Genomic DNA, 72,089 nt, shown 5'->3' with positions numbered 1-72,089 from the left:
CGAACATACAGTAGCAGATAGTTTTGGTGAGGTTGGTGTAGATGCAAAAAGGACCCTTGTGGGACCCTGCTGGCAAACAACGTATTTAGGGTTTTAAGTCAGCTTCAGTCATTCCCTGCCTACAGTACATAAATTCACGTGAATGGCTTCATATTTAAAGTCTTTGTTTTTATGTTCTGCAAAGTAATTCAAACGCTACCTAACTTACCTGAATAATTGAGTCGGTATTGGCTAAACATCATTGCAGTCTTTTTCGTCTTTTCTCCAGAAACAATTTTTTGGCTTTTTGAATCGATGTACATTTTAACAACAACAACAACAACAACAACAACAATGCTGTGCAATGATATTTACTGTGTTGGATTACCTATCTCAAGCATGTTTGAAGACCCTGCAAGTTCATTTTCATACTGTATAACATTGTCACTACAGTATGCGTTGAAAAATGGCAGGCAGTGATGATATTTATACTGTGCGCTGTAGTCTATGGGCTAAACATGCCAGACCACCAGTATGCTAGTCCTTTGAAACATAATTTATAAAAAACATTTTTACCAATTTGCTATGTTGTACACTTGAACAAATTGTACAATTAATTCATACATGAGCCATTATTTAGTTCACACCACCCACGGCAACATTGTAATGCACTTATCTTCGTCTTATCTGAGTTGTCTTGGTAAAAGCCTCCAATGTACAGTAAGGTTGGAGCATATACATTTACACCACCGCTCAAATCATATAACAGTTGCCGTGCAGTGGAGGAGTCACTGATACATCAGAAATCAGACCATATTAATATCATTACTGTTGCTGACCAGCTTTCTGGAGGTGTTTTCAGTGTAACTGGGGAAGAGGTTGTGGTGGTGAGGGGGGGTCATACTCAAAAGATGACCATGAACTAAACACAAACTGTTGTCTTATGATATATTATCTTTTCACGAATAGTAAGCCTGCCGTTTCTATTAGCTTTAATTCCCCATTGATGATGTCACTGGTGGACGGATTTCTGAACTGCCCACAGACCTCCTATGAGACACAGACTGGTTTCTGAACTGGTTTCTGAACTGCCCACAGCCCTCCTATGAGACACAGACTGGTTTATGAACTGGTTTCTGAACTGCCCACAGACCTCCTATGAGACACAGACTGGTTTCTGAACTGGTTTCTGAACTGCCCACAGCCCTCCTATGAGACACAGACTGGTTTATGAACTGCCCACAGCCCTCCTATGAGACACAGACTGGTTTCTGAACTGCCCACAGCCCTCGTATGAGACACAGACTGGTTTCTGAACTGCCCACAGCCCTCCTATGAGACACATACTGGTTTCTGAACTGCCCACAGCCCTCCTATGAGACACAGACTGGTTTCTGAACTGCACAGCCCTCCTATGAGACACAGACTGGTTTCTGAACTGCCCACAGCCCTCCTATGAGACACAGACTGGTTTCGGAACTGCACAGCCCTCCTATGAGACACAGACTGGTTTCTGAACTGCCCACAGCCCTCCTATGAGACACAGACTGAGTAGAATAAATTGCTGGTCCTTTGAGAGGAAACTCTTCGGACCACATCGAGGGTCTACCAAGTCCACAATACTTTACCATAACTTCTTTAGTTTAAGTCTTCAAATGCTTTGTGCTAGTAAGAAACTGAAAATCCACTCAGTGTTGGAAGTCACTTTGAGAGAGACAGCGAGATCCGGGCACGGCGGAGACGTAGGTAGATGAACAAAGCAGTCTAAACTACCTGACAGGTGTGTGCGTGTGTGTGTGTGTGTGTGTGTATGTGTGTGTGCGTGCGCGTGCGTGCGTATATATATCTGTGTGTGCATGTCTATTTCAAGGGTAACTGTAGTGTGTGTGTGTGTGTGTGTGTGTGCGCGCGCGCGCTCGCATGTGCGTATGCGTGTGCGTGCATGCATCTCATAGAGGGTCTTCTCACAATTGTCAGCCAGCGGAGGCAAGAAGGCAGGCAGGCTGGCTAGCAGCTGTGGTTGTAAGTCACACACACACACACACACACACACACACACACACACACACACACACAAGCTGTTGTTGCTTAACGACTGGGTCGCTCCAGAGCACATCTGCACTCTGCATTATCATTAGCTCCTCTCCCGCATCCACAGGATCGCTGACAAAGTGAACAATACCGACAATAACCCCCATCAGCTGTGGCCATATGGGCGCCATCCATAGACCACAGCCCCCCCCCCCCCCCCACACACACACACACACACCCCTGGGTGGGGGGTGGGGGGGGGGGTGGGTATAGGTGGGTGGGTGGTTTGGTGGGAGGGGGCAATTCTACCAGCATCTGTTTGGCACTCGCATGCTCGCGCCATTTTTTTCAAGATGAAGCTGCTGCTCACTCTGCCCAGCCGATGAAAAAAGTTTCCTTTTGTGTATTACCCTCTTCATCATCATCATCATCATGATCGTAGTTGCTGTCATCTCCTCCCTTGGCTTTGTTACTTTTGCCTTTTTTCCCTTTTCAATAATCTCCCTGCGCTCCCCCTCCCCCCCCCCTCCCCCTCTCTCTCTCTTGATATCCCTCCCTGTCCCTCCATCCTTGGACAGTTAAATGTATTGCCAGGTACACTCCTGTCGTCGGCTGCGCCTTGTAATTGCCCACCGCCTCAATCCTCCCATCCTAATGGGCTGGGAGGAGGAGGAGGAGGAGGAGAAAAGCTATAGGAACTGTGTGTGTGTGCACACGTGTGCGGGTGTGCGTGCGTGTGCGTGTGCGTGTGCGCGTGCGTGCGCGGGGTGTGTGTAGGGGAGGGGGGTGTTCGGCCCAGATGGCACAACAAGGTGCGTTGTGCTCCTCTCGTCTATTTGCCTCCACCAAATCATACTCACTTCCTCTGGCCCTCTATCCTATGGTCTCTCTCTCTCTCTCTCTCTCTCTCTGTCCCTCTTTTTCCTCTCCTTTCTTCCTTTCCCCTCCCGGTCTTTGAACCCAGCTGGCGGCGGAGGTGTTTTTCCGGGGGGGGGGGGGGGGGGGGATCAGCAGCAGAATTCCTCACTGCTGTTCTAATTATCTTTCAACTCCAAAGCCCAACTGTATATCATTCTTTTATAGCGCCACACACACGCACACGCACACACACACACACACACACACACACACACACACACACACACACACACACACACACACTCTCTCTCTGCATCCCCAGCTCTCTCTGATGGATCACAGGCCGAGAGCCTCAGTCACTCCTCAGAGCTTTCAGAGAAACAAGGAAGTTGAGCGTGTTGTGTCACCTTGAGACTTGTCTGTATGGGCGCGTGTGTCTGTTTATTGTTGATGTGCATTGTGTGTGTGTGTGTGTGTGTGTGTTGTGTGTGTGTGCGTGCGTGTTGTGTGCGTGTGTGTGCGTGCGGTTGTCTATTGTTGTTGCTGCAGCGGTTGCAACACAAAGTATGAAAACGTCAGCGACGGATGTATAACCATCATTCAAGATCCACTTTTAAGATGTTTGCCTATATATGTGGTTAATTTATAAAATAGACTATAAAACTATATGGTTGAATATGGAAATACATGCAAATTGATTACAACATTAAGGTAAAGGCTCATGACATGACATGACTCAAACATATTGAAATTGCTTAATGTCTTTTAAAACACTTTGACGACATAACCCGATTTACCCACTATTTAATCAAACATTCGACGCTGCCGAGATTGTTTTATTACTTTAAGAGCATATACGTTGAAGTATTTGCAGCTTTCAACCACGAAAATCCTGGCGAAAAATGGTCCGTCGGCATGTTATGATCATCAGAACCAGCGGCCATGACAATGAGGAACGAAGCCACAGTGCAGAGCAAGTTGTAGTCCAAACAAACCCCCCGTCCACGTGCATTGGGCTCAATCTCCCAGAAGCCCTAGCAGCCCAGATGATGACTTGATTTCCGGTTTCGTCATCATAACCCGACGACCTCGTCACCAGGTCCCGGATGAATCTGCTTTCTTTTAGTACAGCGGCTAACAGCCATATTGTGAGAGAACCTTTCACTTGGTGATACAAGCGTGAAATTTGGCATGGCCTCTGGGTCACCTCTTTAACTTTTTTAACCGAGCCAGCGAAAAATCCAATATGGCGGTCATTTTTCAAGATGGCCGCCAAATAAAAAAGGCCTTTTGTGGCGGTTCTGGACAACCATGGGTGCGGCCGACTCGAGACCGGGCACTGCACTCCCTGTGGGTGTGTGGAACGTGTGTGTCGAATTTGAAGTCGGTGGGGCGAACGGTTCTCGGGTTACGTGGATTACAGATGTACACACGCACACAAAATTCGTGCAATATCATTGGAACGGTCGTTCGCTTGGTGATACAAGTGTGAAATTTGGCATGAACATGCCTCTGGGTCACCTCTTTAACTTTTTTAACCTAGCCATCAAAGAATCCAATATGGCGGTGCTATTTCAAGATGGCCGCCACATTTCTTACAAATTTTTGGAAATTTTTCACCATTAGATAGATAGATAGATAGATCTTTTAATTTTTTTTATATATATATTTTTTATTCTTTATATTTATTTTTAATTTTTTTGTCATTATGAAAATGGTAGCATGCTAATGCTACCATTTTCTAATGCTAATTAGCATGTAAGCATTATCATTTTAGCATGCTATGTTAGCATGCTAGCATATTACCATGTTAGCATTATTATGTTAGCATTAGCATGCTACCATGTTAGCATTAAGTTAGCATTAGCATGCTACCATTTTCAGTATGAAAACTAAAAATAATAACAAAAAAATAAAAAAATAAAAAAAATAATATAAAAAAAAAATAATAATAATAATAACAAAAAAATAAAAAAACTATCTATCTATCTATAATGGTGAAAATTTTCCTACAATTTGTAAGAAATGTAGACATAGGCTAACCATTAGATGTGGCGGCCATCTTGAAATAGCACCGCCATATTGGATTCTTGGATGGCTCGGTTAAAAAAGTTAAAGAGTTGACCCAAAGGAAGGTTCATGACAAATGTCACGCTTGTATCACCAAGCGAACAACCGTTCCAATGATCTGCTATATTGCACGAATTTTGTGTGTGTGTGTACATCTGTAATCCACGTAACTCGAGAACCGTTCGCCTCACCGACTTCAAATTCGACACACACGTTCCACACACCCACAGGGAGTGCAGTGCCCGGTCTCGAGTCGGCCGCACCCATGGTTGTCCAGAACCGCCACAAAAGGCCTTTTTTATTTGGCGGCCATCTTGAAAAATGACCGCCATATTGGATTTTTCGTTGGCTCGGTTAAAAAAGTTAAAGAGGTGACCCATGTTCATGCCAAATTTCACGCTTGTATCACCAAGTGAAAGATCGTTCCTATTATCTGCTGTACTATTTTTTATTATTTTAAAACGGCGAATTAAACGCATTAAACAACGTTTTACGCGCGCCGGAACACTGGATTAAACAATTAGCGGCCGTCAAAGAGTTGTAAATGTTACTTAATACAGAAATATGAGTTGATTCATTGTTTCACCCACACAGTAACATCGGCGTTAATTTGTCTAATTGTAAAGTCTGTCTGAGAGTGCACAGAGACGTCCATTTGTACTCTCTCAGAGTGAAATGAACAGTGAGGAGTTGGCTGTTTATCTCAGAGTGAAATGAACAGTGAGGAGTTGGCTGTTTATCTATCGGCAGATGAAAGCAGACAGTGAAGCGTATATATACAGCATTATAGGCAGCATGGCAGGATGGCGTAGGAGGGCCGTTCGGTCTCAATCCATTTATCCTGTTGAAGGGTCCTCGAGCAACGACGAGCCAGACTAAAATCTACTGCTCACTCAGAGTCATTATAAATGGTTTTCTAAATGAGGACGTCAGCGAAATCCCTGAAATATGAATGTCTTGCATAGCGTGAAGCTGATGAACGACAACATGGAACTGGGCCACCTCATTGAAAACATGTTCCGTCCCATCTGAAGTGAAAGTGACTGTAACTGACCCCCCCCCCCCCCTCCCCTCCCTTCCCTTCCCCCCTTTTCCATGCAGGCATGCAAATCAATTACCAGCTCAGTGGCCTTGTGGTTAGAGAGTGTCCGCACTGAGACTGGGAGGTCGGGGTTCAATCCCCGGCCGGGTCATACCAAAGACTCTAAAAATGGGACCCAGTACCTCCCTGCTTGACACTCAGCATCAAGGGTTGGATTGGGGGTAAGCCCCTGCGACATACTATAGCGTCATGTCCAGGGGATGTACTTGTACATCAAGCTGCCTCACGCTACAGAAACAGGAGATAGGCTCCTGCCTAACTCATGGCTCGGCAAGGCTAAAAACACAAGCCTTTAGTATTTAATGATCCTATAAACTAACTGCTGTAATCAGTATGTTTTCATCATTTATACTTGTGTTAATACAAAAAGACCCTCATTTATTTGTAGGCCTATCAATTAAAATGTTTATTCGTTCATTTTACTTTTGCATTTTCCCTCGTGATTTCCGGTCCTGCTGGTGAAGAGGGTGTGATGATTTATATATACTTAGTTGCACGCCTGTGTCTCATACGGGAAAATAGCGGATCTACAACCTCACAACGCATTGCAGTGCGTCCGCGTTGTGTGCTTGTAGATCTGCTATCTTCAGTGCACACCAGCAGCAGCAGAAGCAAGCACCAGTAAATCAAGCTTTCGAGTCTTTCCCGGTCGTCATTGTCTCCATCAGAGGCCATATGTGTGTCCCCATATGAGGCTATGCATACCAAGCCCTAAACTGCAGCCCAAACAGGTGTGTGCGTGCGTGCGTGCGTGCGTGCGTGCGTGCCGTAATGTATGACTATGGGAACACAACACACACAGTAAAATCATCAATCAATCAAGTCCATTAAAGGGTTAGTTCACATTTTTGGACATAAAGCTGTAGGAAATAGTTGCCATTAGTCAATGCAAAGGTATTCATTGATTGCCTGCGTCCCGTGGTGGGAGTTCTGGTCTGGTTTTGGTAAATATGAAGTAGTCTTTTGCTGAGGGGCACTGGGGGCCACACATTAAGTATTTCCTACAGCTTTAAGTCCAAAAAAATGAACTAGCCCTTTAATGCTGCGGGTGAGTGTACAAATGGATACATTAACATTACATGAATGTGTGCTCATGTTTCTGTATGTGTTGTTTGTGTCAAATAGCTGTAGTCTAAAGGTAGATATAGAGATAGAATAAATAGATGGACAAACGGTACAGTTTGTCAAGGATTCTTAACCCATTTAGGCCTGACATCGAAATAAAATAAAAGTTCTCGCTGAAAGAATATATATTCAAAGATTTGTGCCGCATTTTTAAGATTTTTCTAAAATAGCAGACCTACAAGCTCGTAGTGCGCCACTCGGTGGCGCGCTATGAGCTTGTAGATCTGCTATTTTTCAATAGCTAAAGTATTACATAATGCTTAGTTAAAACACCAAAAGGGGTTCCCGCGTTTAACCACTTTAACCACTAAATGGAGAACGAGCTGGAATCATTTTGGAAAAAAAACTAATGCAAATTTTCTCCTTTTCAAATGGGGGTCGAAATTCATACATACGTATGTATTTGGGCGTCCTTGACATGCAAATGTTTGAGGACCACTGCCGTATATGTGGGTGTATAGGTGTGAGTGCATGGGTGTGTGTGTGTGTGTGTGTGTGCGCGCGTGACCGCGGCGTGTGAGTGACATTACAAGCCACCAAGCCATTCCTCAACCCCACCCTTGCCCAAACAGAGCGAGGAGGAGCGCCTCCTGGGCAAATATTTAAAGTCAAAACAGTCCGGGCCCATAAAGAGCTGGGTGGTGGTGGTGTTTGGTGGTGGTGGTGGAGGGGAGGGATGCATGGCGGTGGTGTGGCTACATCTGTCAGGGGGGAGAGGGGGGGGGGGGGGGCGAGAGATGAGAGAAGAGGAATGGGAGGGGAGAGGCAGCAGCTGCTGAAACGAGTCTGGACACTGTTGACGCCAACACCTGTCTGCACTGGAGACACACACACAGCAAATGTCCAGCCAGCCAGCCAGCCGCAGTACACACACACACGCACACGCACACACACACACGCACGCACGCGCGCACACACACACACACACACACACACACACACACACACACACACACACACACACACACACACACACACACACACACACACACACACACACACACACACACACACACACACACACGCACAGATATATACGCTCATAGATACTACTTAGGTTATATTTGTACATTCAAGAGTTGAAATGGATAAAGGAACTTTATTGTGTGTACACATGCACATATTTTGGTTTGGCTTGTACCACATACAGAAGTAGTGTAAAATAGGGTCCCTGACTGACAGATAGCTATCTGTCCGTGTGTGTGTCCTTGTGTGTGTGTGTGTGTGTGTGTGTGTGTGTGTGTGTGTGTGTGTGTGTGTGTCCTTGTGTGTGTGTGTGTGTGTTTGTCTAAATATCATGCTATTATCAATTTGATGTAGAAATAGAATTCATTATTCACACACATAAAAGACACAAAGGCAGAAACGTGCGCACACACACACGCGCACACACACACACACACACACACACACACACACACACACACACACACACACACACACACACACACACACACACACACACACCTAGCCCAGTGTAGTCTACCACACCCCTCTCCTCTGGCTGACCCCCATCTGCTGCCTCCCTGGGGAGTGTGTGTGTGTGTGTGTGTGTGTGTGTGTGTGTGTGTGTGTGTGTGTGTGTGTGTGTGTGTGTGTGTGTGTGTGTGTGTGTGTGTGTGTGTGTGTGTGTGTGTGTGTGTGTGTGTGTGTGTGTGTGTGTGTGTGTGTGTGTGTGTGATGGTGGGAGGTCAGGGGAGGGGGCAAGCAGGCGTTGGCTCAGGCCGGCCCTCGGTCAACAGCTGCCAGGCTTCTCATGCTGTGGTCCTGGCCGCGGCAGGGCAAGAGGGGTATAGAGAGGCCTGGCCGCGGCAGGGCAGAGGGGGTATAGAGGCCAAGCAGCTGGGCTGGGAAACAAGGCTAAGGGGCCAGAGAGGATAGGACCCCGTCGGAGGAGGAGGATGGGGGGGATCCAAGTTCTGGACAAGCTCGGGACTAGAGTCGACGGGGTAGAATGTGGGGCTTGAGCCGGCATAAAGGCCAGACATACAGTACACTTACAGACATAAAGGCCAGACATACAGTACACTTACAGACATAAAGGCCAGACATACAGTACACTTACAGACATAAAGGCCAGACATACAGTACACTTACAGACATAAAGGCCAGACATACAGTACACTTACAGACATAAAGGCCAGACATACAGTACACTGATGGGGCTGTGGAGGATGAGAGAGAGGAAAGGGTATAGCAGCAGGTGACAGGGTGACGATGGGGCCGGGAGGTCAGAGTTGGTACGGGTTAGGTTAGAGCCAGACTGACTCATTTGAGTCCTATTATAGCCGAACAATTACAGATTTTTTGACCCAGCACTTGGTCCAAAAATGCCTAATCAATTTGAAAAACGTATGATACAAATACCTAAATACAAGCTCACAATGTGCCGCAAAGCGAACCATTGTGAGCTTATTGGTCTATACTGATCATCCCCTGTATCGCTTCTTCAATCTCATGCCATCAGGACAAAGATACAGAACCTTACCCTGGAAAAAGGTTTGTTTCAGTATAGGAGTTTTGTCCCCTCTGCCATCGCGGCATTAAACAAACTGCCCCGCCGATAGGATGGTTCTGTACACAGTGGGGAACTCGTGGTTTTTTTGTATTGTCTTGATGTTATGTTTTTCTGTACTATGTGCTGTTTTTGTTGTTGGTGTTGAACAGACCTGTGAAGATGAATATCCTTCGGAACAATAACGATTATTATAGATGTATTTATAATAGATATACTATCTATATATACTATACCCAAAATAGGGACGCCTGGTTGGTCAACTGCATAATTGCTAATACAGATGTCGTCAAGTCAAATAACGACCAATATATATAGTCCTGGGCTAGGCTGGCTTCTATAGCACAGGATTACAATAGGGATGTATTTTCAACTTATTTTCTGTGCTCATGCATTTTCATGATAAAGTTGCTCAGGATGCAGATTGTGGCCCCTGGAAACTCAAATGACAGCATTTTGAATCACAGAGAACTGCATTGGTTTATATGTTTGGACATTGACAGTTCCCTTGCTGACTTCTGGAGATGAGATGTATACACATGTATACCACTAGTTCTCAAAGTGGGGTCCGGGGACCCCCAGGTGTCCTTCAGTCGAGTCCTGGTGGTCCCCAGAGTACCACTCTTTAAAGTAAACACAGGACAAACGGGCATATATATACACAGGGAACAATTAGACACAGGTGAAACGGAAAGGCAATCAACACAGGAATTGGCTGGGGAAAACGGGACACACAGGTAATTCAAATTAACACATTTATAAGGAACAGGAAACACAAGGGATATTAATTCAAAAACAAAAGGAATGCAGCAGCAAAGTACACCACAGGGAAAAAAGGAACAATACATACAATGTTACTACAAAATACAACAGGGAGATCAGATCCTGACACTTTGGCTGTTCAAATACATAATTTCCTTGACATGGAAATGACATGAAAATGCTTGCAAACCACTGGTTTATTACATGTGAGGTAGGTAGTGCGGGTAATCTGTGGGGAGGCTGTAGGCTTGTGTGTGTGTGTGTTGGGGGGGGGGGGGGGGGGGTCTGACATGTGAGGAGGAGGGTTGTAGGGTGAGACAGCTGTTAACAGCCCCAGCAGTCACACAACAGCAGCAGCATTCACACATCTGCTGCACCCAGCCCTGTTTTACTGGCTGCCAGGCCACCGCTTCAGGGCGGGGGGTGAGGGGGAAGGAAATAGGAGGAGGGAAGAGCTGTGTGTGCGTGTGTGTGTGTGTGCGTGCGTGCGTGCGTGCGTGCGTGTGTGTGTGTGTGTGTGTGTGTCAGAGAGAGAGTGAATAGAGGTTGGGGTGGGTGAGCAAGTGAGCAAAATCAACTTTATTGTCTGTCACAGAGAGACACATGACACCTGTGACTCATGCATTCCCCCCGGGGGGAGGTTGGAGTGAAGGGTCAACTGGAACACACCAGGAAGGTGTCACCTTGCTCAAGAACACTTTGGCAGACTCTGTGGCGGTGGAGTATATTATGAACTGTTGGTTATCCAGCATTCACTACTAAGGCCTCACTCACACCTATACATCTAGCATAGGCTACAACAATGTTGCATGGTAGATGTAAACAAGTTGTAAGTGTCATGGCCGCCCCAATGCATTTCCAATGGAAGTCACATGGTTTGACACAACATTTTAGTTTGATGCTGTTGTACGGCTTTCGGCTGTGTTTCGACTGCCCCCCTCCCCCTCATACATACAACACGTTTGTCTCTTCAAACCACGTGACTCCCATTGGAAATGAATTGTGAGCTTGCAACAGTCAACAAGTCTCATGCATCAGCTATACAACATTCTGTTGTGACAGTGTGAGTGAAGCCTAAGACCTATTTTTCAACAGCTAAAGTTCAAAATAACGGTAAAAGTGATTAAAGCCATAAAGGTGTTGCAGGTCTTAATGGCTTCAGGATGGGAACCCCTTTTGGGGTTCATGTTGCCATTCTACAATATATAGCACAAATAGGCCTCAGTCCTAAATGGGTTAACCACTTGCAATTTACAATTTACAATTTAGGCATTTAGCAGACGCTCTTAATCCAGAGAGACTTTACATGAAGCAAGAACTAAGAAAAGCATCAAACATCACATAAAAAGCATTTATCATGAAACATGCGTAAGCTAAGAACGTAACAGTGAAATATCTATATAATGAAACTATACATATAAACTATATACATATATGTGACCAAATCTGACTGGGAGACTGCTATTGGATTTTTTAGAATTTTTGTTTTTTCATTTCATATGAAAGCAGGGAATCATAGCTTCAAATTGACATATTGGTTGTTCAGTTTGACCCACCAGTTTTGGAGATATGGCTTATAGAGTAATGTCTTGCAGAAAACAGCGAGTTGAGAAAACAGGCTTGAAAGGTTCACTTCTGTGGTCTCTAACATTACAATAGCTACATGTTTAAGCATTTTTTTCATATTTACATGTCAATTTCAGCTTTGACACTTATTTCAGACATGCTCTAGTATGTGAAGAGTCTGCATGTGCTATTAACTCATTTTGAAAAAAAGGAAAAAAAAAGGTTTTTCTCCTCTGGTGAAAAGTTGGAATGTGCGCGATGGCAGTCTCTCAGTCAAATCTGGTCACATACTATGCTATACATATGTACTATGACGTGCTATGGCTACATACAATGCAATTATAGTGCTGTCTACATAACATGCTATAAATCTGTATCAAATGCTATCTAAGTCTACAGAAATGCTATCTAAGGGGGTAGGGTAAGTGCTATGGGCCATGATGGAGTCTGAAAAGGTGGGTTTTCAGACTACGGCGGAAGATTGGGAGTGATGCTGCAGTTCTGACTGCAATGGGAAGTGCATTCCACAGTTTTGGAGCCAGAAGGGAGAAAAGTTTTGGACGTGTGGAGCGTTGTCCCGGCATTTTTTGTGCATTTATTGAAACTAACACAGAGTTGTCTGTGTATTTCTTTGAAGGTGCGGACGTGCCGATCTCATCATACACCAAGGTCTAGCAGGCTTTATTTCGGTGAGTGGTTACGTCGTTTTGTTTATTTGCTGGTATTAGAAAAACAGCGCACGGGAGTGGAAATATGACCAGAGGGCTGTGGAAGGTACTTCCACAGGGCGTCAGAGAGAGACTCGCTGTAAGCCTTGGACCAGGGCTATGTGTCCTCCTGGGTTCAGTAAGTGGTCAATGCTGCCGGACAGTCATGGTGGACCATGCAGGTTCTTCCCTGGTCTCAGCTCCACACAGCCTGGCCCTCCATGCCAGCACCAGGCCCTGGTCTCAGGCCTGGTCAAACAGCCTGGCCCTCCTCGCCACCACCAGGCCCTGGCACGGGTTGCTTCACCTGCTGTTCTCCACCAGCTCCAGAAGAGTCTCTCTCTGCCCATGCTCCAGGAGATCGGAGATCAGTTCGTCGAGGGCCTCGCCACCTCTCATGAACTCCTTTATGTCTCTGGTCATGTATCCTGTCCTGTGGTCCGTGACCCGGTCTTGACTGAAATTGTAGGAACGAATCCTCTCTGACTGGGAACGTGTTCCCACCTGTTGTTTCCGTGCCGTGTGCCTCTGCTTATTCTCTTTACCCAGCATGCTCTGGTGGAGGCGGGCCCTCAGCATGCGCATGGCCCGGTCTCGGTTCTGGAGCTGGGAGCGTGTCTGCTGACATTCCACCGCAGTGCCTGTGGGAAGATGGACGATGCGTACAGCACTGTCCGTTGTGTTCACACTCTGCCCGCCGGCACCCTGGGACCTGAACGTGTCGACGCGCAGGTCTTTGGGATTGATGCTGACGTCAATCTCCGTGGGCTGAGGGAGAACTATGCTGGTCATGGTCCCGGTGTGGATCCTCTGCATCCTGGACGACAGCCCCACCTCTGGGATGCACTGCACCCGGTGCGTCCCCCCCTCCAGCTTCAGACGCCCGTACGCGTTGTCCCCCGCTATGCGCACAGCCGCGTGGTGCAAGCCCCCATACTCTGCAGGTGTGTAATTGAACACTTCAAAGTCCCAGTTCTGGTAGCTGGCATAACCCTGGTACATGTCAAACATCTCCTTGGTAAACTGCTGGCAGATGTCACCTCCTGTTGTACGTCCAGAAACCACCTCCAGAAGAACACTTCTGGAGTCAAGTGGGTCGCTGGGTACCAGAGTTCTGATCAAATGTTTTTTCAGCGCTAAGAGTCTTTGGGAGATCTGGACTTCTTCCTCTTTCAACATCTGCTCCATTTGCTTGTCCTCTTCTCCGGTACCTTGCAGGAGGAGGGACGTCAGCTCATCAAGGTCCTTGGAGGCATGCTGGATATTCTGAAACACATGGGCTATGGGCAACAACTCTACGTGTCTCATACTCAAGTCCTTTCTCTCCGTCTCCGTGGCATGCTGCTGCTGCAACCTCTTGGAGACATCTCCATATTCTGCCACGATCTGTTGCAGATATCTCTGGACAGACTCGTGGTTGTACATGGCGGTGGTATGATCACTGTCATGATCCCATAACGAGCTGCTACAGTGCATGCTGCGCACTGTTGTTATTGTTGTTGGTACAACAGCCTTCACGTGCTGATGCTGAGCAGCATGTCGAAGATTGTGCCCAGAAGATATCTTCCTCCATTCCTTTGAGAAAGGCCCTCTGTTATAGTGAATAAAGCTGTCGCAGAGAACACACAGTCGATTCCAGCGACGAGAAAGCATTAATAATAATTATTATAATTTGTTACGGACTGGTGCTAAAATCCTGCAACAGCACCACTGCGAAATTGTGCGAATGTCACACACTACTAGTTTCTGGTACAGAGACGCATAACGGCAGAGATATGCGTTACACCGACATAGGTGACCCACGTTTTCGAGAAAGATGATTGTAATGCTAGAGTATAGTCACAGTCATGTATTCTGATGTACACTGACTGATGTGGTGAAATTCTGAGCCAGTTTGAGCAGAGCAGGTTAGAAAATAATAACTTAATTGTAGGTATGGTATGGGTATCATGCGAAATTTGACTTGAGTCCCATTTCATAATATCTATCTATAAATGCGCAGTTTCTTCTGCGCAAACCGGTTCTTGTGTGACTGATTTCGGTACTATGACCTCACATTGATGACACAGAGATCTCCATCCATATATGGGCATTAAAGGGACACAATGGGTACAACAGGTGAGGTACAACAGGTGAGGTACAACAGGTGAGGTACAACAGGTGAGGTACAACAGGTGAGGTACAACAGGTGAGGTACAACGGGTATTGCATAACCCGGAGGGGCATTTGTTTCCCCAGCGGCCATCGGCCTAGTTCACAAATTTCACAAATCACAAAAATAATTTAGTTAAACAAGCTCATAGTGTGCATCATAAATGTAAAGATAGTTATATATATTTTTTCTATAGTTGTTAACTATGGAATCTAGCATTTCCCGTCAGTGTGTGTGTGTGTGTGTGTGTGTGTTGGTTGGTCACCCCAGGCAAGCCCCCATAGGCCTATATGGTGCCCAGGTCATCGTGACATCACGTGACGTGAGCCCACATATGGTGCCCAGGTCATCGTGACATCACGTGACATCATCAGGGATGCATATCATATCATAAATGCGACCTGTTGTCGCAGTTAAGCCCATATATGGAGATCCCTGATGCCAGCAACTCTACATCTGACCTCAAACCTCAAACCCTTAGATCTCCATATATGGATATATGTCAGAACCCATCCATCCTTCCTCTTCGATGTCTCCCTTTTGACTGATACCTGTCCATTCAAACTCTAGACGGGCCCCAAAGTTATTAGTGCAGCTGCGCACGGCAGCCGGCGAAAACTTGAGTTCTCAACAGGCCCGTAAATTAAGACCCGGCCCTACCTGGGTCCTCATCAAACCCTGTACACTCAAGATAATGTCCCCGCTACCAGATCTCCATATACTGTATGGAGCTGACCGGTTCTGACATTCCATTATGTTGATCTGACCTCATCAAACCATGTACACTCAAGACATGCTCCTTATGGCCAGTACAGAATTCATTCCATGTTGGTCTGACCCCCCCCAATGCCAAAGCGCCCAGCAGTCTGCCGTCAACGAGTCGGATGCGTGCACGCAACCTCGCCCTTTAGGGCAAGGTCGCTTCTCGCCCTCAGGCGTCTTACGGGTATATATATTGGGTATATATATTGCAATAATAATGTGGTTACATCTTAAGTGCACAAAGTGAAAGTGCACAGTGATTTAACCAGCCTATATACATGCCAACTGGATGTTTGGGATGTGACTGTGCTGGCACATTATTTACTTTAATTTCATGAGGAAACCCTCTCCTCTGACATACTCTAGTCTAAACCCAAGTCACCCGTGACTAACCAGAGCCAGAGAGACATTTTGCACAGTGAAGATGGAAAGCCTACAGAGAAATAAACAACTGCATCTATTACATTGTAAAATCCTGTACAATTGGAACCGAATACAATTTGGTTCCACTTGCACACTGTACACTCTCAGAGTTAGGTGCAAACCACACCAGCGATGTATAGTTGCACGCAACCATTATCCCCAATGGCAATTGCAAGGAGTTGCATTGGTGTGGTTTGGGCCTTTAATAGACACACAGGACAGTTTAATACACTGCAGTGAACAAGCATGCAATTAACAGCTACAGTACAGTAGCATGGATTGCAGGTTTTCTACAGCGTGCACTGTAACCATATCATGTAATCACGCTAAAGCAGCACATCCCCGGCCGATAGGTGTGAAGTGTGAACGATTTGGGGGACCATGTAAATTAAAACAAAGGCCGCTTGCATGCTGTGGTTTGCTATACTAAACAGAAATTTGCATGCACAAGGGCTGCCAAAGTTGGCTATCTTTTGTTGTTGTCTCCACCAGGCCGAAGGCATGTGGGGAGAGTATGTTTTGCACTCCGTCCGTCCGCGTGTCCGTCCGTCCGTCCGTCCGTGTGTCCGTGTGTCCGTGTGTCCGTGAACAGCTAATCTCGGCCACCGTTAACCCGGTCGATTCCATATTTTGCACACACACTCCCTGGATGCCAACGATGAACCTCTGCCCCAAACTTTCCAGAACGGCCTGTTATAGCGCCACCAGGAGGCCGCTTTGTGCAAAACACCTTTTTGCACAGTACACCTACAGATTTTGTCCAAACATCACGCAAATTGGTACACAGTCTCTCTAGAGCCATTCAACGAAACGGGTCTTTCAGATTTATCACACTCCATCCTGATTGGTTAAGATTGGCTTCCAAAGTTCACAGGAGTGCTCAGTTTCAAACAAAATGCTGCAAATCATGAACACATCGCGTGATTTCCGTGAAATTGTGCACCCACATTCCCACTAGGCCGAGGACGAAATGCCACATGAACAATTTCAACTCAGCCTCAAGCTGGCGCTATAACTGGCCGAAAAGTGTTTTTACCTCTAACTGCACGGATCTGTGGATAACCTGGTGGAGACCTGTGCCCGGAAGGGCACTTTTTCTAGTTTCTCTTGTTTTTTTGCCACCCTCTCTTCGATGTTAGACTGGGCCAGCTCTAAACTGACTGGGCTCACATGGCCCGCGTGGCCCAATGGACCCTACGCCGGTGGTTCTATTGTCATGTCATGGCCTCTGTGTCCGAGGTGTCTGCTGACCTGGGCACACAAAAGGAACAGTGCTGTGTATAAGAATAGACATAGAGAAGTCATGCAGAAAAGGGGCATCTCTGTGCATGTGGGTGCCAGGGCCGGTCGATATGGACAAAATCCACTATATTTTTGAGCAAATATCGATAATACAAAATAAATCTCTGAAATGTTCCAAAAATAGCACATCTACAAGCTCACAATGAGTCCCAATGCGACACATGTTTTTTAAAGAATAAAACCAAGCTTAATAATTGATTAAAACCAGGAAAAGACAACACCTCTACCATATCATATCATGATATTATGAATCGCAGACCATCTAGTCTATACTCCAAATCACCATATCGATATAGCCACTTAAGTTAAACCATCCGTAGGATACTAGGGTGGGATACTTTCGCAGAAAATAGCAGATCTCATTTTCAGCGAAGATATTGTAGAGCAAAAACTGAAGAGACACCAGTATAGATATACTCCACTCAACAACATATATCTATATATTGTATTGCCCGACCCTATGGTCTCCTCTGTCGACTGCAGTCGGCTTAAGGGTAATCGGAATGCCCGCAAAACAAAAACACAGTCGCTGCCAGCCCATTTTATCCGCAGACCGCAGAGCGCAAACCCAGCGGTTCTTGTATTCTTTTATTTGTGGTATTTGTGGTTACGGTTAGGAATAAGTTTAAGGTTAGGCATAGTTTTACTGAGGTTAGGTTTTGGAATAAGGTTCAAGGTTATTTTATTTTGCTCCCCGGGAGAAATTTGTCTTGGGACACAAAGACCCGCAGCATACATAAATATACAATACAAATACAAAACAATAAGGTACACAGTGACTCGTACGGCATATAAATAATAAATAAAACACCCAAGCCGTGAAGGGTATATAGTTTAGGCATGGCTTTTCTGAGGTGCCGTTTAGGAAGAAGGTTTAGCGTTATTAGGCATAGTTTTATTGAGCTTACACGTTTTTGTAATGACCCAGCTAGGGTCGAGCATATTTTGGGGGCGGCGAGCGATCTTGTATTCGGCTGAATGGATGAATGTCATTTGGTTGCCCATTAACTCTGTTTCCTCCGGCCAGAACAATGCAGCGGCAGGACAAAGAGCCTTCACTGTGCGATTCAAATGTGACAGGGGGGGGGGGGGGGGGGGGGGGGTAGCGGGGGCAGGTAGAGGTGAACCGGAGAGAGAGGCGAGTTCTTGTTGAAGGGACATCACGTGAGTTGGACGGTGATGAGGTTGTGAGGCCTGTGTGTGTGTTACAATGCCGCCGCGACTCGACCCAAATCGCCAGGCCCCCCCGACCACGGGGCAGCGGTGCCCACAGGCCTGCTGAGGCGGGCACTAACCACTCATCAGCATAGTCACACAGTTCTGAGGAAGTCTAGGCCCGGTGCCAGCTGCCACTGTGTGTGTGTGTGTGTGTGTTGCATCGACAGTGTTGAATGGTTTACACCGACCTGGGGCACATGCTCGTGTGTGTGTGTGTGTGTTTCAAGGTGAAACAATCTATTCAACAGGATGACCTTAATTCTGGATTGGCGTGAAGTTCGGCCAAGCGGTTTGTACACAAGGTCCCCCCGCCCCCCCCGAAGGTCCGGTTTCACAGCCCGGCTCTCATTCTTTATTTCACATCAGCCCTATCGTTGTTTTCCACCCTCTTTCCACGTCCTATAGGGCCTCTGGAATAGCTGTGCGTGTGTGTGTGCGTGCGTGCGTGCGCGCGTGTTTGAGAGAGAGAGAGAGAGAGAGAGAGAGAGAGAGAGAGAGTGAAATGTCTTTAGATTTTGCGGGTGCATTCAGATGTAGGCAAATGTGAGAGGAAGCTTTGGGCAGAGGCAGGGAAATGAGCTCCAGGTGAGGCTGCGGTTTAGGTCTACTACATGTGGTCATGGAGAATATTAATAGAACACACTGAAACACACACAAGGTCAAGGACACTCAACAGGTGTGTGTGTGTGTGTGTGTGTGTGGGTTAACACACCTACAAGTTCTGTTCCAGTCTTTCTAGAGCTAGTAGGTAACCGGAACGCTCGCCCCCATTTTCTTTCTTTCTTTCTTCACAGACCGCCCTACGGTTTTTGTATTCTTGTTTGTTTTACTGAGGTTACGTTCAGGAATACCGGGTGTGGCGACCGTTCCGATGTGTATTCATATAGAATACTGTAATTTACATACATATTATAGGCCTACATATATTTATCAAATAATTATTTATTTATATTATATATGCAGGCAATATGCATTTTATTTTATTAGACTCACAATAATGTTACACTATTCTAGCCATATAAATTCTGTATTACTGTATGTTGTTCTCACTTGCCATTTTTTGCTATAGGTTTCATTTTAAATAGAGTAATTTGTAGGCTACTGTGAACCATGACAAATGGCTGCTGAGAAACATATCTTGCTTTATTATTTCCTAAATGTATTCTCCTTCTCAGATTCCATTCCTGTGGGCAGACCGAATCTGCTACTTTGTGTTATCTGGCTGGCCACAGTCACAGAGACTGACTTTCAACGCTCATTCACAGCTAAATGACTCCCTCTAGTGCTTGTGTAAGGAACAACTTAGTACAGGCAAAGGGAAAGATGCCAGAGCAAAACTAAGAGTAAAAGCTTCCCTCGGTTTATTTTTGATTGATTTGAAATCATGGTTCAGGTGTGAATATTGCCCGTTGATTGGTAGTAAAATTACTCTTGTAATTGCAAAAGGTAGGCCTACTGACTGTACAAACATGTCGAACAATCATGAACATACGCACAGACACACGCCGATGCACAATATATTACGCCCATTCTCACACGCACATGTACACGTATATACACCCATAATGTCAAAGCATACTGAAGTGCACACCATATTTGTTTATGAGGGCTACAATAACAGCAGTAATAACTAATAATAAGGTACCACAGTACATCTATTTACATGTACAGACCTAAAACACAGTACAGTGCAGAACTCGGTACACAAAACCCCGGAGGACGAGAGACATATTTGTGCAAATATGCTGTTGTTACCATGGTCGGCACTAATAATAGCTACAATCAGTTGGATGGATGGAAGTTGGAAGAGGTTTAGTCATGTGGGTTGGAGTCTGGTGATTGGATATGTGTGAACAGCACCCTGTTGGTAACATCGATCCTCTGGTTTGTTTGAATGGCCCCGGCATACAAATATTTATGAAATCTCATATTGGCCCTTACAAAATAATAATACTTTTCCTCATGCAAAACATTCTTGTATTACTGACCATGTGGTATCCCCGAGGTACACATTTAATATGGTAATTCAGGACACGTTAAATCACAAGAATATCTTGACACCACACATTTGGAAAATTAGCTTTTCTAACTCTTGTCAGGCCACCAGATTTTCAGCTGGAACAGTCCTTTTCAGAGTTCAATGTCAGAAAGATTTACCACTTTCCTAAAATTATCATCGTGGCCACAAATATTAATATTATATCATTGTGAAGTGATACGTAATGAAACTGTATTCACACTGTATGTTACATGTTTCATGACCTTTCAGACGCGGTCTATGAGTCTTGTCTGTTCAAGCAACTCGGCCTGTGTTAAAAGCCATACAATTTGAATCAATAAAGACAATATGCAGTTGAAAGCCCAGTGTCAATCTTAGCTCTTAAATAAAGAAATCCTTGTTAACCATCCCCAAAAGAATTGTTGTGCCAAACTGCCAACATGGCTGACAAACGAGATAAGCTATTTCAACTAAGTATAGAGTGTCTAATCACTCTCCTTCCAACTTCACCCAAACACATTTCATACACAATTCTTTAACACACCTAAAACCTCCTTTACATGCAAATGCACCTGAATTTGGCTTCGCTTTTGTGTAGTCTTGTAAAGGGATCGCATACTGGCAATATTTTAAAAGGTGCCATTAGTTAATAGGATTACACAGAAGCCACACAACATAAAACCACCCTACACACATCTCTCACGTTTAATTAGTTTGTCTGTGTGTGTGTGTGTGTGTGTGTGTGTGTTTTCAGACTAAACACTTGCACATTGCGGCCAACCTGGCCCAATCTCCTATGTTTGTAGTGTGTAGTGAGTCTATGTACACATTCATTAGTCTTCTTAACCGGGTGCCAAGGCAAAGTCTGCCCTGAAGACTCAGGACAATAGCATGAGAGAGAGAGAAATGAGGATAGAGCAGGGAAGAATGAGGAAACCCACTTAATCTTTTCAACTTAACAGTTTCCAAAAACAAAAAATAGACCTCGTACAGGGATTCAATCTCCCACCAGCTTAAAAAAAAATACAAGCCAGCACCAGGCTATTTTGATCAAACTCAAGTCTGAAAACGAAAATCAAACTTATTTTAAGACAACTGGGGGGGGGGGTTACATGGTTTACAGGCAACAGAAACTGGGTAGCAAGCAGCATAATTATGAAGATTTTAAAATCCCTTTCGTTCCATATCCAGTGCAAACAATTTTCTACCAGACAGTATTCCGGTACTAAATATGCAAGGCAAACATAAGACATGGTTTGAATATAATTTGATATTCCTTACGTTGTGCAATTTGTTAATGGGGTTCTACACCTTGAAATTGCTTAACGTTTATCAAAAACTTAAACTTTGCTCTTCAAAATAGGTAAGCATTCATGTGATGTAAATAGCCCACATTGGAATTTGTTTTTGCTAAACTGATTAGTTGATTTCAAACATTTGATTATTGATCTCCTGTTGATTGTTTAATCAATTATTATTTTCATTATTTCACCCGATTAAGTATTAAGTTTGGATAATTATTTTGTCCCCCCCAAAGCATTGAGACACACACACACACACACACACACACACACACACACACACACACACACACACACACACACACACACACAACACACGCGCACGCGCACACACACATGCACACACACATGCACACGCACACGTACTGCACACACCCAATATTAATAGGCTTAATATTATGTAACATAAAATACATGTTTGGCTAATGATTCTGTGAACTCTGCCCTGAGATTGGCACTTCAAAATGTTCACAATTTGAATTAGTGTCGGCCTAAAATATTACAACTATCTACTTGTAAAATGGCACTGAGATTACATTCCAGTTGTCTCTGTTAAAGGACCAAGTCGTACAATGGAGCCTTTTGAATAGAGATTGTGGATGAAAAATGTAGCATATATCCCTGTCAAAAGAATCTGTATTAATAAGAAGAAATCACAACAAACTGCCCTGAGGGACAGCTGGGGTCATTTGGGGCTTGGGACAGCACAAAACATCACTGTAATATCTTTCTCATGGAATATATTGATCCTAGTGTCCCAGCTCTCCTTCTAGAAATTTATCTAGCCCTCAATCTTCCTCCAAAACCGCACACGGGTTGTGGTTTTAACTGGTATGACAGCGACGGCTATGGCAGCATAGCCGTCTAAAGTGAGAATATCACCCTACGTCACTTTTAGCCAATTACCTTTTCAAGAGGAGCTTATAAATGCATTCAGGTTGACGTCAGAAAACATTTAACAGCTTTAAAAACGTTGTTCATCGTCCTGGGACACTAGAATGATGCAAAACATCAGTAAAACATCTATGATCGGAAATGCCCTAATATTGACTCTCACCTATATGTTGTATACCCCCCACTCCTCTGATATTCAAGCCAGTTGTCTATAGGTGTTCACCGTTAACAGCACAAGGGATACCTCAGACCCTGTATATATTGGTAAATGAGAATCTCAGTTGTTGGCACAACAGATATTGTGACATAAAGGTTTAGTCCAGATATTTCTTCAGCAGCCATTTGTCACATTATGGGGAGAACGGGAGATGTCTGAAGTTTATGTATACTCATAAATAGCACCGGTGGCTTTCTTCATTGAAACCAATGTGTATTGCTAAGGTGCAAAACATTAGGCTAATTTTCAGATGAACTCAGTTGCCAATGCAGGTATAACTTAACTTTATCCCCACATTGTGACAAGTGCCTGGACACATAACTATTTAAAATATCAAGGGACCAGCTGTGCTAAGCAGAACAGGACAAACCCTAGTTTCTCATATTAAGCACCTATAGCGCAAAAGACCATTTCCATTTTACATGTCACAACAACAGAGTGGCACAGCGTGGTTTCCAACATCACAGCAAAGGGTTAACACAAAATACACTTGGGAGCAACAGCCGACAAACCGACCCTCGTTCCGCGGGCAGTTTCTTCAGGGAAGCAAATCCTCTTGTGTGTGAGTGCTGCAGTTGCATCGAGTCCTTGATGGTTTAGTGGCATGTGTACGTCTGTTGCGCGTCGAGGGCACTGAATGGCTATGACATGCACAGGGGGTGAATAAAAGACAAAAAGGCAATGATCCGAGGGGTTGCGCGATAGAAAGTGTATAAGATGCCGTCCTCTCAGGAGCTTCGACGGAATCCTTCCGAGAGACGCACAAGGAGCTGTTTTGGTACATGAATGTTAGTCCTGATGGACTATAATCTGGTAGGGTCACACAAGCAGACTAGCAGTCCGACTTTAGTGGCGCCAACAGTAATAGTGGATGTGAGTTGTGAAGGCCGTATTCCCTAGCCCTCCGTGGTGTGTAGAGCTGAGAAAGGCGAGGCTGGCCGAGTTATAGGGAGCGTTACGTAGTAGCACGCGGTTTTTGTTCTTCGCTGCATGTCCCTCTTTTGTTTATGTCCCCCGCCTTAAAACGCCTGGATCATGGATTCCCTGGACTTCCCCACTCCGATCCATTTCACTGTGGGAAGACAGAGCCAACATGTACACACAAGGTTACGCCTCCATTCCCGGACTGTACCACCTTAACCCCATTTGGTGTTGTATAAACATTATGTTATAATTTAGCTATGTAGGGTCTACGAGCTTGTAGGTCTGCTATTTTTGAAAAATCGTGAAAATGTGGCACAAATCTTTGAATATATATTCTATCAGAGCAAACGTTTTTAACTAAAATCTTTGCTTCTGGGGGGGGGGGGGGGGGGAGGTCCTGGAATAACATATTTTCAGATGGGGTTTGGTGGCCAATTACATATAATTTCTGGGGTCCTTGACATGAAATATTGAGCACCACTGGTACAGAAACATGAGGTATTTCAGAAAACTGTTTAAACTGTCTAAATGGGTTAACATTGCATAGAAAGGGCTTGTGCACGCGTGTCATTTCATCAAATATTCTTTCTTTTTTTAGACAGAAAACTCATTTTTTTTTAATGGTGGCATTATGATTCTTCCGACAATATTGTACAGTATGAAAAGACCATTTATGCATACACTTGCGAGTGTGTGTGTGTGTGTTTGTGTATTTGTTGTGTACCTGGCACTCCCACGTGTTCCTCGATGTAGTTGATGTATTTCTGGGCGTTTTCAGGCAGATCCTCAAAGTTCCTGGCTTTCGACGTGTCGCTCTTCCAGCCCGGCAGCGTCTCATACTGGACCTCTACGCGTTGCAGCACCTCCTGGTTGGCTAGAAGTAGAACGGGAATAACATTATCTTCTCACCGCTCGGAATGTCACGTCCGCAGAACCGTTCAGCAGTTTGCTAGTAGAGCCCACTTCCAAGCTGGCGTCCCTATTTTGGGCATGCCATTATATAGGCGAGAGCCAAGCAGGGTTTTGTTTAAACAATAAGCCACGAGAGGTCTCAGGTTACCGGGTATTTTACAATGGCTGGGGTGCGTAGGCAGGTATTCTACCCTCCCAGCCAGTGTAAAATACCCGGTAAGCTGGGGCCTCGAGTGGCTTATTGCTTTTCTAAAACGGTTTCAAACATATAGCAAATATTAACCTAATAAAACTATTGAATTCACAAAAGTAGCTACGCTTTGCGCCCAGAAGAGCCCTCCTTGTTGTGCTCGGCAAGTAGGCTATGTGACGGGAGAATAGCGCTTGATGTCTTTACGGGGCCGCCTGGAGCCACACACTCACAGTCATTGAAGGTGTGGGTTATCGGTGAAATTTACACCGGTCACGTCACGTGACGGTAAGCAGGTAACCAGGTATACTGGCATTTCTATGACCCTCAAGAAGAAACTCCAGACTTCTCAAAATAAACTGGTTAGGGTGATCCTGAAGTTGCATCCTAGAACTCACCTTCTCCCTGCCCACTTCACCAGTCTGGGGTGGCTTAAAGTGGAGGAGAGAGTATCCCAATTTAAAATGTGTCTAGTTCACAGGATTAGAAATAATTTAGCACCCAAATATTTCAGTGACTATTTTGCAACGGTTAGTGATACTCACAGGCACTACACCAGAGGGAGCCCTACTGATTTTAAACCCTGCCTTTTTCATAATAATATGGGAAAAACATCATTCCTGTACTCGGCAGCAGTTCAGTGGAATGGCTTGCCTTCCAGCCTCAAGGTGACCAGTTCCTTTGATATTTTTAAATCCACATTAAAAAGATGGTTGGCCGAAAATATAGTGTAAATATAGTGTAGAATAGATAAATGGCACAAATGAAAAAACATTAACAAAAGTAAGGGGGAAAAAAGAAAAGAAATTCAGTTTTATTGGTCAGTTTATATGAATTTTGTCCTGTTTTTTGTTTTATGTTTGTTTTTTGCCTCCTGTTTTTGTCGGTATTGTACTGTTATTGTCTGTTGCTCCCCTTCCCTTTCCCCAAGAGGACCACAATGGAAACAAGCCTAACAGCTTTCTTGTGAATTTATCCTTTTGAAATATATTTTCAATAAAGTATTCAATCAATCAAAAAAGCCAATCAGAATCAAGTATTGGGACTAACCGTTTTGGAATGTAATGTATTACATAGGGCTCCGCTCCGCCTGTATTTCAGGTGGAGCGGAGCCCTATGCAATGAGTTTTACAACAAATAACAAAAATAGCCGATCACAACGTGTTCAATTGTAGATCGGCAGTTTTAGCTGTTTTTGACCCATTTGGACCGACTGCAGCGGCAGCGTTACTTTATCTCTGAAGGCAGCTGCCGCGGCCTCGTCTCCTTCTTAGTTTTGTAGTCTTTTTCGTTATTTTTCCGGATTCCGGCTTACCGGGTTCAATTCTGTGAAGTTTCTCAGAAAGGCCTCAGGTTTTAGGGTGTCTTTCATAAAACTGCCGTAGGTTTTAGAAGGCTTTGCCATTTTTGCGAAAAAAAAAAAAAAAAGTTCGCTCTGAAAGAATATATATTCAAAGATTTGTGCCGCATTTTTACGATTTTTCAAAAATAGCAGACCTACAAGCTCGTAGCGTGCCACTCGGTGGCGTGCTATGAGCTTGTAGGTCTGCTATTTTTAGCAGAAGTATAACATAATTTAGCTAAAGTATAACTAAAGTGAATTATCTCATGCTGTCTGACTGGCAGCCTCTGGTGGACATTACCCATCCCCTGCATCCACAATGACACAGGTGTCTGCCATCACACCACTCAACTCAATGACCAATCACAGTCTAGGTGTGCCCTATATAACCAGCAACTCACCTCACACTCCTCACTCAGTCTCCAGCCTTCACAGTTCACACAGGCAACATGCAGCACCTGCAGAGCTCAGAGTCTACCCACTACTCCAGCCATGCGTACTTGACCAAAGCAAGCCTTTGTTCCCCTGTACTGTATTGACTTCAAATGTATTCTGTTGACTTTGCCTAATACAACTGTATGCTTTGGTGCCTAAAGTTATACCGCTCACTTGCTACCATGTTGATGAAAGCTACATAATTGCCTGCAGCCTAATCGTCATTCATTGTTGTTCACTTTATTGTTGCATACTAGTTATTGGTTCTCTGTTTGTAGAAACCATGGTGAACGGAGAATAAATTAACACATTGTTGATAAGCTACTTTGGTGTCACAATCTCTCTGACCGGGGATACTTGGGTGGTCAGCTCATAGCCCACAAACCCAACCAGCAGAGAATATTTATCAATAACATAATGCTTAGTTAAAACACCAAAAAGGGTTCCCGCCCCAAAAATGTGCTAAATGGGTTAAGAGAGTCACCTCCGTAGATTACGTATTCTCTTTGATGGAATTAATTTGCACAGCTGCCATGTTAAAAATGCCGTGTAAACAACGGGGTTTTAAAACTCTTTAGTCCTATAGTGTACTCACCTGGGAAGTGAGGTATGATTTGGTCGTCCACTTTATAAGCAATGCCCACTTTGATCTCAGAGAACATGTCAAGGATGTCCAGTTTAGTGACTGCAAGCCTGCAGGACGAGAGTGACATGAAGGTCAAACAAGCACGCACACAGTATATACTGTATATATACACAGTACTGTATACACGGTTACTAACACTAAACCTAAAATAGCCCCTCATGAAGAAATACTGCGCAAATACTGAACACAAATGCACACGGGGCGACTGTGGCTCGGGAGGTAGAGCAGGTCGTCCAATGATCCGCGGGTCGGCGATTCGAATCCCGGCTCCTCCTCCTCCTGTCTGCATGTCGAAGTGTCCTTGGGCCAGACACTGAACCCCAAGTTGCTCCCGATGTGCTGGTCGGTGCCTTGCATGGCTTCCGTCGCCATCGGTGTATGAATGTTTGTGTGTGTGTGTGTGAATGGGTGAATGTAATGCACAATCTATGTAAAGTACCTTGGATAGAGGCGCTATATAAATTTACCATTTACCACACATCAGGACACAAAAAAACCCCAAAACACTACAAAAATACATGGACAGGGGACTCACGCGGTGAAGCCGTTGATCATGTGGGCGTATTTGATGAGCACCAGATCAAGCCAACCACATCTCCTCTTCCTGCCCGTCGTCACGCCCACCTCCTTCCCCGTGGTCTGGAGTAGCTCTCCGATCTCCTACAGAACACGCCACAGGACAAAACCGGTTTGCACTGCTGACCTGAGATCAGATTCTAAAAATGTCTTCTACATCCTGACAGTTTTTCTGAAAAAGCTATGTTTCTATGTCAGTCGTTCTTTCGATTTTTCAAAAATAGCAGACCTACAAGCTCGTAGCGTGCCACTCGGTGGCGCGCTATGAGCTTGTAGATCTGCTATTTTTCAATAGCTACAGCATGACATAATGCTAACCCCAAAAGGGGTTCGCGCTCAAAATGGGTTAATGTTGTTGGATCAAACCAGATTAATTTAGAAATTATCTAAAGAAATTGTCACGCCACAATAGAACAAACAAGCAGTGCCCTGGCTATGAATCACCAGTGAGATACAGTACGAACATGTACAGTTGTAAACTTTACAAGCTTCTTCCATGCCCGTTCGGATGTGGTTTTTATGGGTTATTCCCTCAAGTAACGTCTGCAGCAATGCGGACATCAATTGTGCATATAGGGCACACAAAGTCTGTCCTCTGCATTTAGCCCATCCTAAGTGTTAGGAGCAGTGGAAGGCCCAGGGACCAGCTCAAGCTTCAAGGCCAGTGCCTTGGTCAAGGACAGTTCCTATTTCCTAACATGCATAATGCATATCTTTTAGTATGAAACTCCTGTGAATACAGGGAGATATCAGGAAGACCGCAGTGGGGTTCGGAAACCAATGTCCATTGCATGTATGTGCTTAACTTTCACTAGTAAATGTTACTACATCAGTTGACTGATGGCAGTCGGTCCAGTAGATGGTGCTGTTTTAAAACAAACTTATGTTTGGCTACTTCAGGGAACTCCTGGATTCACATTGTGAATTCAATCTTCCTTTTGAGCATGGAAAATATCAGGGTAAGACCTCCTGATGATAAAATATTACAAATTCATATATATTTTGTAATGAAATATGAGAGGAGATACAAGGTTTCTGCCCCCAACAACAACAACAATAGGTGTCTGCGCTGTGTGTTTGCACTCCCTTACGTTGCACTGCTCTGAGGGAAAGGCTCCGATGCCCACCCTGGTGGTGTAGGCCTTGACCACCCCGTAGACCTCGCCCACGTTCTGAGGGGGCATGCCCAGGCCCGTGCACACGCCGCCTACCGTGCAGTTGGAGGACGTCACAAACGGGTATGTGCCTGCAAAGAAAAACAGAGAGGTCAAACACTTGCTGTTTGATGTATACGTTGTCACGTGACGGCGCATGTCGCAAGCAAAGACATTGTTGATTCTATACCTGCTCAGACGCAATGCTTTGTGAGCTTGTTGTTTTTGACCGACATACGATGGGATATAAAATAAGCAGTAATATTCTTCCCAAATATAACAAGGGCTAGTGAGAGAGATATAAAACACAATAAATTAACTGAAAACAACACTTCTTTTACTAAGTTCCAGGGCGCATGGTCTGGAAAAGTTGTTTTTAAAGTTAGAGCAATTACCAGCACACACATTGTCCTTCAGATACTTTTTTTTAATACTCGCATATATCTACATTTCTGCACAAAGCCTGTTAATACAATAATGAGATTATAGAGCACCAAAGAGGGCTTTGTGCTTCAAAAACAAACCAAAAAAACTGGTTCTCCATGCCAGGTTTTCATCATTGCACAACACGACACAAACTTCAAGACCGAGATATGCAGCATATCCATTCGTGACATCATGAACCGGTGGAAGTGTCGCGTGCTCGTGTTTCCATGCAAGAGGATTTAGTTTCTCGCTGGTCATTTTCATAAACGCCAAGGCGTGAGCGGAGAACGTGGGGAGGTGGCGACTCGCGGTCGTTTCCATGCAAAGCCTTGTGTTGACGTGACGTTGCAGAATGATTCCATTGTGTGCCTGTCCAGACTGGCCCGCCCGACTGGCCTAATCCGTATCCATCTCCCGCCGCACTGTCAGGTTGTCAAGGACAGATCTGACCAGCCTGTCACCTCTCTGGCCAACACATGTCAGTCAGAACTGCTTTAAACGGGCTTCAAATTGTTATCCAACTCAACCTTAATATCCAGTTTGCAGAATCGAACCAGTCAAGCTTGATGAGCGAAACTTTGCGTTGGCAGACACTTGCGGAACTTGCCTGGGTTAATTGGCCTGTTAATATAACTAAGCTGTAATTTGAGTCTGGTTTTATTGTCTGTACAACTGGAAGGTGTCAGGTCACCTATAATGGATGTGATGCGCTGATGCGTGAAAACAATGTTGCCATGGGCGTATCAAAAATGTATTGCATAGGCGTGGTGTTGTACTGTAAACCTTGCCAGAGACTCATTTCATTATATAATATATGTACTAACGATGTACTCAAATAATAATAATAATAATAATAAACATATATTACTAGAGGCAGATTTCGGAATAAGGTATTTTGATGATTACGTTTTGAGCCTGATAGCTCTTCCTCAGACCAGGCATGAAATATTGTATATATTAAAAAAAAACAAGAAACAAAAAAGGTGTAAATGTAAAGAACACTGTGTAGGTTGACACTGTAGAGGCCTATTTTCACCCCTTATCCCTAAACTTCTTTGCATTTTGTACTATTTTGAAAAACATTTTGAATAGTTCAAATCTACTTGCTCACAACATGGCGATGTAGATCGGCTAGTTGAACAATTTTCAAATGTTTTTCCTAATAGTATAAAAAAGCAAAGAAGTTTAGGTATAAGGGGTAAGGAATTGGCGGAAATAAGGCCCTAATACTTTTTTTTGTAAGGGTTTTTTTTGTGGCTTTGGCCTTTATATTTATTATAGAGGAACAGACAGTAGGCTGACAGGAAATGTGGGAGAGAGATGGGGGGGGGGGGGGGGGAGACATGCAGTAAAGGCCGTCGGGATCGGGAGTCGAACCCGCGGCACACTGCCAGACTACCGGACTACCGGCCAAGGTGCCCGGACCGCTGAGTCACGGCCCAGGCCCTGATACTTTTTAATGTTTGTTTAATGTTTGTATTTTAAAGCTTCGATGTGCATGCTTTATTTACTTGTTTGTTTGACTTCTGAGCAACACATGGTCAAGAGGTCACAGAGGAATAGAGTGGAGACCACTTTGGTGACTTGGTAACACTATTGTAAAGCAGCTATATTAATGACCGATGCAAGGTCGTTTGCATAATACTGTGACTCTTAATCACAGGATATGCCCTGGCAGAATGCTGTACTGTATGTGTGCTGTTATGACAATGACTGTGTCAGACCTTGACTGTAATTTAATCTGCTCAATGCCTTCAGGCTTCTGGATAAAAAACACGTCTGTTTTCAAACATACTGTAATCTCTGGGAGGCTTGTATACAATGCTATGTGGAGGCTGATAACATTGATTATCTGAAGAAAATGACGTTCAGATGAAAGAAAGGATTAAGTTATGTTTTTTTTTCTCTTTTCTTTTTGTGTCAGATTTGAAAATGTAGCCTCGGAAACCCAGACGATTTTATTTCCAGGGAGGAAAAAGTCCACTTCAATTCGGCATAGAGTAGCGCAAACATTGCTCACTCTCTGCTGATTTCTGATCGTCTGCACCTTTGTAAAATTGACATACACATGTACACACACACGCGCTCCTCTCTCTCTCGCTCTATCGCTCTAAGTAATTAGTCTCATGTCGCGCAGCTGCGCATAGTTTCTCCCGGCGGATCCTGCCGGGAGCTGCCTATGCCATAAAAAGCATAGGTGAGTTCCAGGCTATGGTATAGTACTGACCGAAGTCGATGTCCAGCAGCGCTGCGTTGGCCCCTTCCACCAGGATCTTCTTCGGGGGGCCGTGAAGAGCCTCGTACATGTAGTACACGCCATCTCTCACCATGGGCTCAATCTTCTCCACATAGTCCTGCATATTACACACAGACACAGCATGTTATTCCAAGGAGAGTGTTGTTTTTGGCGGCACATTTAGGTTTTAGTTTTTAGTCCTATAGTCTCTCTCTCAATAGTTTTCATTTAGTTTCAGTCACATTTTAGTCACCTGGAATGTTTTAGTGTTAGTCTAGTTACAGTCGACTAAATGTCATAAGATTTTAGTCGACTAAATCTACAGTTGATTTAGTCGACTGAGTTGTATTTTGGCGGGCCTTGATGCCGTCGTAATGACCGTTTTTACACTTGCTGAAAATAGCCGATCTAATTGTGAGCTTGTAGATCGGCAATTTTCAGCATGCAACTAATTGTAAAATGACTTATACTGGATTTCTTGTCCACTAGTCCCTTCCTAACATTTTTGTCTCGTTTTTATTTGTTGACGAAATTGTCGGTATATTTAGTCTTAGTTTTAGTCATCATAGCTTAGTGTTTATTTAGTTTCCGTTTAGTTATCGTCAGTGGAAAAAGGTAGTTGACGAAAAAATGTCATCTTAGGTCAGATTCTCACCTAATACTTCGGTAGACTCAGATCCGTATGGGCGGGGAAAGGGGATTCTTGCATATTGAATTGGCTGCGGTTTGCCTTCACACTGTCATTCGCAGCAATTGGAAACGCAGCAGGGGGGACCTTTATCAATGTGTTCCGTTCATAAACTATAGCCTACACAGTCAGTGAAATCTATGGTGATAAAATTACACTCATAACGTGCATGTGTCGTGCCGTCTGGGACCCCCCCCCCCCCCCTCTCTCTCTCTCTACGCACGCAGCCGCCACACACTGTTCTTTTGGGCATGGAGGCACAGCGCTGCATGAGCGCACTGATATAACTCCCCAGTCCCACACAGTGACAGCACTCCATGTTTACGGCACGCACAGACAGAATATTATGTAGGCTATAATACACTGCAGTGTTTTTATGTGTTTTCTTAAGCAATTGATTAATGTACACGTCCTCATTTCGATCAGGGCTTCAGTCTCCTTATTCGACCACGTCTATCCACAGTAACGGGACATCTTTGCGCTGCGTAAAATATGCCTTAACCGTCTCCAACTGTGTTCAGCTCCTCACCCGCCACATTATGTTTGCTTCATTTCCTTTATTTACTGCGGATTGCATTCACACCTGCACCGAATCGTAGTCAAGTGCGATTCGAAGCGAAGCGAAACCCACGTTTTTGGGCGGAGTAAAATGCGGTTATTTGCTGCGCATTAGGATTCGAATGAGCCTTCACACCTGCCCAACGAAGCGCACTTTCTGACAATGCGCAGCAGGATTCGTTTTAATCGCAGCAAAGCTCTCTGGTATGAATGCGACCTTAGTTTTAGTCGACGAAAGCAACACCGATTCCAAGGAGAGTGTTGTTTGTTTCGTTTCATTTCAAAGAAAGCTGTTGTGTGGATTCGATCGCCGTTACCTGTAGTCTGAGCAGCTCTCCCTCTATGTCGATCTCCAACGTGGGGTACATGGCCTTGTACTGCTGGGCCAGGATCTTATACCTGCAACACAAGTCATGATAATCAATACCTGAGGCCGATTCGGTTTTCTGAAAACCTTCAAATTCTTATTCAAAAACGTATTTTCTTTTTAAATAATCTGTTGCTATAGAGCACCAACGTCACTTTCAGTAGAGGGCGCCAATACACAGGTTCATGTATTTTTTTAATTTGCATTGTAATCCCCATAGGGCGATTTTAGGTCGCTTCATATAAGAACTGTGTTTGAAAGATATTCCGACCACCCCGGCCTTTTTGTCAGGGGAGTGGCTGTGCGTCGTTAATGATGTCCATTCATATTTGATACAGCCAGTTTCTGGAGAAAATGGAATTCATGTGGCCGCAAAAGCCTTGAAACTACATATGAAGGCAATGTCGCTGCTAATATACGTCACGCCTAGCTGTCAACACATTGCGTTCCTGAGATTCCTCGTTGATGTAAACTCAGCTGGTGGTGACTCGACTCCAGTGATGGGCAACCTACTTGGAAAATGTAGTAAGCTACACTACCAGTTACTCTCTATTAAATATAGCTCAACTACAACGGAAGCTATCCCCAGAGAATTGTAGCAAGCTACACTATAAGCTACATGGCAAAAGTAGCTAGCTACATGGACACTACTTTTTGGTTTAAATCAATCATGAGTTCTCTCTATCGTCAATATGGTACATGTATGCAAAATACATTTAAATAATCAAATTCATGAATGAATGTTCATATGATAATTTAACCAAAATAATGTTAGGTGTGTGATTTCAAATAATATTCCTATATACCTAATTTTGTAAGTAAAATGTGCTTCTCGTGATCAATTTAGACCAATTTAAATCCAAATATATAAAATATATGAATTATCAACCCTACTCTAGATCAGTGGTTCTCAACATTTTCAGGCTGTGACCCCCCAAAATAATCATATTTGAACAAACGACAACAAACACTTGGAATGTAGGAGTTAAGGCATGATTTTGTTTCACTCGGTTCCACGGTGCCAACGCCTGGCAATGCGAGGCGTTGTGAGCTTGTAGATCTGCTATTTTCAAAAAATTGCCTCTTTCTTATATTATTTGACCAAAGTTTGATATATAGTATTATATAGTTTGTTGATAACTTTTGATGCAGTAATGGTCTTTTTTTAGGTATTAAAAATACCTTAATATTCACACTGTCATCTGGGGACCCCGCCAAAAGAAATCATGTGGGATTGGGGACCGACCCACAGGTTGAGAACCACTGCTCTAGATGATCTTTTCCCTCTTATGTACTGTATGCATTTATTTTAGTTTGACTTTTCTTTTCCCCACCCCAAAAATATTGTTAACCCATTCTGAACTGAGATCAGATTCATGCGAGGTTTCCACTGGACACACACTGGTCTGATGAACCCATTCTGACCTGAGATCAGATTCTAAAAATGTCAGTCGTTCTTCGATTTTTCAAAAATAGCAGACCTACAAGCTCGTAGCGCGCCACTCGGTGGCGCGCTATGAGCTTGTAGATCTGCTATTTTTCAATAGCTAAAGCATAACATGATGCCAACACCAAAATGGGTGCCCGGTCAGAATGGGTTAATTTTGCCTGCAGTGAAATAGCATCTATTAGTTAGCTGTTGACAAAAAAAAGTGCACTGACTTATGTTTGGGGACAGTTGACAACAGTGTTGGGAAAGTTATTTTATTTTATGAACTAGTTCAGTTCACAGTTCAGACATTTAAAAAGGAACTAATTCAGTTCATAGTTCATAATTCAACATCTTGAACTAAAGTTCATGGTTCCGTTCTTTTTCTTTTTTTTTCTTCTTTTTTTACAAAATTATTGCCACAGCCTTTAGCCATTTGCGCACCAGCTGAGAGACAGGGATTTAGAGAATGCTGACAGGCACTCAAATGAGATGTTAACGTCCTGTAAGTAGACTTAGAAATAAAACTAGTGTTGACTAATCAATACAAGTGGCTCTTATTTTGATGAGGCAGTTTCTGCACAGGAAGTCCGTTTGACTTGTAAACAAGCTACGATGGATGAGCTGTCAAAGTACTAGTCGCTAAACCACGTTAGCGACAATGTTTACAATATGAAAACTGTCACTTAGACAATAATGTAGGTTACACACCACTGGAATTAAACATGGAACCTGCAGGCAGCATTAGGTGAGTAAAGGCTCATACATAGTCTGGATTTACGGTGGTGGGGTGACCACCGAACTACAACATGACGTCACGAGCCGCGGTGAAGAGCAAACCACCGCCACCGCTCCAGCCCTTCTCTCTGTTTTTACTCACCACCGCTCAACGTTATTTCAGCTCCGGTGGTCAGCTCACCACCGGAGCGGTGGTCACCTTACCACCGAAAATCCAGACTATGAATAGGCCTTAATTCATTGTATGTATGTGTTGGACGTTCGTGGTTGTGCTAGAGATAAACGGACAGCTGCTGCTAGTGGGATCCTCCTGCTGCATAACGACGACACTGTTTGTGTCAGACTCTTCTTATCTAAACCAACCAATCATGGATTTTTTCCAGGGATTTTATTTCCACAAAACTTTATTTAACAGTCAATTTGTAACGTATAGCGTTTGTTGGACGTTACGTCACTACTTGGGTCTAAAAATAGCTACACTACAGAAAACGCTACTTGGTTCAAAAGGAGCGACGCTACCATCACGCTACTGATAAATGTAGTTAAGCTATGTAGCATCGCTACTTGTAGCTAGCTACTGCCCAACACTGCTCGACTCGTACTAACCACAAAACATTAAATATCAATAAAATAAAAATAAACGTAATTAACATTCAGTTTCTGTTGTGCGACGGGCAGATGCAGCCACCCCACCTACCCGGAAATGTAGTCTCTGGGTTGTTTGACTCGATTCTAACGCTTATTTTGTTACTCTTTGAGTATATTTGTACATTTCCACCTTCAGTCGATGCTTCATATCCATATGAGTGAAAAGGCCGGGGTGATCGGTTTATTTTTCAAACACAGTTCTTATATGAGGCGATCTAAAATCTCCCTATGGAGATTACAATGCAAATAAAAAGTACACGAACCTGTGGATTGACGCCCTCTACTGACAGTGACGTCAGGACTTCGGTGCTCTATAAGAGACACAGAACAGAGGTGTATGTGACACAGAGGGCGCATCCGGCATGAAAGGTAAAGCAACGTATAGGTTACACCAGTCTGTTCGGATCGTTTCTCTCTCATTCACACTGAGATTCACACAATTTCACACAATTCAAGGACTTTAAACCATAATAAAGTATCACTTCAAACTGCAATTTACTTGGGTTCAAAAACACAAACAGAGTGTATGCTACAGTAGGTGCACATGTAGCAAAAGTTATGTTTTCCAGTTAAAACATATGAGAGTGGATGTGGCTTACGTCCACCTTCTAGCATGGAGAATTCCATGCTAGAAGGCTTTCTTACCTTTCTTTGTAGTTGTTACGTCCCCACCAAAGAGGTCCAGGTGTTTTTTTGTGCAAAAACTCCTTATTGCCTATTTCCCCTACCATAAGCCCTCAATGAATTGCATTGAATTGAATGGGAATTGCATGGGTCTATGGGGTGTTGTGCTACTTCGCTTATTTCCATCTAAATAAGTAGTAAAGTGTGCCACTTGGGATATTATTTACATTATGAAGAGAGGATATATACAAAATAATTATAATTTTGAGCGATGGAAATAAGCGAATTAGCACAACACACCATAGCCCCATTCAATTCCCATTCAATCCAATGCAATTCATTTAGGGCTTATGGTAGGGGAAATAGCCAATAAGGAGCTTTTGCACAAAATAACACCTAGACCTCTTTGGTGGGGACGTAACAACTACAAAGAAAGGTATGAAAGCCTTTTAGTATGGAATTCTCCTTTAAAAAGGTGCAGAACTGCTTTAACCCATTAAAACCGGGAAAGCGTCAGTCATTTTTGATTTTTAAAAATAAACAGCAGATATACAAGCGCACACATGCGAGCTTGTACATCTGCTACTTTTTAACATTTTTTGAAAAACTATATATGAGAACTATTGATTTAGAATAGAAGGCATTTGTAGAATCGGCATCAGGTCATCGTGGGTTATAAGCCAGATATTTGACTGTTGCTCTTGTGTGTCCTAGAGATCAGAGATGGATGTAGCTGTGCTTGTTGTACGCTTTGGGAACTGAGATGTGCTAGTGCTCTTGTGCTGTGGGGAGTGGGGACAGACCTTTGGGAACTGAGGTGTGCTAGTGCTCTTGTGAACTGAGGTGTGCTAGTGCTCTTGTGAACTGAGGTGTGCTAGTGCTCTTGTGAACTGAGGTGTGCTAGTGCTCTTGTGAACTGAGGTGTGCTAGTGCTCTTGTGCTACGTGGGACAGACCTTTGGGAACTGAGGTGTGCTAGTGCTCTTGTGAACTGAGGTGTGCTAGTGCTCTTGTGCTACGTGGGACAGACCTTTGGGAACTGAGATGTGCTAGTGCTGTGGGGAGTGGGGACAGACCTTTGGGAACTGAGATGTGCTAGTGCTCTTGTGCTACGTGGGACAGACCTTTGGGAACTGAGGTGTGCTAGTGCTGTGGGGAGTGGGGACAGACCTTTGTGAACTGAGATGTGCTAGTGCTCTTGTGCTACGTGGGACAGACCTTTGGGAACTGAGGTGTGCTAGTGCTCTTGTGCTACGTGGGACAGACCTTTGGGAACTGAGGTGTGCTAGTGCTCTTGTGAACTGAGATGTGCTAGTGCTCTTGTGCTACGTGGGACAGACCTTTCCGAGAACTGATCAAAGTCAGCCAGCAGGTCACATATCCTGAGGCCACTTCGCGCCGCCTTGGTAGAGTACACTGGACCAATCCCCTTCTTTGTTGTTCCCAGGCTGAATGGGGCAGAGAGAGTAATTCATTAATAAATAAACAAACAAACAAACAAACCAAGCCAGTTAAACCTTCAATTAAATTCATAATTAGCCCTTCGCTAAGTCCCTCCCCAGCGCTTCAAATAATGGATCATTTCGGTAGCAAATCCTTCAAAATGTCTCCTAAATGTGTTCAACCAGTCCTGCAGTAGGCCGCTGTGCACATAGCATAGGCATTATTTAAATAAACTAGAAATACGTGGAAATGACAGAGGGAGAAATCAACTTTTAACGACCACCCAACCAGAGTTTTCATGTTGCACGGTAAAGACTACGGTCATTAGTATCATTGCCATCACCTGGGTGGGGTCAGTCGTGTAACTTTCTCGACGTTAAGCTGTGCATGTGTTCAACAGCACGGCCATGCTAAATAACACTTGACAGCTATGAGGTGATGAAAGCTTGACCTGCATATCAACAGTTAATTGCTAAACAATTTGGATTGGCATTGGACAATCGCTTTTTGGGGTGGGATTTAGCGAAGGACTAATTTAACATCGCAGGAATTTGCAACTGTCCTTGTGTGACACTTCCCACCTATATCTTTCCAATATATCACTGCAGTTAGGCAGAAATCTAGTATCTCCAACTTTTAATGTTTTATTATCGTAAATTAATAGCCTACTCCATCATACAACAGTTTTGCGCAAATGTAATAAAAATGCGATGCAAAAAATGTTATGCAACACGTTTCTTTGTGAAAATGATTACATCTGTCTGAGAATTTTATAAATATGTATCCTATTCAAACGAATAAAAAGAGCCTACATGTGACTAAATAATACCTACATCGAATCCATTGGAACACGGGTTCTATTTTCCGTTTTTACATACAAGGTTTAATGCACGACAGCAACAATATAGAACCTCCTCCAAAGAGCATCAAACTAAAACAACTATAATCGTAACGCTGCAACCATTTCCAGAATGAACCAGTCATTACAAGCGAAACGCAAGGTGAATTGCCTCGTTTAATAGTGGCTCTCCTCTCCGTCTATGTTTCTATTTCAGTATTTCTTTGCCCTCCCTACACATACACCCCTCCCTGCGGGCATAACTGCGATGCTGCAACAGTGAACTCCTTTCCTTATATGATGCACTGTGGAGTCTGTTGTAGGAGCGTTTTATCTCCTTATCCTCCTTCCTGCTGGCTCCATCTCATCCAGCTTGCTGCTGTCTCACCTCTAGGTGGCTACTAGTAGTCACTAATATGCCTGGTACTCAGCCCGCCAATTGTCAGTAAGACACACGCACACACGCGCGCGCACACACACAGTAGCTGGCTGGATGTGTGGGGCTTTGGCTATTGAGCCAGCAAAGACCACACAGCTCAAGCCAGGAATGCTCTGGGTCCTCTTGGCTTATTGCTCCATACAAGGGGGGGGGGGGGGGGGGGCTTAACATTCCCCACATATGTGCGTACAGTTCACTGTCTAATACATGCATTTCTTAGTGTGTTACAACAGAATAAACACTGACACATTGTGAGTAAATATACTGCAGAACTAGCCATGAGATTAACAGCATGATATTGTCGCATATTGTGCCATTAATTTATAATAAGACTGAGAGACTGCAACCATACATTACATATCATCTCGTATGACTCGCGCACTCCCCTAACTGCTAGGAGTTACCGGCCGGACCATTGCAGAATATCATCCCCCGGCCCCCTACTCTCTCCACCGTCACGGTCAATGAAGGCTATAGTCTTGTAACATACACATCTTAAGGTGCAGGGTTGTTGCAAACATATAAAAAAAAGTGAAAAAGCTTCTGGCAACTGGGGCCTTCATCAGGGCTCAAATACAAAAAAAGGTTGGCCATATACTGTTATACAAGACGACTTGGGTAGGTGCGGTCACAGCTTCCCAATGTTTAATTGCCACACTATTGGCTATAGAGAACCGCCCCCTTTCATGACGACGCCAGGCCCAGGAAATAGTTTCCAATGCATTTTTCCCATAGACATTTCAAAACGTATTTATTTAAAGACCTTATAAGCGTCGTACAAAGCCAACTCTTGTCGTGACAAATCATGACAACAAACACAATATTTTGGACCAAACAAATAATTACAAAGAAGAAAAAAAAAAAAAAAACTGCCGTTTTCTTCTTCTTTCTAATTCTTTGTTCAGCCCGAAAAATTGTATTTGTTGTCATGATTTGTCACGACAAGAGTTGGCTTCGTAAACGTCTTTAAATAAATACTTTCTGAAAAGTCTATGAGGAAAATGAACAGGGATTTCTTTTCCGGGTCTCTCGAGGGAGCGGGACTCTATAGGCTTACTGTATGAGTTCAACTAAATATTTCTTGAGGAAATGCAAACATTGAAGTGTCTCATAAGGGTGTAGAAGGTAGTAGAAAGACATTTCTGTGCATTATGTACACAGTACATGTGTGAAGGACATCAATATAATAAGCAACAATGAATTGGTGAAATAACTAGCGGCTAATTGTGCACTCTGCTCCAGGATGCGTCATCGCACTCACAGAGAGAATACATGGAAGAATGAGTCAACCATTTCCTGGCTTTTTTGGAGACAAACAGGAAGATGAGAAAACGTGTTAATTTTGCCCTTCCTCTTTAACAGTTTCCCTGCGGTGATTAAACAATCGTGTTCCAAGATCTCCCTGAGTCCCTGCCGAGTTTACACTAACCTTTGAAGAGCCACTGCGCTGTTTTAACTAAGCATTATGTAATAATAAAAAATAGATGTACAAGCTTTTGAAAATCGTGAAAATGTGGTGCAAATCTTTGAATATATATTCTTTCAGAGCGAATGTTTTTAAGTCAAATCTTTGCTTCTGGGGAGGTCCCTGGAACAACATATTTTGAGATGCAGGTCGGCGGCCAAATACATATAATTTACATATAATACACCAAATTTTGGTGTCCAAAATGCTCAATGTTACAGCCCAGCTGCACGGAGTTTCCTCGTCATAACACCACGGGTCCGCCTGCAGTCCCACCTCTAACCAGTAGGGCGCTTCAACATTGGAGAGCCTCCCTGGGGGCTTGTGGAAACCCTGTATGACTTAAAACGTATTAAAAACGTAGATTAAACAATGAAAACATAACTCGTGAATGGGAGGGGAAGCTGTTCTACAGTCAATTAACTCGTGTTCAGGAATCAAAGTGTTAAAGCACAAATGCTGCCATAAGCCAACCCAGAAGTGCATTCAAGAACACGGTTTGCCGCAATCGATTGCAAATAAACACTATTTTCTTTGTTGTTCAGCTGATATGTCATTCATAACCTACTCTGGACTCTGCAGTGGGGATTTGCATTTTCCACCACATTGCCTTACCACTTGCTACCGTTTGCAAATGTTTCATCTCCAAAACATAAACGGAGACATTTTCCAAAATGCTCGCGAGCATACAAGTAAGCAAATGTTGCGCAATAGCTTGTTGAACACACCTCACATCATATTTCACAATTTGCTGCTGTGTGGGCGTGTTGTGTACAAGTATGCATGCCTGGGCAGCTCCTGTCTGACACCCATCCCTATGAAGATGTAGAGTTAACCAGTGACATTTCGATAGGACGGCAGCTCGCAGATAGGAAAACAGATAGCAAACAGGCTTGTTTCTAGGACATGGCTAAAAATAAAAACACAGACTAAACCTTATAACAGAGATGCTTATTGACACCACAGGCTTTCAGAGTGTGGGGAAGTTTACCCCAGTGTGGCCACTAAGGGGCGTCATTGGAAAGGAGAGTAAATCGAAAAGGGGAGTGTAATCTTTGTTCATAAGATTATTATAACACTTTCAACCTTTCGTCTCTATTGCATCCCTATAGCATGTAGCATGTCACATTTGTCATTGAGGGGAGCCGCAGCTAAAGGCTATATGGCTATTTGGGGGTCCTTGTCATGGAAAGGCTTGGGTAACCCCTGCACACTGCACAGCCTCTAGAGGCCAAATGCCATGTCTTGTGTCAGATGTGGTCAATCGTTAGCGATGGCAGGTTTCTTACTTCTTGCCTGCTTGCTCTTGTCTCTGCTGCTCCTGAACGCCATCAACCGCTTGGTGGAAGTCAAACACTGGAGGAGGCAGAGAGAGGACACTCACACTCACACACCGCAGAGAAGACAGCGCACAGCCGCACACTCACACACACACACACACACACACACACACATACAAGTGCCTACACTCTCAACAAACCGACACACACACAAAAAAGTCTTGAACAAGACCTTGTGGAACTTACCGATATGGGCTCTATCAGAGATGATTAACCTTTTCGCCCAGCCTTCAAGACCTACACCCACACACACACACACACACACACACATACGTCAAACTCTGTGACAGAAAACTGTAATGTTTTGTTTGATGTCATCTGGTTTTGTCGCAAAACATGTATGCCACCCACCTTTCCCTTTCTTTTCATTCTTCGCTGCCTCTTCAAACAGGCCTGGGAGATGGATCACTACCCCGTTACCTGAAATCACAAAGTTTTGAGTCTCTGATTATTCAGAAGTATAGTGAAGACGGTTCTATGTTGTGTACAGTAGCTATCTACATTAGTTACCAGTATCGTTTAGAATAGATTTTAAAGCACTTATTTGTCTATAAAGCACTTCATAACCTGATACCTTCGTATATTGAGGATTCCCATTAGAACACTCAGGTCTTCAATCCACTCTTCTATTAAAATTACCCAAAGCTAAACATAAGAACACCGGTGAGGCCGCTTTCTGGGTCTATGGCCCCAAGTTGTGGAACACACTACCACTGCACCTTAAAAGGGCGACCTCTCTCGATGTTTTTAAGAGCGAGTTGAAAACTTATTTTTTCAACTTCAACATTTGTTTAGATTTATCTTGTGTTCATATTCAATGTTCTGATTTTCCTTACAATTTTTTCTTTTTGTATTGCGATTTTCATTTGCTAATTTGTATATATTTTGTCTTGTATTGACCTCATAGACTGTAAAGAAAATATGGACAAAGCGTTCTCCGGGTCTGATATGGACGTAAGATGAAGCCTGAAAGGTGCTATATAAATAAAGTTTATTATTATTATTATCTACAATACAAGTATTAGATCAATTAGTGTGAACTGTTTTAACGACACTGTCTATTTGTCTGTTTATATGTATCTACGTCTCTCTGCCAACAAATTGGTCCTCCAGAAGTTGCTTGACTATAAACTTACATTTTATTTCCTCCACTAAGCAGTAATCAAGGACAACCGAATGAAGGAGAGACTAAAAGACAGATGATCAGGCTAAAGGAGGTGGGGCAAGTGAGTCATTCTCTGATGAATGGTATTTTGTGTCAGTTTCCTTCAAAGGGCAAATCAGGTTCAGGGTCAGGTTCATTTATTTGTTTGTCCCCGAGGGGCGATTTGGTTTACAGCAAGGCATAACACAGGCAGGTAACATGAAACACAAAAACACAGTAAAAAGGCTCATAGTACACATGGAACAATAAAACAGGGTGGCAGTTCGAGGTATCAGTGTAACATTCATAACATTTTCAGGACAGTTGTATAAATAATTCATACAAGCGAGTCAGGTGACAAGTTACCTCCTCCGGCATTTAGAGCCTGGATAGCTACAGGCACGAAGGATAACTTATCTACCTATTGCTTTTGGCCCCTGGAATTTTTAGGCGAAGGCCAAGAGGGAAGCAGCTTGAACTCAGAGCTGAGGGGATGGGAGTTGTCTGTACAAATGAACTTGGCTTTTCTTAACCCATTTTGACCTGAGATCAGATTCTATTTTTATTTTATTTTATTTCGAGGTCAGGCCTAAATGGGTTAAAGGTTAAAAAGGAGGAAAACTTTATTCAACCGACATGTTTCGACCTATACGGTCTTCATCAGGTTTTAGTATAACAGCATGACGGCAACAGGTGTGAAAGAGTTAACTGTAAAGAGCTTGCTGATTAGCAGCTGGACCCACGGTAATTATAGCCATCAATTAGCTGAGCTGTCATTTTCAGCTCAAAAAAACTCCCCATTGGAACACATTGAAGCTCCCCATTGTTACTGATAGACAATAACACTTGGCTACACTGGTTTTTGATTGGTGACAATCCTCCGGCAAGGGCGCAGCGAGCTGTGTTATGTAATCTATAATATACGCAAGGCCATGATATATTGTATTAGGCCCGTATCGCACATGTTTCGGGCACTTTGCATTTAGCCAACAACACCCACAGCATAATATAATCATGATATACTGTGTATTATTAATTACTAAATCATCAAATATGATCAATATCGCATATCGTTTCCTTTGCTTGATGTTCTATGTAAAGCGCATTGAATTTAGCCTGGTGAAACCACTCCCCCTGCTGGACAACATTTGCATTCTGCCAGCAGGGAGAGTCTGGGAACTCTCAGGCAGAGACGATGTACTCCGGTCCAATTCTGTCCGGAGCGATATGCGTCCGTATGAGGCCGCTAGAGGCGGCGGGATCAACACGAGACTTATGACATATTGAAGCGTTGCCACAGCGCAAATGTAAACACAACCTCACAAGACTACACCTCGAATATTATTATGGAGATATCAAATGTTTGTCCCGCTGCTTCCGGGTTCGTCGTTTCGGCTTGAGAGATCCCAGATGCAGGCAGGAGGAGGGAACTGGTGAACTCAATACTGCCGCAATCTGGCGGAGTCGGGTTACATTGAATTGCCTCCTTGTTAAAATGTGCTATCCAAATAAAACTGCCTTGCCCTTAAGGTTTCACTACAAGTAGGAGCAGCGTATGCCCTTATGGTAATATAAATATAGGCATAGGTTTTGCATGTTCTCTAAATGGCATGTGTTACAAATTACAATCAATCGCATATGTGCCAAGATAACGGAGAACCACCTGATAAAATGCTGACTCACTATTCAGCTATACTGTATTATGCAAGTATTGGCAACTAAGCTATGCGTCTATAGTCTAATGTGCATGGTAAACTGCAGATGTGAGGATGGCTCGGGGCCAGCGAAAGAAAACAACTTTGACAGAAAGAAACCATTAGCTAATTAAGTTACTGCAGATGAGTGGACCTGTGTACGCTGCAGGCTGACTCCGTCGAGAGTGATGCTTACTCTTATTGTATGTTAGTAATGCCTAAAATGGAGCCTGCACTTTAGCAACGCTGACATTTTGTCCCAAATCGATTCATCAGGAAGAATGCACGGCAGCAGGTTGACTTCATGAGTACAACCTGAAACCTGCACATACATACATGTGGCATGTTTGTATGTATGAATGCATAATTGGGTGTTGCCTGAGAGTCAATGCATGCACACATATAATACTTCTGTGGGTGTGGTACACACCGATGAATCCAGTGACCTTGGGGTTGATGATTCCACTGGGTAGGAGGTGGAAGTCATACTCCACTGAATCAACCACCACTGTATGCCCCGCATTGTTACCGCCCTGCACACAGAGAGAGAGAGAAATAGAGGGACAGGGAGAGAAACAAAAAGTTAATGAGTTAATGGGATTTCTTTTTTTTAATATATGTTTATTGGTAATAGGTTTCAACAGTTTAGTACAGTTTGAACATCCCATCCCTCCCCCCACAGTTATCGTCGTCATTAAAACATTATAAAAAATAACATTAATAATTGAGTACAGACATACAAAAACAACAACCATGCATATTTGACATAGGATATAAACAGTAGGATACAAAAATAATAATTTAATCACAGATAACAAAAACAATATTAAAAGAAAAAAAAAAAACAATACAATTATGAGTTGGGTTATTCGAGTTCAAAAGATAGTCACAAGTTATGTTGGAAAAGATTGTGTTGAATCGGAACGTTGTCATACATCACCCTCTATACACAGTTCTGACAGTTTGTTTAGATTTAACTTGAAAGGCAGGCTTACTGTATAGTGTAGCAGTGCACTCCACCGTGGCCTGCAATGTCCTCATTTCTCAGCACAGGACAACCACGGTATCGTGCTCACGCTGTGAATCCTAGGCCTAATATTTGCATCCCACAAAACCATAGAGATTACACCTATATTATGTTTTCTTTTTGTTCTATACTTATAGAACAAAAAAAGGCAATAGAAACATGTAGTGAGTAGTTTGTATGTCACTACCTGTGATTAGTCCAGGTTTACTTCTATTAGCCATCATTGAGAGCATTGTTTTTGCACTAAATCCATACCGGTCTGGTGTGGACGGTAGCATGGTCAGTCACACTATGCAAACAACTGCAGTTTTCTGAAAAAGCTATGTTTCTATGTCAGTCGTTCTTAGATTTTTCAAAAATGGCAGACCTACAAGCTCGTAGTGCCGCACTATGAGCTTGTAGATCTTGTAGATCTATTTTTCAATAGCTAAAGCAAACACCAAAAGGGGTTCCCGCCCCAAAATGGGATAATAGTCAGCAAGTCATCATCAGTTGAATCTCCATGATCACAAAGGCATAATCATTAGGGCAGGTACAGTAATCTCTGACACCTCTCAGTCTCACCCTGCCCACCGTAACCAACTGACACACCCACTTGTAGGCATTTACAGGTCTCTGTCCACCAAATAAACCCACTGCATTAAGGACTAAGAACAGTGAACACCACTACGGATGTACAATCTTGGACATTCCTGTCTTTGAACTTTGACTCGTGACAGTCTGTGTGTTGTTTAAAGTGATATTGATAATTGCCTACTGTATACATATGGTTGATGTTGCGTTAACCAGTCATCCTTCCCCCTCCACAAAGCCAGAGTAGGCAATATTTCTTTTACTGCCTACTGCCCCCCCCCTCCCACACACACACAAGCACACACATTTGCCATTGCCACTGCTATTTTACCCTATTGACTCACCTGCCAGTGGGGGGCCCCCACTGGGAGATGTAGTTACCTCCTGTTCGACAATCCCCCCCCCCAAGCCTGTAGGAGTCTCTAGTACAGCGACAAAACTCACCAGAGGCTTAGCCTGGGCACCATTTAATTTCTGTATAATGATCCGGTCGGGAGCGGATGATATCGTTACGTCATGTTGTAGTATTGTTTTGTAGTCGACAGGCAAGAACAACAGAACAACAAACTTCCTTTTCCCTCAATAAAGTTGACGCCTGTTGTTCCTGCCTGTCGACTACAAAACAATACTACAACATGACGTAACGATATCATCCGCTCCAGATAGGATCATACGGACTTTTGAAACAGAGACCAGGCTTTCCTCCGAGGTGGTGGAAAGCCTGGTGAGGCGAGGTTACCAGAGGCTAAAAATCCCTAGAAGTCTGTCAAGACAACTGGGCCAATAGGCAGGCACACACAATTAGTTTCTGCCTCTCTCGTCTGTACAGGCCGTACAATCTGGAAGTGTAGCATTGATTGGAAAAACATCATGAACAGCTCATGTTGCACAAGTGGCTCCGGAATCCGATCAAAACAAGACTTGCAACAGTGGCACTGGGCGGTTGGGAAATAACAGTGTAACAGCGGAAACATTGAGTTGTATACGTAGGACAGGAATGCATCAACAAGCCCGATGTCCACTGTTCGCTCTGTACTAAAAGTCAAGGATCATGACAAATTGACAATAACACTCTTTATTGTTCCCTTGGAACTTTGGCCTCTGCATTGAACCCATCCTAAGGACAGTAGCAGTTAGAACCCTTTTCTTTTTATTTTTTTTTACAAATTGCAGCATTTAACTTCAATTTCATTTTATAATGTGGTTATATTCATGTAGAAAACAGAAGAAGAAATGATTATTATAACTAAAGCTAGCAAAATAAACTAGAATAAAAAAACAGTAGGCTACAGTAGTACAGTAGTGCATCCCGTGGATGCAGAGGTCGTTGTTTTATCAACATAGCCACCGCGGTAGCCATTTCTTGACATACTGTATCGTTCCTTCATCACAGTGACTTGTGTTAGCAGCAGGCTTAGGGCTGATAGTGATATTAGTTATATCATACTTCTGCTTTGGGCCATGCACTGAGGCACTCTGACCCCTTTTCCACCGGTTGGTTCCCAATGGGAACCGGTTCAGTTCTTTTTGGTTTTTAGTCCATGAGCCAGAGCTCCAAAATTGGTGGGCAAACTATACCCTATATTAAATTGTTTATAGGATCAATACAAGTAAATTAATACATGATAACCCTTCCACAGTAGTAGCTTTTTAATATTTTCGATTATTTTGCATATTTTCCTACATAATGCCTCATTTGCATATTTAAAAATGTAAATGTAAAATGTTTTTTTAATACAATAGATCATTGTCTTCATGTAAGTACTCAATTGGGGAAGTTTCACGGTGATAACAATCTAATATAGGTATGGTTTTGCCCACTCAATTCATAGTTAACGTTTCAATTTTGGAGCTCTGGCTCATGGACTAAAAACCAAAAAGAACTGAACCGGTTCCCATTGGGAACCAACCGGTGGAAAAGGGGCCTCTGTGTACTTTGTGTGAAACTTTACTGTAGATTAGCAATGTAAACGTTCACAAGATACAAATCTTTTTGACATTTGTTTTTGCCACCTTGCCCCGTATATATAAGTCAATACAAGCTATCATTTGTCTCTGTGTTGTGCAGCCCTACCACCACAGGGCTATTGCCTCGGTCACTCACTTTCACCACAATCACTTTGAGGTTCCATTCGGTTCGGATGGCCTGTTTTTTTACTGGAATATTTTTTGAGTGGAGCAACCACTCCAAGGAACAGCAATGCGTGTTAACCTATGTGTGTGGCTATGAGTAGGGGCAAAAGTGGCGCTGTTGTGCCAGAAACAGAGAGAGAGAGATAGTGTTGCACTAATTACAGATGAGAGAGAGAGAGAGAGAGAGAGAGAGAGAGAGGCAGGGGGAGATGCAACACTCAGTTCACACAGGTGGGATTTTTTTAATTAACATTATGCCAACAACGCAGAATTACCTCATTTAAATCACACGTTAAGTGTTAAAGTACACCACAGATATTCTGATTGCTCCTTCAGAACAGAGCTGGTCTGGTGGGTTGTGTGTGCTTGTATTTCTGTCCATGTGCAATGTGAAATCATCCCGGATTTATAGCCCAGGTCAAGTCGACTTTCTCTGGCAGTTCTCACATGTTCTGAAATGTTCTGTCACAGTGGCTGCATCAGGTTTCCCACTTCTATTATATTTCAGTTATAGTCGATGTCATTAATGTACAATTTGTGGGTTTTTTACATTGTATTTCAGACTTTTATATTTTATACATGAATGTTGAGTACTGGTGTTGTTGTTGTTGGTTTGTCCTGTATCTGTCATGTATCTGTTGTCTGTCCTGACTTATGTACAAAAAGCTTCAATAAAAATACTTGAATAATAAGGTTTCCCACTTCTGACAACAGGCGAGCGAGCTGTAGTGGATGCATTCATTCAACTTGCTGCCCACCTGCTCTGCATCACCCCTATAGGTGTCCAGTCAGCCAGCCTGCCTGAGCCTGCCCCAATCTTGTGACCACCATGTGCTTCTTTCTTCCACTGTAACCCGTGGCTTGTAAATCAAGCCGTGGTGGGTGTCTGTGTCTGTCACTGTGTGTCCTGGCCGGGGGGGTTATTCCTGGCCACGGTGGTGCTCTGAGGCGACACACACGTTGGAGGAGCGAGGGCAGATGCCTCTCCGTTTTAGAAACTTTTACTATGTGTCGATCAAAGAAGCAACACCACCCCCATGCCTGACCATATACCCTGTCCCCAATGTGGGAGTGGGACAGCTACACTTGTGTGGAGCCCTGGATCACCTGCTGCTACAGTGGCTTCATGAACTGTGGGCCTACATTGTGTTAAGAGGATTATGCTAAAAAAGATCTGAACATTTTCCAAATCACCCAGTAAGCTCATCTAGTGGAGACTCTGGTTTGCAACTATTTAAACCAAAGCAAAACAAGATTCCTTTGCTCTACTACTCTTTGTATGCCATATGTTCTTGTGTAAGGTGTTTGTTTATGTGTTTGTTTAGTATGTTCAATTTAGTATAGATAAATACACAAAATGTGTCACAACTTTTATCTGACTGTTTAGGTAGGGAATAGGGATGCAACAGTCAATCAAAGTAATCAAGGTAATCAATTATTATTTAAATAAAACAAAAATATATAAATATAAATAATATTGAATATAATTGAATCAAGACAAAGAGAGAATCAACCAGGTGCTCGATGGAGGTGCGATTTTTTTTTTTTTTTTAATCTTTTTCAGAAAACTGTCAGGATGTAGAAGACATTTTTAGAATCTGATCTCAGGTCAAAATGGGTTAATCCAGAAGGGCAAGTACTACGGAAAGTGCTATGGGCTAAGATGGAGTCTGACTCTGATCATGGATCAACTACTCCAAAGAGAGAAATCCTGGCTGAGTTATTCCATTCCTCAGGATACACAACGCAAAGCTACACCATTTACGCTCGCGTGGCACGGAATGGCAGAGTTACAGAGACAGAAGGCTAGGTATAAGTCAAGAGGGTATGTGCACTGTGTCTCTGAATGTCCATAATCTTCAGAGATGCCTTCATAAAGCTGATACGCCGATGATTAAAATCATGTCGAGTAAAATACCAGCATAGCATGGTCAGAAAGCAAACTCTCTGAGACCTCAATGGCATCAATTCAATTATGTCCTAAATTTAGACGTCAAGTCTGGGGCAATATTATAAGAGCCATATTGATTTGTCAACAAATCATACGGGGAAGGAAGTGGTGACATATTTATAGCAGGAGTATAGCTTAAGCGGGGGGATAACAGAGAGTGAAGAAAGCCTTTTTAGCCACAAAGGTCAACCAGTGCAGGGCAGCTGGTTGTGACCCTCTCTAGGGATGGTTAACGGGGCATGACCTAAGTTACACTGAAACAACAATGTCACTCACTATTTGGGAGACTGTATGAAACTGTTACTGCAATGCATACAATGGAGGGCTGGAACGGACTCGGAGCAATGGACACTATAGAGAGGGTGTGCGCGTGTATACCTGGAAGTTATGCGGGAACGCCCACTGAGTGGCAAAAAACTACTTCCTGGCCTTGACAGCCCATTCGTCCAAACAGAAACGTCCTGTCTGATTGCATTAAACAATGTTAAACTCATCAACAGCTGTACGAAAAGCTTGAATTAACCTCTTTCTATCTGCAAAGTTTTAGTTTCATGAAAATCCACCATAGAAACGTTATGAGCTACTTTCTGTCAAGAAATGCCCTGCATTTGTCAGAGTTTGGAAGTGCTTGTTTTCACTCTTTGTTGCCTCCGGCATTATGTGACATTTAGAAACAGGTGGTACGCAGGACGGTTGAGTGATTTCCAACAACAAGCGCTTCCAAACTCCAACACCCCATGCTGCTCAATGTTTTGCCACTCAGTCTAGATGAGGGGGGGGCAGGGGGCGTGTCCTGATGGGGAAAATCATGCATGTGCATACTCTCTATTGTGTTCGCGATCGCACGTGGGAAGCCGGTTGGGGAGGGTGAACTCTTGTCACTGCACTCACTGTCTGGCAACTCCTACAGGTTGGTCTGTGCGCCTTGTTCATCAGGGAGCAGAACTAGGTCAGATAGCGTGTTCCTCCAAATGCACTACGACTACACCCTCCCGGTGAAACTCCTCACTGTCAGGTGAAGTGGCTGGCGACTGTGTATCGGAGGGGACTTGAATGTCTACTCCCAATTCCCCAAAGACAAAAGGGGTTTATAGTGACAGACAGGGACTGTACACATGGGATGGTAGTGGTGGGAGGGGGGTGGCATAACAACTAAAGTGGGAGTGGAAAAGTTAAAAAGAAAGAAAGAAAGAAAGCTGTTTCGACTACACTCTTAACACACATGTGTGGTCACTGTGGTGTAGCAGGTACACCACTGACTAAGAGTGTATCTTTCCAAACATGTATTGGGCACATTGGGTACATTTTATGCATTATTGAATTCATGCGTACAGTATAATAGCACACACTCCCTCCATTTATCTCATTAAAGAAGCACGGAACCAAATGCAGTTTAGCCAACGCCCACTGACTAACCAACTCCCAAAGAGCAAGACGAGTGCTATCTCAATAATGCTACTGCCAGCTAACCTTCACTGCCCCCCCCCCTCACTTCGACCTAAAACCTCCACGTGCACTCACGAGTTCTTCGAGAGGTGTTTTCTGTAAGGAACACCCAGTTGGAAGTGCTGGCGAGGCTTGTTTTATAAAAAGATGAACACAATCTCATCCAACGTGCAAGCTATTGCTCCCTCACCCCGTCAAGCCCACCGACTTCCTGCAACACATTATACCCCCCCCCCCCACACACACATACCATGACAGAGAAGGGGTGTGTGAGCTGTGCAGCAATGCTGCCAGTAAGTGGTTTATTTTTACATGCCTCCATCCTTGGCGAGAGCCCAGCAGCAGTGACAGCTCCTTGGCTGTAGAGAATCTTTGCTATGTCAACCTGTTGTCAATGCCATGCATAGTGTCAAAGCAAGAGGGAAGACTGCTGAGACTTGTTAAGCTGCAAGAGGTTAAAATCGAACCAGTAGAGTAAGTAAACTAGCACAGTCTCTTGGGAGTGGGTTTCTCATTCCCCGTTGCCGGGCCTGAACCCATAGAGTTGGAGACCTGCTATTCATTTCAGTGGAAGTTGCTCAGTGGAGTCCACTTCCACATTTTTTTTCGAATGCGGAAGTGCAAACGGGCGCTCAATGTTAAACTCCAGCGGCACTGGGTTTCCTCGTCATAACTCCACAGGTCCGCCCGCAGTCCCACCTCTGACCTGTAGGGCCGAGTGCTTCAACGTTGGAGAGCCTCACTGAGTCACTGCGGGGGCTTGCCTGAACCCGAGCAAACCTCAAACGATTTCTAAGGTATCTCAATTTCCCAGATAAGGTTTTACTCATTCATTAGGCAAACTTATATTATATTTATGAGGCCTTTGCCGTTATTAGGGCTTGACTATTAATCTCTCAAGATGTTCAATTTGCAATGACGAATGGATTGGGGATCGACTAGCACAGGCGTTTGGCATCGACTGACTGCAATGCCTCCTCCACACTGACACCTACAGTACTCCTGTATATCATACAGTATATCCCATCCAGTTGGCATGGCTCAGGTGTTTTGATCAAGGCTAGTATAAGAGTTATAAGCATATAGGAGACTCTAAAGTAATGTAATAATAATAATAACTAGAAAAGTCGCAATTTTGAAAAATTGCAAAGTGTGGTTGCCGCAGTCGCTTGAAAATGTCTATAACCCTTGAATAGTTTGGTCTTCTGCCCCTGCAAGGGAATTCATGTCTTCATAAACTATTGTAAAACATGGATTGTTTACGTAACCAACAACAGCCAATTAGCTACTACAAACATTATGCAAAGCTTGGCCAATCACAGCGGAAGTTAGGTAGGTTCCCCCGGTAAAAGGAAAATAAGAAAGTGTGACAATAACTATAGTCTGTTTGCCCTTTGGGCAACCACACTAATAAAACATACAATTTATACACCTTTTCAAGGTACTCAAAGTCGCTTTACAGAACAGAAAAAGAAAAACAATTTTATTAGAAAATAAACTAGTTAAAAAGTTAAAAACTAGAAACCAAAGGTGGGCAAAGAAAAGGTGTGTTTGGGGGGGTGTTATGTAGGGAAAGCCAGTCTGAAAAGATGGGTTTTGAGTGTGCTTTTGAACGAATCGAAGGTGGGTGCAGCTCTGATGTGAGTTGGGAGTGAGTTCCACAGTGAAGGGCCGGCCCCTGCAAAGGCTCTGTAATGTAAGAAGAGACCTTCCAATCCAGGTTTCAAACACAGGAATGTAAACAGATATAAAACATCAACATAACTTCTTCCATGGGCGCTACTTCCAGTAGTTCCGGTTAGACACTCTCAGTAGCAGGTCTCCCAGCGTGGAATTATTTACCATCACCTGTGTGAAGTGAGGGGTGCTCTTATCGTAAACTAGACCTAATGACTATTTGCTCAGACACTATGACGTAATATTCTCCATTTATTGTCAATGGGAATTTAATGTTTCTGTAGGACAAAAATCACACCCGTGTGAAGTGAGGGGTGTTAATATATTAAAGTAACTCATGTTGATTAGGTGATGTAATGCTGCAGAGATTAAAATAGGGTGCATTTTGCATCCCAAAACGCAGTTTATAGTTAAGGGACGCAATAAAACAATGACCTCTGCATCCACGGTATAATAATATATGTAATATAATATATATTACATACATGTATACATAATTATATGTACATAATAATTCAACATTTCAAACATTCCTTCCCAGAGAAACTGAGATTTGACAGTTTGTAGCAGTTGAAAGTACTTGCGCGCTCTGCTTGCGCACTAGTAGGCCATTTATTATTTACTACTAGTGTGCAACAAGCAAGTATGCACTCGACAGAGTGCAGTTCTAGTTTAAAATATATCCATCGACTAGTAAATACGCAAGCTATTTCTTTTTTACGAGGAATGAGGATCATGTCGATGTAGCGGCAGGGAATTCAGCCATTATTAGAAGAGATCTTGCTCTGGAAAATCCGTAAGGACACAGCCAGGGGAAGCATGGCTGTGGGGCTGAGCAGAGCAAAAGGAAGTGCCAAGGTATTTCATCAACCCGGTCCCTGGCATGGGCTCAAAGAGGGGGGGCCCGATATCTTAGAAGATGTTTAAGCTGGGCTGGAAAACATATACGGTACATACACAAATACACTGTGCATGTTATTTTCAGGCCTCATGACTCTCAATACTATCACACATGAGTCACTGTCACTGTGTACAGCTTGATGCCAATGAGAGATTATATATACACAGCTCCATCTCAATTCATTAGCATATTGTGTAAGAGTACATTTTCTTCCGGAATATAATTCAAAAAGTGAAACTTTCATATATTCTCAATTCATTGTGCATAAAGTATTTAAAACCTTTTTTTTGTTTTAATTTTGATGATTATGGCATACTAATAGCTCATGAAAATAAAATAAAAACAGTGAAAACTTGGTTTCAACACAGCCATCTCTCAACTCCATCAGAGTATATTGTGCTTCAGTATGTTGACAAGCTTCATGGAGATGCTAATTTTCCTTTCCAGCTCGATTTGGCACCTTCCCACAGTGCCAAAACTACTAGTAACTTACTACTGACCATGGTATAACTGACCAGCCAAATGGCCTGACCTGAACCCCACAGAGAATCTAGGTTGTATTGTCAAGAGGAAGGTGTGAGACATATAAGACTCAACAATACAAATGCATACACAGCTGTTATCAAAGCAAACCTGGGCTTCCATAACACCTTTTACTTTTAAAGCTGTAAATGGTCAGGCTCCCCAGTATGTCTCTGACATGCTGGCTCCCTATAGAGCGTCGCAGTCCCTCCCCCTTTCAGAACAACGAACGGCCCAGGAAATGAAAACGCAATGCATTTCCCCATAGGCAGTTCTTATTTAATTTATTTTAAAACACAACACACAGAATATTTCGGGCCAAACAAAGAATTAGAAAGTGGACAAAAAAGGCAGGTTACAAGACTTTCTTTGTTGTTTTTCTTCTTTGTAATTATTTGTTTGGTCCAAAATATTGTGTGTGTTGTCATGATTTGTCACGACAAGAGTTGGCTTCGTACGACGCTTAAAAGGTCTTTAAATAAATTAAATAAGAACTGCCTATGGGGAAATGCATTGCGTTTTCATTTCCTGGGCCGTTCGTTGTTCTGAAAGGGGGAGGGACTGCGACGCTCTATAAGCCTACTTCACTCAGGTCCTCAGACAAAGCCCTCCTTGAGACCTCCACAGCCCATCTTAACACAAAAGGTGGCAGGGTATTTGCAATCCGGGCTTCCAAATTATGGAACGCCCCGGCCCTACCTATTAATTTAAGACTTGCAAAATCTGTGTCATGTTTTAAGTCCCTTCTAAAAACCCACCTTTACGTTAAGGCTTTTTCTTAATTACCTTTGGCATACCTTATTCTATTTTGTGTGTATGCTTTCATGTTGTCCTTGCTGTCATTCAATGATACAGTATCTTGTTGTAGCTGTGACTACGTTGTTGTTGGATTTTTTTTATTTTCATGAGCTGTACGCTAAGATTAAAACAAAAAAACTAGTTCACAATTAATTGAGAATATATGAAAGTTTCACTTTTTGAATTATATTAGGGGAAGAAATGAACTTTTACACAATATTCTAATTCATTGAGATGGAGCTGTATATAACAGAGTTACCCCAGCAGCACTGACCAGATAACATTTTAATAACCATGTAAGCTATTGCAATTCTTAACTTGTGACTCGTGTGTCACATTATAACAATCCTGACCACACAAACTGCTTTGTGTGTTGCTTTTCACTGTTCTCTGAAACAAACCCAAACGTAACATCTCTTTTGGTCACAGATTAAGTATTTTTATTTTCTAGTTTGTTGGTGTGAGAAGACGTACACATAGCTTGTCTTTCGAGGTGCTGTGCAGTGCTGGTAGTGAATGAAAGACATTGTTGCCTTAGTTGTGTGTAACGACCGTTGACAAGGCACACATCGGATTCAGAATGAGTTTTGGGTTACAGTGTGCTGCCAATCATGTAAATTAACATTAGGTAATGTCAACTTATCACATGTTTTACATTACGTCAGCCCCTCCCAACCAGGCTCTGTCTGCAATGATATGATAAGCATGATTATTTATAATGCTTCGTACGATGATGTGCCACAAATAGTAGATATACAAGCTCATGTAGGGCTCCCACAGTTCACTGGAAGCCTGGGCAAAACCAGTGCACGCAAACCAGCAAAATGTGTTTAACTGGTGAGGCTGTCAAGTTCAACACACAAGGATAAACTCAAGATAAACAACTTGCTTCTGCAACATTTCTCGGATTTTGGCTTCATTGCTTCCTCTGAGCATGTTACACCAAAATTGGTAATGTATAACAAATTATGTGCGGGGTCCAAATTCATGCTTTACTGTGTGTGAGCACAAAGGTGGGAACTTCTGGGAAGGTGGAGTTTGACTCAGTTTAGTTCAGGTCAAATCATATTACATCATGATTGTATTTTTGCTTTCCTTTTGTCAGGTTACAAAAAGGCTGAAAATGTCTATTATTACCATTTGACTAGCCTTGGATCATAGATGTGACCTATGGACTATCATAGATGTATTTGAAGTTTCAACAAGTTTGACTATTGCTTTCTGACTGGGTTTCGCTTTTACTTGGGTTTCGTAAGTTTGCCTCATTCGTCATTAGTCATTACCACCAGTGCCAACATTGGACTTTTTAACAGAGTAGATGTAAAATGTCCTGTGTTCTAGTGAATTCGGGGAGTATGATACTTTTATCAGGCTTTACTAACATTGGAAAATGATGGGTATAGTGTAAGACCCATCTTTAATAAACCATTAATTATTTAAGTGACATCTCTGTATGATTGCATGCACTGCCCAGACGCGGCCAAGCCAGGGTCTGGGGGTCCTCCGAAACCTTTTTAACATAGATGTAAGGACTGTGTTCTGGTGAATTTGGGGACTTTGATACCAAATCCACTAGAAATCCAGGCGAAATGACAATGACTGTGTCCTGCACTGCAGGATATGTGGTCGAAATGCCATCCTCGCTAACGCTCACTCGCGTCCCGACAGCGAGCAGGTCAGTTGCAAAGCTCTGTACAGACTGTCACAGTTTTAGACAGGTCGCCAATTTCGGTGTAACTCAACTGCCATCAACAAAACATGTCTTATCTGATTCACCTCCTGGACCACTTCAGTTGCATGGCTGACGTTTTACCTTGAGAACCACACACAGCACGGCAGCAGATATGTTTAAGGACGTGTAAAAGACACAACACAATATATCACGACCATAATTACAGCAGTCTGTGGAGCAAAATGAAGCTAGCAAAGGATTCAAGGTGACATTAGCAAAAGATACATGGCAACATAAAAATGCGGGATAGGAGCGAATTCACCTCCAGCTCCAGCCTTGGCTGGGAGTCGAGCTCAGAATCAGTCCAGTAAAACGGCGGCAGAGGACAGCAGATACCTGCCGGATGTAAAACACGAACAGTGAACCCGGGACAGCGCGTACTGTACTAAGAACCTTACCTGACATCTGCACACCATGTCCGCGTCCTGTGCCAGGAGATCCACGACTTTCCCTTTCCCCTCGTCGCCCCACTGAGCCCCCAGCACCACGGTCACTTTGTTGCCGACGCTCGGCCTGCTTGGTCCGTCGTTCTCCGTGGTGCTGCCGTTCTGGGCCCCCGCGGCTCCCTCACACCCACTTTCCGACATGTCTTTACTCTTTACGGTGTCCGTGACTGACTGACTGCTGCTGCCGCTCGCTGTTCTCACCCCTCTCTCTCTCTCTCTCTCTCTCTCTCTCTCTCTCTCTCTAGAGCTGTCGGTCTGAGGCTGTGCTCACTGTACACGACTGACACGCCCACTACCGGGATGCGTTCAGTGTGCTGCTACACTGTAAAATTCGACAAGGCCCTGCCTGACTGCAGTCAGTGTGCACGAACAGTCGAACTGTATAATATTGCATAATGCAATAATGTAATGTAACCAAGAGTTACATTATTGTTAATAAACATCAGCATTACTTACCAATTTACAAGAAGTCGTCCACTATTACACTTATTAAGTTATTACACTATTACACTAGTACACTTATTAACCTATTACTGTACACTACTACACTTATTACACTATTACACTACTACACTATTACACTTGGTTGAGGGAACATAGGGCTGGGGGAACATAAGGCTGAGGGAGTAAGGGACACAATGAGAGAGATTAGAAGAATGTAGAAGAATTGTTGTTTTTGAATGATTAACGTTTGCCTGTTCTCTCTCCTATATGCTATATTGTTATACCACGCTCCTGAATCTCCAAGAGAGAACTTTAAGGTCTGGTCCAGGTTTCAGGTTTGGTCCAGGAGGCACTGAGGCAGACACCCTATAAGTTTAAGAGCAGGCTTAAAACTTGCCAGACTGCCAGTGTGCCAAATGCTAATTTTCATTTTATGCTAGATCTAATGGACAATAAAGGTTTCTTTATCTTTAACAACAGCACCCTCATAATCCATATAGTCTCTAATATCATCATAGCCAGTGTAGTGCCACGTTTTATTACCTCATTAACAAATTACATAACCTGCCTGGCATTACCCCAGGTGAAGGAGTTCAAGTATATCTCGGGGTCTTGTTCACGAGTGAGGGGAGGACGGAGAAGGAGATCAGCCAGAGAATCGGAGCAGCAGGGGGCGGTATTGCTGTCGCTGTACCGCACCGCTGTGACGAAAAGAGAGTTGAGCCAGAAGGCAAAGCTCTCTGTCTACAGAGCAATCTTCGTTCCTACTCTCACCTATGGTCATGAAAGTGTGGGTCATGACCGAAAGAATAAGGTTGTGAATACAAGCGGCCGAAATGAGTTTTCTTCGACGGGTGGCTGGCATCTCCCTTAGAGATAGGGTGAGAAGTTCAGTCACACGAGAGAGATTCGGAGTAGAACCGCTGCTCCTTCGCCTGGAAAGGAGTCAGCTGAGGTGGTTCGGCCATCTGGTTAGGATGCCTCTCAAGCGCTTCCCTAGGGAGGTCCTCGACGCACGTCCCACTGGGAGGAGACCCCGGGGCAGACCAAGGCGCAGTTGGAGGAAATACATCGACTCACTGGCCTTGTAACGTCTCGGAATCCCCCAGGAGGAAGTCACTAATGTTGCTCTGGAGAGGGAAGTCTGGAGCACTCTGGTGGAGCTGTTGCCCCCACGATCCGACTACAGATAAGCGGTTGAAGATGGATGGATGGATGGATGGATGGATGACCTGCCTGCATGGTGAGACATGTTCAACAACTCTGTTGAAGTAATTAGGCTATACATTTTCACTAGTTGGAGATAACACCATTGGGGAGGTTTAAGGATTTTTTGACAGTAAGGAAATGGAGGGATGAAGGAAGGATTTCGGGTGTTCAGTTTCCAGGGGGGGTCGCCGACTCTGGAGTCTTTGGGGAGGAGGTCGTATGGCGTTCGTCGTATGGCGTTCGTCGTATGGCGTTCGTCTTACGGTGCGCATGGACGATCACCCCCCAGCAGGAACCTGAGGAGGAGAGAGAGTTTTGTTTTAACCGTTTGTTCCACTTTGTGTGAATGCAGTATTCCTAGTGCCGATAAGCTCCTTTGAGGGGAGCGGGGGAAGGAGCTACTATGGAGGTGATGGGGTGGGGGTGGGATGCGAGAAGCCTGTAGGAAGGCGGCTAGTGTGCGACGCAGAGAGGCGGGCGAAACATGAAGGATTCTGGCTGGTACTGGGCAGGTATAAAAGGGGACAGGTTTGCGTGGAGGGCGGAGAGTGGCGTGAAGGGCAGGGTCAATGTGTGTTCCTCCGCCTCCTGAACATCTCTTGTTCCAACAAAAACATAGCATTCAAATTATTAAAAACAACAAAAACACAAAAAGCAAACAAATCAACTATAGACATTCCACATGCTTGTTTAAACAGTAGTGTTGAACCAGAACAGGTTCTTAAAAATTGTCCACGGAGGCTGCAGCTCTCAAGACCTGTGGAATGGCATTCCATGACCTCTTTTCGTCCTGCGGGGAACTTCAAACAGCCCACAGAGGATCGCAAAGGAGGGAGCAGTTAGGGTTAAATGTCTTGCTCAGGGGGGGAAATGAGCCCGAGCGTGTTTTCAGGCGAATCGATCATTCCGGATACCGTCTACAGAAATGTGGAAAAGGTGATAACACATTTTTATGTTAAGATGAGTCATCTTTCAGTTTTCACCATATTCTCTACAATTGAAGTGGGTGAGTGCATCATGTGTCAGTGTGGCATACACTGTTGTGATTTTGGTTGACCACCCATGTGGCCCCTTAAGAGTTTCCATCTAACTAGGGTGGTGAGTGATGTTTCAGTTGAGTCACATGCACGCAGAGCAAAATGACACCAGACAGTATCACATGGCTAGTTCTAATGTTTATTACACACATAGAGAATACATAATTGGACATATGACGTGACCAAAGATATGACAAGAACAGAATGAATTTCAGGGGTATCAATAGATAAAGGTCAAATTTCTTAACATCAAGAGAACAGTGTGTTCTTACAGGCTTGTGTGTCCAAGCCTGCAGGACAGCAGCTGTAACAGTCTACTGAGGAGAAGGCAATGATGAGCTCCACATTCCCCACTTGCCTGAAGGTCTGCCTTAACCAGCAGGTTGCTAGTAACCTTCTGGAGACCACAGTAATCCTCTGCCTGCCTCCCCCAACTCTCTCTCTCTCGCTCTGTCTGTTTGGTGCAGGAAATGCGCAAAATACGTCAGTTTTGTGGGAGCCTGCCCTGCCTGCATTCAGCTTGAAGTTGTGTTGTGTTGTGTCAGACGGATGACTACTACACATAGCTATAAACGTAGGCTATATGTAAATCACAGAGAAAACAGGATCGGTGCACACTGCGGGACGCACGCACGCACACACACACACACACACACACACACACACACACACAGACACACACACACACACACACACACACACACACACACACACACACACACACACACACACACACACACACCAGGCACGCAGCATGCTACAGTTACATTGACATTTCAAATCCCTCAGGCTCTCAGATTTTATATTTTAGTTACGTGATTCATAAAGGCTACTGTATGATGGAGCTATGCAGCTTCCTCAGCTGACTATTTTGAGAAAAGTTTATTCAGCCTGTCTAGCCTATAACTATAGGCTATGTGTTTGTTTCTCTTTACCTGCTATTTATTTGATTGCTCATTAAGACTGACGGACAGTCTTAAAGTAATATAGGCCTATAGGAGTTTATTCAGTGGGGTGTATTGATAGTCGAGCTGTCTCTAATGAACAAAAAATACGTTTCCAGGTCGGCTAAAGGTTGCCAATTTCAGAGAGTAGGTCTACCTATTTATCAGATTCAAAATGTATAAAGTTCCAGTTCAAAATTCGTTTCTTTGTGTAGGCCTATACTACCGGTATTTACATCTGTACATCTCTCAGTCAATCGATGTAAAATGTATTTTATGTTTACGAAAGAGGAGACAAACAGTCCCATGTTACTGAACTGAACAAACACTAGTGTAACAATGATTACTAATAGGGAGATATTTAGACTAGTTTTAACATAAAACTACATGGGTCCCTAGACTCCCTACCTATTTATTTTTAGTCTATGGTCCCTACCCTAGCTACCTCAACACTCCACTGCCATTTCAATTCTTGACACTCAGTGCTCTCTAGTGGTGATTAATCTGAACTTCAAATTGTCTTGGGATTTGGAACCAACCAGCACCCATACCCAACTGGACTGCAAAAGTAGCCTATGGGGGCACTACAGTCTGGGGGCTTGAGTGACACTCTCAAATGAACGATTTTCTTCTAATGACGAACGTTAGCCTACAGCTGCATTTAGTCCATAACGCTGCTCTGACTGGCCTGGTATGTTTTTGTGTTTTCACAAGTTACAATTACTGTAGTGTAGTAGAGTAGACTATAGTCTTACCGTTACTGCACACACACACACACACACACGCACACGCACACGCACACGCACACGCACACGCACACGCACACGCACACGCACACGCACACACACACACACACACACACACACACACACACACACACACACGGGCTCGCTGTTATTGCACCAGAGAAAGAGAGAGAAAGAGACGGGCGCTCTTCGTTATTTTCCACCACGGTGAAAGTGATTTTCTTTTTGCCAATATCTGCCATTGAGCCCCATTATACATTTCTCAAATTTGAAAGCACTATATTTCTAAAACTATGAAACATTTCAAAGATTCCTTTTCATGTCCACCGTTAGATGAACCTAAATAGGTTTGAATGGGGTTTCTAGGTGTAAGTATAGTATAGGACTAGTAGCATGCCAAAGTTTGTGCTATTGCCATTGAGAATGCATTGGGCGTTTAATTAAGTTAAATAACTCAGAAACTTCAAAACAGTAAGTAAAAAGTTCCAGCATGTGTCTCCACAGTAAGCTGAATTATAAAAAGTTGGAATGGAGTTTCTAGGTGTAATTAGGACTAGTAGCATGCCAAAGTTTGTGCTATTGCCATTGAGAATGCATTGGGTGTTTAATTAAGTTAAATAACTCAGAAACTACAAAACAGTAAGTAAAAAGTTCCAGCATGTGTCTCCACAGTAAGCTGAATTATAAAAAGTTGGAATGGAGTTTCTAGGTGGAAGTGATTTGATTTTTTGACGTGCCAATATCTGCCATTGACTATTGACACTCCAAAAAAGTAGTGCTGCTTTAATGCCACAGGGAAAACTCTGTTTGTCAGAAGAGCAGAGCGGTACCGTTAGGGCCTTGCCAGGACCAGGATTCAAACCCAGGACCTTTGGCTTGCCAGGCAGTCTTTCTACCCACAGCTGCCTCTTCTTATCAACACATTGATTCTCAAACATCGTCATTTGATCGTCATCCATGTCTGGATTCGAACCCACAACCTGAGGATCATATACACAGGGCTATATCTTGCGCCACCCTTATCCCTAAACAAATTTGCCATTTTGTACTTAAAAAACCCCCTTTTAAAATAGTTAAAATAACTGATCTACAAGCTCACAATGTCTCGATGTAGATTGGCTAGTTGAACTAATTAAAAAATAGTAAAAAATGGCAAATACGTTTAGGGATAAGGGTGGCGCAAGATGGAGCCCACAAGTGTCTTAATAGAGCAGGTGTAACCCAGGTAAAAATAGCCAAGTCAATAAAATAAAGATCTAAATATAAATGTATTTAGGATATAAACCAGGTTAAAATACACTAACCAAACTTTTACAAAAGAGCTTTAACAATGAAAACTAAATAGGATTTGTCTAAGACAATTTTACTATACAGAGTAGGCTACAATGTATGTATGTATGTTTATATTCTATCTGTATTCACATTCATCTACGTGTAGTTTGAGAGCCCTGGTGGGGGCTCATCACTGGTAGGTGAGCTAGTAGGATACAACAGCAGTGACTGACAACACACAAATATGTGGGGAGGAAGTGCAAACGTACCCCGGAACGTCTCGCACTTCCAGCTGACCACTGTATTCTTCATCCACATCACACATTCTGCAATCTGACTTGAGTTTAGTGGAAATCCAGTGACATAGAGATACAAAATATATTATAAGCAGGACTGTTGTGACAATTTCCTGATAGTTTATTATGGACACCCGAACTCTTATAGAAGGTAAATAAGCTACCAATAAGTCAAGCAATCAATCCTTGGACCTTTTAATATAAGCCCAGTCCACAACTATGCAAGTTGGGGATAATTGTTACAACTGAACTAGTACAGTAGATGCACTGTGAATTGTGGTGGACTGGGCGTTAAGGGGAGTGGAATCTTTCACACATAATATACACAAAGTGTGTAATGGATTTGTAGGGACCTATAGAAGAAGGACATATTACTGAAACAGCTAGTGTGTGTCTCATGTGACAGTGACCAAGCATTATCCATGGCAAACTTATTTGCAGTTTGGCTGCTTCTTTAATGTGTATTTTGTGTATTCCTGAAACAAGGTGGAACAATAAGCTGGAACAAGTGAACGCGTCAGGGTATTAAGAGAGCAAAGTTCTGACAACAATCTTCATCATCATAACATTGCCGTGGCTGTTAAACGAGGCCAAGGCCACCTGACGAAGGCCCATAAGGGGTCGAAACGTTGTCATCCTTATACCTAATACAATTCCTGTGGGAGCTACAAACAGTGTGCGGACTACTTCTCCTTCTCCTGTAGCCTACATATCCTTATGGAACCATGAGGGAGAGGGGGGAAAACACCACGAGAGTGACGAGTGATCAGTCAAACATGTGTTCTCTCCGCAGTAAATAAATAATCTGTCTGTATGCGATGATCTGACCATTATTATTTTGATTACACTGTCATGCTCGTTTGAGGACAGGTAGAGAGCAGAGCATAGTAAAGTTCGAGGTAACACACCAGTGAATCACTGATATCTGATATGTTTGATGTATGTCATTTCCAGCAGAGCCCCGCCCACGCTTCAACATCACCACGTGTTAAAATACCTTCTACCACTGGTGAATAGTGAAGAAAAGTGGGGGGGAAAAGCAGAGCATGGTCTAAAGTGCAGCAGGTAGATATATTTAATTATGAGTGAATAAATAGATGTGCAGCAGAAGCTGTCCCTCAGTCTAGTCTGTTTAGCATGCATGTGATACTCAGAGTAATCTAGTAAGAGTGGCGAAACGCTTTGATCTCGCCGCAAAGCCCGGGTGCCTATGCTATATAGTTCCAATCATTGCTCCTATGGCTGGAACTATCCCATTGAGATAGGACGAGCACTTCCGCATTCCATTGTTACACTTGCAAGGGGAGTCAACAGAGTGTCATTACTCTCTTACTAGATTACAGATGGCGCCTGCCTCATGTTCATATTCTTCCTATTACTTACCGGTATGTAAGGATGAGGATGTCTCTTGTTGCTTTATCTGTTCACAGTTCATTATGCATTATATACTGCATGTCATGCTGTTTACAAGTTTGTCCACCAGGGGATGGTGATGTAACACACTTCTAGGTTTAGCTCATGATCAGTTTAGCAGTAGTCTCTCAACAGACTGTTGACTGTCAAAGAGGGCGCTGTTTTTCCTTTATTGTTTGACGATGGGTTCTCAGATTGTGTTAGCAGAGACAGTGGTGACCCTGCTGATGTTTAACTTCTACATAAAATAGAACCAGAACCTAGTGTGCATGCCCACGCATGCATAGGCTAAAGGCTACTAACATTATAACATAGACACAAATAGCCCTGTCTATAGTCCAGAAGACTATATCTCATTTGGCCAGGGGGACTGAGAACAAAATGCATTTATTATCAGATAGAATGAACACATGTTTTGCATATATTTTCCAGTGGCCCCGGCCTCAGTGCCAGGAACCCCCCTGAAGATGATGGAGAGGTATTATGATTATTTATGATTCTTCGTTGTTCTTTGCTCTGGTGTAACGTGTGCGCTGTGATGTTTTCACTCTGGATTAATTGTTTTTGTGTTGTTTTGAATGAAAATGTGTTTGACGAGGATCTTCCATGGCCAAATCACTCTTGAAAAGGGTTAGTGTGTAATCCACGTTGGCACTCTTTTATTTTTTTTAAAAAATTTATTTATTTTATCTATGTTAAAAGGTCAGTTTAGTTACCGTAGCAGCTTTCGGTTTAGATATGTTTGCTGCTGCTGTTGGATGCGTTTGTGTTCATGGTAACCGATGGGAGCTTCCTCTACAACACACAACACATTGTGGAGAGAACGTTCTTCATTTTCAGGACTTTTGTCTTTATTTCAAAAGGCACAAAGAAAAAAACATTACATTATCTCATCAATTCAACTGTTTAAAACTGTATGAATAGTTAAGTGACAACCGTCGACTTTACAGTAATGAAGGTGCATTCAGTTCCAATGCGCTTTGAATGCGTTCCATGCCTTCATAATGGACTATATGTACAGTATACCAACTTCAATGAGGTGTTCATCCAACAATAGAGATAAGTAACACAAAGAAAAGGATACAATACAAAGTAAAGTTGCTTAACTGTGATTTAAAAAAAATCTTTAAATCTTAAAGAAAAATAACAAAAACATGGTAATATATCACATACATAAAAAATGTTATCATGAATCATACGTAAGCAAACAACCTAACAGTGGAATATCTATATAATGAAGCTATGCGCATACACTATACTATAGAGTGCTACTGTATGTCTACATAAAATGCTATCTAAGTTACATAAGTTGAGCCTATGCAAAGGAACAATAACCTCCTATTTACACTATGGCTTACTGCTCATAACAAACACTGTTCTGTAAAAAAATATATAAACAAAACGCATATCATAAAATGGAGGGATTACACATTAGCTTGAATGACAATGCAAGATTATTCATATTAATACCATAATCACGTAAAATATGTAAAAGTAACAATTGTATAGCAACCACTGACTATAGCCCTTCATCAAGTTGACTATTTTAATTATCCTACACGACTATTTATGTGTTGCTGTTGCCTGCTTGGGATATTTATTATCGGGGCATGGTTCCATAGAGGAACCACAGAGAGCATCCTGACTGGATAGTAGGGTGTTCCTTAAAACGCAAAGTTTTGAAAGTCTAAGCTCCAACCCCCTGAATTGGTTACACTAGTTGAGAAAACCCTCCTGGTGAATTTTTTCCTCAATCGGACAACATGTACTCCTTCCTCATGGACCCTGAAGTTTCACCCCGAGGATCCCAGACTACGGCAGGGCATAAACTGTGCTAAAATTAATTTTAAGGATATCTTAACAAGGGGGGTGTCTATTTTATGTGTTTTTCTCCTAGGATTTCAAATCTGTGCTTACTTTTTGGATACAACCATTCTTACCTACATCATTTTGCATTTAAAAATGCCAATTTTAACCTTTCAAACCTCTTTCAATGGAAAAGTAGCCTATATGTGAAATCATTTTGCCAAAGCCTTTATATAATTATTTTATTTTTTAAAGTCGTAACATGAGAAGTGAGTAATGAATAACAACATAAGAAAAATCTGTGCAATAGAGTAAACAAATCAGTGCACTGGAGTAGACAAATTAGTGCAATGGAGTAGACAATTCAGTGCAATGGATTGTTTTAAATGCTTACTTCTTTACACAGTTAAATATATCAAACTATAACAAAAAGCTTAAGGAGAATGTCATTCTACCTCAAATACATAATTTTTAGTGGCTGTAGCCCAACGTAAATCAAGTGCAACTGCAGTTTATCCACAAGGCTCCCTGCAGGCCCGTCCCACTTAGTGCTCCTGCTCCTCCTTCTGGGCTGCCATGCCAACAGCCATGGTTTTCTTTCTGGAGTCTGGGAACTCTGCGCGATGACAAGAGACAACTTGGAGGAGAAATTGCAGTTGCTCCTCATCCTTGGTGAGCTTGCGGTTGTATTCCTGGATGAGGGCAACTCCTCGCTCCGCATGGTCGTTGATGACCGCTATACCCTGCACAAAAGCCGCTGCTGTACAGAAGTCTTCCCGCTCCAGCCAGGTCGTGGGTCATCGGCGTCGAGGAACCCGTCTTCCAGGCACAGCTTCTGGAAGAACTGTCGTGTGTTGGTTGATGCCATATCTTGCAGCTGGAGTCCAGAGACGGCTTGGCTGGGCAGTAGCTGTGGGCGCTTCGCTGGAGATTCATCTCCCTCTGTGGTGTGAAGTGAATTGAGGATTCCCCTCTTCTCCTCCATCGTGACCATGGGGTCGAAGACTGCCAGAGCGACAAGCTCCTCGGAGAGGTACCACAGGTGGCCTTGCAGCTTGGTCAGAGTTGCCTTGCCCACATCCCGGTTGACATCGTCCATGTAGGTCGTCAGATCCTTCAGCAGTTGCAGGTCGTGTCGAGGGGCAGCTGCGGCCTCCGGAGCCAGTGTCCAGGCTTTTGCGTACAGGCGACTGAGGAAGATGGCGATTTGCTGCAGGCCCTTCTCCTCCTTCTCTGTGAGCTTGAATTGGCTCCGGAACATCCACACCTTCAGTGCGTAGATGGCTTTGGACATCCACCTTGCGTGGTGCATGGGTCCGGGGGCGAGGAACCGTACTCCTCGTGGGGGGATCTGGCCGAGGAAGATCACAGTCAATTCTAGTAGCTCCCGGTAGTCGTCCCGAAGGCCCTTGTGGTTGGTGAGGGTGCTCTGGAACCATTCCTTTTCCACAGGGTCCAGCAGAGGACGCACATCGGGGTGGGAATCACCGGACTCGAACTGGCTCTGGTCGATGAACTGCCAGTACTCCTGGAAGCGCTGTTGTCTACTCCATTGCACTGATTTGTTTACTCTATTGCACAGATTTTTCTTATGTTGTTGTTATTCATTACTCACTTCTCATGTTACGACTTTAAAAAATAAAATAATTATATAAAGGCTTTGGCAAAATGATTTCACATATAGGCTACTTTTCCATTGAAAGAGGTTTGAAAGGTTAAAATTGGCATTTTTAAATGCAAAATGATGTAGGTAAGAATGGTTGTATCCAAAAAGTAAGCACAGATTTGAAATCCTAGGAGAAAAACACATAAAATAGACACCCCCCTTGTTAAGATATCCTTAAAATTAATTTTAGCACCGTTTATGCCCTGCCGTAGTCTGGGATCCTCGGGGTGAAACTGAATTCACCAGGAGGGTTTTCTCAACTAGTGTAACCAATTCAGGGGGTTTGAGCTTAGACTTTCAAAACTTTGCGTTTTAAGGAACACCCTACTGGATAGGCGGCGGTTGAGCCTGACGTTTGGGACGGCTAATATTTGTAGTATTATACAGCGCCAGCATGGATGACTGAACGTGACATTAAATACATTGATTTAACCATGCCCCCATAACAAGCTAAATAAAAACGCAACAAGGCTTCCGTTTCAAAATCACATCTTGTCTGTCCTCGTTTAGCTTTGGTCTGTGTGGACTGGGAGGAATTATTTCTATTTACAACCACAAACACCAGGTAAAGTACAGTACTTGTTCTTCTGTCTGTCTGTTCCTGTCAATCATTTTTTTCTTTATTTTTTTGCCCCTTTTTATCCCCAATTTCTATTTACAACCACAAACATCAGGTAAAGTACAGTACTTGTTCTTCTGTCTGTCTGTTCCTGTCAATCTTTTTTTCTTTTCTTTTTTCCCCCTTTTTTTGCCCCCCCCACACACATTTCTGTACATTGTCACATGTCATACATACCGGGAGGATGTAGAGCCTTCATCTTACTACTACTTAGGATTATGTGCAGTGACTATATATATATCACCCTCCCTGCCCGGCTTCTCTACCCCGAACATGGGCCAAATGTGTTTGTGTACATGCTCGAAAAAAGCCAGATGAGGTGGATTCGAACCCCCCTAGACTCCGCAATGGTGGGCACAGCTACTTTACTGTGCCACCAGAGCGTCTCAAGTGTCTATGGGGCCTCGACTCCTGTCTCAGCACTGGGTCCAGCTTCAACAACTCCTTGTTGATCTATCTCTTCATACTGGTGGTATTCTGTCTCCTCACTGGGTCCAGCAGCTTCAACAACTACTTGTTGATATATCTCTTCATAGTCTGAGTCTTCTGCCTCTTCAATGGGGCCAGATTCAACAACTACTTGTTCATCTATCACGTCATACTCGAGGCCAGATTCAGAATCAGAACTATCAACATTATCATACTCGATATCAATGTTCTCATTTTCGACATTATAATGAACCGTCGCAGTGTCCCACACTCCTGCATTATGTCTTCTGCTGGCCTGGAGAAACACAGAAACACCCAACATTAAGTCACTGAATCACATCTGGCTGAAAACCCTCCTATCTCTCTCCTAACTCTGGTTTAACTGTCATTTATACACATTCCAGTCTTGCGTTGTGTAAAGATGTATTACCTTCCAGAGACAATAGAGGCCGATGGGTACCAGCATCAACAGCAGCACCAACAGCAGCACCACCACAGTGACTGTAACTCTGCTGCTGTCGTCCTCAGGTGTCAGAGGGACTGTAGGAGGGACTGTGAAAAATAAAACATCAAATCATGTAAGAACATTTGATAAACCTTCATGTTTGATTGAATCATGCCTGACGGAGATTCATATTGTGAGTTTAAAGGTGATTTCATTCAGGTTACCTGTGACGGTGAGAGAGAGGATGTCGCTCTCAGAGGAGACATTGTGAGAAAACACGTTGGTGTGATTTATAACAACGTCGACGTGATAAGCACAGCTGTAATTCCCTTGGTGGCCGGGGCCTGCTTCGAAGAACAGGAAGTTGGCAGAGTGATTGACAGCTGGCTGAGTGTGGTTGTGTGTGCTGTTGGCTCCAGTGAAGGTGAGGTGGAAGGAGCCGTCTGGGTACTGTGGCAGGATGGAGCAGCTGATGCTGAAGTTGGAACCTTCCAACACCTGCTGCCCCTGCTGCTGGCCCTCAGAAACCCCATTTAGAGACACCTGCTGCCCCTGCTGCTGGCCCTCAGAAACGTTTAGAGTGGGGAAGACGCTGATGTTTGGCTTAAACAGAAGATCTGTAACAAGACACGAGTGATTGAATTATAGTACAGCAGATATTTACATTTACAGTATAGAGTAGCCAATGAGATGGAACCAAGATTAGAGATCCAACATATTGTATGGCTTTCTGTATGGCTTTTGCTGAAATTAGACGATGCAAAAAATTCATTCAGAAAAAGAAACATCCTGTTTCTATGCTGTAGATAGGTAGGTTAAGTGAGTAGGCAAGTAGACAGACGTCACTGTGTGTGTTACCTGAACAGATCACCTCCAATGTGACAGTGGAATTCTCAGACAGTGTCATTCCACACTCCCTCAGTGAAGCCTCGGTTCCAACACAGTCAGCTGTGATCCACCACACAGGTTGAACCGTTGAAGCAGGACTCCTTTGTGTTGAAACGTCAGAGCCACAGTCCATCTGCCTACACACGACAGAGGATGACTCCAGGTTCCAGTCGGACTGACCATCCACGGGTCTCCAGCCTCCCTGGTGTTGCATCTCCAGTACACCGCTACAGTTACTGCTTCCTCCCACCAGCCTGACGTCATCAGGCTCTGTACAGAGACAAGACCGTTACAAACCATTTAGAGCAGACATGCCTTGTGAGCCGAAAGTGTTCAGTTCTCCCACTCCATGTTAATGGATGGTGGTGTTCTGTTGGGACGCATACTTTGGTTAGACATAGCATTGGTCCAACTGGATTAAGGTTGGTGAG

At 43.5% G+C, this 72,089-nt stretch overlaps 3 protein-coding genes across 3 annotated transcripts in view; all 3 read right to left on the bottom strand.

Moving 5' to 3' along the window:
• Positions 1-12,909: 12,909 nt before the first annotated feature.
• Positions 12,910-14,434, bottom strand: LOC310865236 (peptide chain release factor 1, mitochondrial-like). The gene has a single exon (XM_083774262.1). It carries the CDS (start codon positions 14,366-14,368, stop codon positions 13,019-13,021), a length of 1,350 nt encoding a protein of 449 aa, XP_083630388.1. The 5' UTR covers positions 14,369-14,434; the 3' UTR covers positions 12,910-13,018.
• Positions 14,435-19,916: 5,482 nt separating this feature from the next.
• On the bottom strand, positions 19,917-58,640 carry adss2 (adenylosuccinate synthase 2). The gene is made up of 13 exons (XM_083775365.1): positions 58,397-58,640; positions 45,669-45,771; positions 42,752-42,820; positions 42,587-42,637; positions 42,350-42,416; positions 38,216-38,323; positions 33,388-33,469; positions 31,816-31,942; positions 29,100-29,254; positions 27,968-28,092; positions 27,382-27,479; positions 24,632-24,781; positions 19,917-24,055 (listed from the first exon to the last, which is right to left on the bottom strand). Exons 1-13 carry the CDS (start codon positions 58,583-58,585, stop codon positions 24,003-24,005), a joined length of 1,377 nt encoding a protein of 458 aa, XP_083631491.1. The 5' UTR covers positions 58,586-58,640; the 3' UTR covers positions 19,917-24,002.
• An 11,650-nt stretch (positions 58,641-70,290) lies between these two features.
• Positions 70,291-72,089, bottom strand: part of LOC310865806 (scavenger receptor cysteine-rich type 1 protein M130-like) — a gene marked incomplete at its 3' end in the record, with an annotated part of 6,450 nt that continues 4,651 nt past the window's right edge. The window contains exons 6-9 of the mRNA XM_083775015.1: positions 71,629-71,928; positions 70,995-71,387; positions 70,756-70,877; positions 70,291-70,620 (exon numbers count right to left, since the gene is read on the bottom strand). Coding sequence (XP_083631141.1) covers positions 70,291-70,620; positions 70,756-70,877; positions 70,995-71,387; positions 71,629-71,928 — 1,145 coding nt within the window. The remainder of the gene's footprint in view (positions 70,621-70,755; positions 70,878-70,994; positions 71,388-71,628; positions 71,929-72,089) is intronic.

The sequence above is a fragment of the Protomyctophum parallelum genome, assembly GCF_964188405.1.
Source record: "Protomyctophum parallelum genome assembly, chromosome: 10".
Classification (NCBI taxonomy): domain Eukaryota; kingdom Metazoa; phylum Chordata; class Actinopteri; order Myctophiformes; family Myctophidae; genus Protomyctophum; species Protomyctophum parallelum.
Note: the sequence above shows the minus strand (reverse complement) of the source record. Positions and strands in the feature narration are given on the sequence as shown.

Excerpts from the sequence above, each read along its gene's own strand:
- LOC310865236 (XM_083774262.1), bottom strand. The coding sequence starts at position 14,368 with ATGCTTTCTCGTCGCTGGAATCGACTGTGTGTTCTCTGCGACAGCTTT.
- adss2 (XM_083775365.1), bottom strand. The coding sequence starts at position 58,585 with ATGTCGGAAAGTGGGTGTGAGGGAGCCGCGGGGGCCCAGAACGGCAGC. Across the intron at positions 38,324-42,349 it reads CAAGAGCAAGCAGGCAAGAA|CCTGGGAACAACAAAGAAGG; the intron begins GTAAGAAACCTG and ends TGCCCCATTCAG. Across the intron at positions 31,943-33,387 it reads GAGAGCTGCTCAGACTACAG|GACTATGTGGAGAAGATTGA; the intron begins GTAACGGCGATC and ends TGTAATATGCAG.